The sequence below is a fragment of the Centrocercus urophasianus genome, unplaced genomic scaffold (assembly GCF_019232065.1).
Source record: "Centrocercus urophasianus isolate 14NV4802_14NV808 unplaced genomic scaffold, USGS_Curo_1.0 seq_25, whole genome shotgun sequence".
NCBI classification, from domain to species: domain Eukaryota; kingdom Metazoa; phylum Chordata; class Aves; order Galliformes; family Phasianidae; genus Centrocercus; species Centrocercus urophasianus.
Window position 1 is genome coordinate 14,639,328 of NW_024884811.1, and position 66,539 is coordinate 14,705,866.

Genomic DNA, 66,539 nt, shown 5'->3' on the forward strand with positions numbered 1-66,539 from the left:
CTGATCCTGGATTGTCGTCTTCCTACGTCACAGTTTACACAAACAGGGATCCTAGTCTATTGTCTGCTTTCTTATAAAACATGTTCAACTCTGCAAAAAAAGAATCTGAACTGTATGTCATGGATTGAATCTTTGCCATGTGACAGGCCTACCCCCCTTTTTCCCACCCTCCCCCCTGTGGGAAACCAGAAGAGAAGTAAGGAGTTGTTGCTCCATTGAGATAGAAAGAAAACTGCTGTACTAAAAATGATGAAGGAATGTGGAACAGTGCAATATAAAAGGAATAAAGAGGAATAAATCAAACAAATGGGAATGAGAACAACTCCTAACAGTGCTGCTTGGTGATACAGAGAAGAAAAGGAATGTCCTTACATCTGGAAGGACTGCAGCATTTTGGGAACTGTAGTTCTTCTTTAGCAACTGTCCCAGTTCCATCATGATATCATAATACCTACAGAAAACCATGATGCTGTATCCTGTTTCTGGTCATATTTCACTGTGCTTCAACCTTGATCCTGCACTCTCAGCCATCACTCAATCTGACTGCACTAACTGAGCTCAGACAGCAGGCTGAGAAACAGATATCTGAAAGTCCAACTGCAGAGTCCAGAAAGTTACAGCTAGTCAGCTGATGAGTAATAGCTACGTATTTGAAGGCACTGTTCAGCCATGTAATAAGCTCGCTAATAATTACTTGTATGGAGGCACATTATTCTGCAGTTTAGATGTGGAAGATGTAGCTTCTGAACAGAAACAACTACAGGCAAAGCTGAGTCACTTCTGTATCTCATTTCAAAGTAGTTAATGTAGTGCTAACAGTATATGTCTGTTTTTACCAATTGCCTTCTATGTGTTCACATAGTTTATAAACTCGAGAGCACAGAATCTGTAACATCATTAAGTGCTACTGAAGGGCAAAATCGATAGAGTCACAGAATCATAGAATCATCAAACTTGGAAAAGACCTCCTAGATCATCTAGTCTAACCATCCACCTATCACCAATATTTTCCTTCTAAAAGTACTTAGCACTTGTCCATTTCCAACATTCATGAGTCAGCTGGAAATACTAATATCAGCATTATTTTTCAAGAAGCTTCGCAACGCAAAGGACAAGAAATTGAAAGGATTTCCCAAGAGACAGACAAAAATATCTGATGCTCAATCTGTGGTACTTCAAGTAGTAAAATTAGTTCCACCTAAAATTAGTTCCTGCTGAGTGCATTTCTCAACCACTGAGAAGTTTGTTATTAAAAGAGTAAGAGCGTCATTGAAATTTTTGAAATACTCCCCACATCAAAGTACTGTATTAGTGAAAAAAGAAGAATGTTATAGGTATCAGAGATGGGTGTTACATGGTATCTCCCTCAGGTGAACATAGTGTTCAGTGAGCTCTACAGCATAGTTCTTGTTGGAGTTCTTGTTTCTTTGGGTTACTCCTGCCATGTAAGCAGAAGTAAGGGAGCTTAAAACAGGAAGTAATAGGTTTTACCTTCTGTATCCAGGTCAACAGTGAATCAACAGGATTTCAATCTATTTCTTGAAACCTGCTAATGATACACCAACCAGAAGAAAAAAAAAAGAACAAAAAAAAACCCAACACATTTTAGCCATGTGACTGCCATGAAAAGGTGATTTGACAAAATAGGCCAAGGTTTCATTGCAACATAAATAACACTCCTATTATATAATTCAGATTAAAATGCAAAGCACCGAGTTTTTTAACTTGTCCTTTCTCACATCATGTTTTAGAATACAACAGTTGTAAAATAGCATATATTAAACGGTTAGCATCCGAGACTGTGAGAAGAGACTCTGAAATTGTTAATGGTTGCAGTTAGCACAGCGTCTTGCACCTGGGAAAGAATGACCGCAAGTATCAGTACAGACTGGGACACGACCTGCTGGAGAGGAGCTCTGCAGAGAAGGACCTGGGTGTCCTGGTAGACAGCAGGTTGGCAATGAGCCAGTAGTGTGCCCTGGCATCCAAGAAGGCCAATGGGATCCTAGGGTGCATTATCAAGGAGTGTGGCCAGCAGATCAAGGGAGGGGATCCACCCCCCTCTACTCTGCCCTGCTCAGTCCTAATCTGAAGTACTGTAACCAGTTCTGGGCTCCCAGTACAAAAAAGACAGAAATCTCCTGAAAAGAGTCCAGAGGAGGGACACAAAGATGATAGAGGGCCTGGAGCATCTCCTCTGTGAGGAAAGGCTGTGAGGAAAGGCTGACTTGGGTCTGTTCAGCCTTGAGAAAAGAAGATTGAGAGGGGATCTTATTTATAAGTATTGTGAGGGGAATCAAAGGGACATGGCCACCTCTTTTCAGCAGTCTGTGGGGACAGAATAAGCAAAAAAGACCATAAAATTGAGCATAGGATGTTCCACAGAAATATACGAAGGAACTTCTTCACAGTGAAGGTAATGGAGCACTGAAACAGGCTGTCCAGAGGGGTTGTGGAATCTCCTTCTCTGGAGATATTCAGGACTCAGGCGGATGAGCTGCTCAGCCTGCTGGTGGAGCTTAGGGAGGAGGTAGAGAGATTAAGAACCATTAGAGAGTGTGAGAGGGAGATAGACTTCTCTGCAAGAACAGAGCAGAGATTGCAACTCCCAAACTGTGGGAGACCCACTCCCTTGCTGCGCTCAGCCCGAGAGAGACAACTTGAGAAGAGAGGAGGAATGGCAGCAGGTCCCACCCACCTCAGTGACGCATCCTGACCTGCCTCAGTTCCTCAGGTGCCTCTAAGTAATAGGTTTGAAGCCCTGAAACTGGAGGGTGAGGTCTGAGAATGAGGTGGAGGAACAGCCTCCAAGCTTTCCTAAGGGTTGGCTCCATGCTTGAAGACTGCCTCTTCCAGTAAAGAAAGAAAAGAAAGGAAAGTGATAGTCATAGATGACTCCCTTCTAAAAGGAACTGAGGGCCTGATATGTCAGCTTGATCCCACCCATAGAGAAGAGTGCTGCCTACCTAAGCCATGAGTCAGGGATATCTCTAGAAAGCTTCCTAGGCTTACTCGCCCATCTGACTACTATTCCTTATTGGTAGTTCAGGTTGGCAGTGGTAATGCTGATGAGAGAAGCCTGAGGGCTATCAGAAATGACTTCAGGAGACTGTGAAGCTATTTGATGGAGCAGGCGTGCAGGTGGTCTTCTATCCCTTCAGTGGCAGGGAAGGACACTGAGAGGATCAAAAAAAACCCTCCTCATAAATAAATGGCTTAGAGGTTGGTGCAGGCACAAGAATTTTGTTTTTTTTTGACCATGGGGCAATTTACTCGGCTCCTGGCGTGACGGCTGCAGATGGAGCTCACCTATCTGCAAGGGGTAAAAGGATCCTAGCCCAGGAACAGGAGGGACTCATTGAAAGGTCTTTAAACTAGGTAAGAAGGGAGAAGGGGACAAAATGTGGGCCACTGCTGTTGAGCAGGTAGTTTGAAGCTGAAAACTGAGCTTGATGGGTGATGAGGGTGGAGTTCTAAGGGATGGAGAGTGGCAGGGGGATGCTGCTTCCGTAAAGCATCTGTATACTAATGCGCACAGTATGAGAAATAAACAGGAAGAGCTGGAGATTTGTGTATGGTCACACGGCTATGATCTCATTGCAATCACGGAGATGTGGTAGGACAGCTTGCATGACTGGAATGTCGTCATGGAGGGCTATGTGCTTTTTAGGAAAGATCAGCTGGGGAGGCGAGGTGGTGGAATTGCTCATTATGTGAGAGAGCAGCTAGAATGTATTGAACTGCACCTGGGGGAGAGCGGTGTAGCAGTGGAGAGCTTGTGGGTGAGAATCAAGGGGTGGGATGGTGTGGATGACACTGTTGTGGATGTGTACTGCTGGCCCCTGATCAGGAGGAGGATGTTGATGAGGACTTCCACAAGCAACTGGAAAATAGTGTCAAGATTCCAGGCGCTGGTGCTTATGGGAGACTTCAATTATCCAGATATTTGCTGGAAAAGCAATGTGGCCAGGCACGCACAGTCCAGACGGTTCCTGCAATGTGTTGAAGACAACTTCCTGACGCAGGTGGTGGAGGAACTGACGAGGGGAGGGGTACTGCTGGACCTTATTCTCATTAATAAGGAAAGGCTTGTCAAGGAAGTAAGGGCTGGGGGCAACTTGGGTTGTAGTGACCACAAGATGGTGAAGTTCAAGATCTTGAGTGGAAGAAGTAAAGCGAAAAGTAGGATTGCTATCCTGGACTTTAGGAGAGCCAACTTTGATCTCTTCCAGGACCTAGTTGGAGCTATCCCATAGGCTAGGGTATTAGAAGGTAAGGGGGCCTGTGAGAGCTGGTCGGCATTGAAGCAGCTCTTCTTCCAAGCTCAGGATCGGTGTGTCCCTGTGAGGAAGAAATTGGGAAAGGGTGGCAGGAGACCTGTGTGGATGAGCAAGGAGCTCATGTGCAAACTCAAAGGAAAGAAGAAGGCCCATGAAATGTGGAAAAAGGCTCTGACCACTTGGGAAGAATACAGGAATGTTGTCAGGGCTTGCAGAGGTGCAACGAGGAAGGCTAAAGTTCGCCTGGAATTGAATCTGGCAAAGGTGATAAAGGATAACAAAAAAAGGCTTTTTTAAGTACGTTAACAGTAAAAGGAAGACTAGGGAGAATGTGGCACCCCTACTAAGTGACGGGGGTGTTCTGGTAACAGGGGATGCTGAGAAGGCAGAGATACTGAATGCCTTCTTTGCCTCTGTCTTCAGTGAAAAAGCTCCACCTTGGGAATTCGAGACCCTGGAGGCTAGTGAGAGGGTATGGGGAATGGGAGACCTTCCTTCAGTCAGGGAAGAGGCGGTCCAAGAGCACTTAGGCAACACCAATGTTCATAAATCCATGGGACCCAATGGGATGCATCCATGGGAGCTGAGGCAGCTGGCAGAGGTGATTGCTGAACTGCTCTCTGTCATCTTTGAGAGGTCTTGGAGGACAGGGGAGGTGCCTGAAGACTGGAGGATAGCCAATGTCACTCCGGTCTTCAAAAAGGGCAAGAAGGAAGATCCAGGCAATTACAGGCCAGTCAGCCTCACCTCTGTCCCTGGAAAGGCGATGGAACAGCTTGTGCTGGATGTCATCTCCAGACAACTGGAAGAAAAGGAGGTTATCAGAAGTAGTCAGCATGGGTTCACCAGGGGGAGGTCGTGTTTGACCAACCTTGGTAGCCTTCTGTGATGTTGTCTCTGGGTGGATGGGGGGAGAGCAGTGGATGTAGTCTACCTTGATTTCAGCAAGGCTTTTGATACTGTCTCCCATGACATCCTTATAACAAAGATGAGGAAGTCTGGGATAGATGAGTGGACAGTGAGGTGAGTTGAGAACTGGCTGACTGGCAGAGCACAGAGGGTCGTCGTTGGCAGTGCAGAGTCAGGCTGGAGACTTGTAACTAGTGGTGTTCCTCAGGGGTCAGTGCTGGGTCTGTTCTTGTTCAACATCTTCATCAATGACCTTGACGAGGGGATAGTGGCCACCCTCAGCAAGTTTGCTGATGATGCAAAGTTGGGAAGATTGGCTGACATGCCTGAAGGCCGTGCTGCCATTCAGCAAGACCTGGACAGGCTGGAGAGCTGGGCAGAAAAAAACCGGATGAGGTTCAACAAAAGCAAGTGTAGAGTCTTGCATCTGGGGAGGAATAATTGCATGCACAAATACAGGTTGGGGGACGAGCTGCTGGAGGGGAGCTCTGCACAGAGGAACCTGGGTGTCCTGGTGGACAACAGGTCGGCCATGAGCCAGCAGTGTGCCCTTGTGGCCAAGAGGGCCAACGGCATCCTGGGGTGCATTAAAAAGAGCATGGCCAGCAGGTCGAAGGAGGTGATCCTCCCCCTCTACTCTGCCCTGCTAAGGCCTCATCTGGAGTACTGCGTCCAGTGCTGGGCTCCCCAGTACAAAAAAGACAGGGATCTCTTGGAAAGAGTCCAGCAGAGGGCCACAAAGATGGTGAAGGGCCTGGAGCATCTCTGCTATGAGGAAAGGCTGAGTGAACTGGGTCTGTTCAGCCTTGAGAAAAGAAGACTGATATAGACCTTATAGACATGATCCAGGTCTATAAATATCTGAGGTGTGGGGGGCAGAGGGGCAAGGCCAGACTCTTTTCAGCTGTATGTGGAGACAGGAAAAGGGGAAACAGCCAGAAAATGCAGCATAGGAAGTTTTGCACCAATGTGCGCAAGAACTTCTTTACAGTGAGGGTGACGGAGCACTGGAACAGGCTGCCCAGGGAAGTGGTGGAGTCTCCTTCTCTGGAGATGTTCCAGACCTGCCTGGATGCCTACCTGTGTGACCTGCTGTAGGGAACCTGCTTTGGCAGTGGGATTGGACTCGATGAACTCTGGAGCTCCCTTCCAACCCCTATGATTCTGTGACTCACCAGGACACCTACCTATGCAGCCTGCTGTAGGGAGCCTGCTTTGCTTGTTGGACTTGATGATCTCTGGAAGCCTCTTCCAACCCCTACAATTCTGTGTTTCTCTGGTTATACTAAATAATATTAATTATCACAGAAACTCATGAAAGAGTGCAGAGGGAGAATGGTGAAAGAATCATGGCAACCAATAATTCAACTTGAGCCTTCATTTTCTCTGCTATATATGTTTTCAAATTCAGTTATACATGTTATAGGTATTTACTTGAGATCACCTACAGTGTGAATTGATGTCAGTTGCATATTATTAAAATATTTTTTTGTCTTAAGTTTGTCAGAGATTGCTTGACTTTACAAAATTAATTGTGAGCACCGTTTCTTTTTTTTTTTTTTGTTAAGTAAATATCTTTTTAAAGCAAAAGTAGGCTGCTTACCAGTAATACGGCATGGGCGCTTGCTACCAAATGTGCCTGATATTGAAGTTTTTAAATTCAGTGACAAGGAAGAGGGAAAATAAATAAATAAATAAAATAAAATAAAATAAAATAAAAATCAACAATAAAAAAATCACATAACATTGATAAGGCCTAAATTGTTCAGATCCCAGTTATTTTCTTCGAAGGTTTAAGGAAGAGATCTTGTAGAGTAAAGGCCCTTTGCTATCCTCTACCCTGGGAAAGCTCATGGTGAATGAGCTAAGTGAATACCCAAAGAGTCACAGATACCTGCTGCAAGTCTTTAGCTGAGAAGGGTTAACAGTGAGGGCAGGACCTTGCTTTGGAGCTGGAATGTTTTTAGGAAAGGGTTCTGTTTTGCTTCTCCAAACTAAAAACAAATGAGCTGGCAGGTGTTTAACACGTGAAAAGGGCGAGAAGTTTGCATGTGAAGGCATGGGGAGCACAGGGCCATCTCTCTCTCCCTCCAAAAGAGTTTGCACAACTGCTGGTGAGTGATTTGCATGTTCTTGAACTTTTTTTTTCTTCCCAGGCAGAGTTGGGGAAGGACACGTTGAGGAAAAAGGGAAGTTAGAGGTGCTTTGCTAAGGACGTCTGTTCCTCTTGCTTTTCCACTTCTTCTTCCTGCTGGTAACAGCTGCTGTGGGCATGCTGAGGGGAAAGCCAGGCCAAATAGTTCCCTACCAAAGTATTTATACCGGGGTATATGTGGGAGGTAACTGAAATAACTTCTTCTGTATGAAAGCTGCTTCCTCCCTCATACCCCACCATATCGGCTGAGGAGGAAGCCAATCCAGCAGATAATTCCCCACTTGACCATGTATACTCCTCACTTACCACCAAATACTCTCTTCTCCCACTTCAGGATTCTTCTCTTCTCCTTTTCCTGCTTCCAGGACACAGTAACTACTAAGTGTGGCCATGCCAAGGTCCCAGCCTTGCTGGTCCCAGCCAGTCACAAGGCTTTCCCTGGCATTCTAGGTCTGGGCAGGGATAATGCAGAGAGGCAGAACTGAGGTGGGGCAGGGCAGGGCCAGGCTCTGCTGAGGTGCATGGGGGGAACAGAGGGAGCACAACTTTGTGAGGGGAGACAAAGGGCTGCCCACTCTTCCCAGCTGTCAAGCTCCTCTCCCCCACAAAATGCCCCTGCCCAACTCATTGTAGCCCTGCCACACTCCTCCACCGTCCTTATACCATTTTCTATAGCCTTCCACTCACCTACTGATTTTAGCAGCTTCCTGCCTTGCATGCCTTACCAAGATGGCCCCCAGGCCTGTGGACAAGATGTCTGAATATCCTTACCACAAGCCCAGAGCACACTACTGAAAACTCAGCAGTCAGCTTCACGCACATCACCTGCTATTTAGCTCATCTTAATCATTAAACCATCTAATCAAGCTGCTATCTGTGCCAGCTGTGCTCCTCAGCAAGGCATGAACTGTGGTGTGTGGGAAGTTAGGGGCAATGTGGTGTGTCTGAGCATGTCAGGGCTGCTCTCCAGCACAGTCGGCCCTGCACTATCAAGAGAGATTTTCTGGTGCCTGTGGACCATTTAGTGAAGGCTCAGCATTCCCAATTCCCGTCTAATCAGAGACAGGTTTTGCATCCAAAAACAGGTTTTGCCTTTGAGGAAATGTTTCGTAGGGTCTGAGCCAACAGAGCTCAGGTCAAGCTATTAAAAAAAATAAAAAACATAAAAAAAAACAAAAAAAAAGTCTTTTAAAATATAATTTTTTTTGTACTAATAGAGGTTTTACATCAGCTTTTGATGTTCACTGGAAGACCTATGCTCTGAAATGAGTGGTTTAGTGCAGTGCTTACAGCCAAGCTGATCCACAAGGACAGGCACATGACTGTGACACTCAGGAGTACACTGAACTTTCCTCTATGGCAGAAACATTTGCTTTACAAAGTTTAACGGGCATGGGGAAGTTCTGTCATCATCTTTTGCCTTCTTTCTTCAGTTTTCAAAAGCTGACTCCCATTAGTATAAAGAAATCTTGAGATGGTAATTATATACAACACTTTCATCAGAATTTAATTATGGCAGTCTAAAAGAACCACAGCATCAACTTGATGCGCTTTCAGGGTATCCTGCCTGTCAGCTGTCCACAAATAGTATCTGGGAAGCCCAGCTGTTGCCGTATATATGACAGTGCATTTAGACATGAGACAATGCCGTTAATTTGTTCATGACCACATCAAACTTGTGTCAGAAATACTAAAACTGCTTTCAAATATCAACCTTGTGGAATTGGAACAGCACACATTTCAGGAAGTCTGGCCCTGTCTTGCAGACACAAAGATAACACAGTCTGCTCTGACAAGAATTATAGCAATAAAAACAGAAGCTCCTGCCAGTGTTCATGAATATCAAATTTCTACTGAAAATCAGGTGCTTTCCAGAATGATACTGTAACTGGATCACAGCCATGGCTACCTGTCGTGGGCAGCGTCTGTATGGCACACACTCTCAGCACTGCTCCCAGGATTGGCATAGCAGTGCTAAGCAGGCATATTAACTCATTGCCTCGTCTTCTGACTGTGGTAGAATTGTTGAAGTGTTATCTTCTAGGAGTGGCATGAAACTAGACAGACTAACCCTCTGAGAACAGGCACATGCAACTGATTTTCCGCAGGAAAAATACATAATCTCTTCTGCTGAACTTGGTCTGCCACTAGGTGGCAAAAGACCTACGGGAGTTATGAGGAGATTGAAAGACAGGCTTCTCCGAAAAACTGACTTGTTTTTATTAAGCACTCCACGTATCTGCATGCATTTTACATTACAGATGGAACAACTACTTCTGACCTAGGAAGGGGACTGCCAGGCTTGCTTTACTGATGTTAGTGCACCTGTCCGAAAGGGCTCTCCCATGAACATTTTGTAGATGTGGTTTAAGGATTACCTGGCCAAAACGTAATTTCTGTGTTGCTCATCTCCCAATCTTCCTCCAGTCTCCACAGCCAATTCTGTTATGCTATCAGACCTGCTTTGGAATCACATTGATTACTAAGATCAGCGAAAGGAAGCATGCTAAAACAACATGGAAAGCAAAAAAGTTATGTTTGTTTTTTTTTTTCTTAATAGAATTTCACGTCTCCAGTTCACAGCATACCAAGTAAAGATACCAACACAGCCGTGGCTGTAACAAGATCATGACTGTGACATTCTTTGTGAGCACTGACCTGGAAGCCCAAAGCCGTTCAGACAGTTGCGACTGACTGCCACTGTAGGGTGAACAACAACGTATGAAAGTTGCCTTAAAAAATAAACTTAAAGCATCTTAAAGCAGAGCAAGTCAGAGGCAACTTTTTTCCCCTTTTATCTTTTGTCTGATTATGACAAAATAAATTATTAAGCAGATATTTTTCCAAAAGATATGTGGAAACCAAAATTTGAGTAAATGCTCTATTAACAAAAAGCACATAAGACTGCAGTGATAAATTTTGCACTTGAGAATTTTGGAAAGTCATTGTTATACTGGGCTGTAGATGCCAGTTTTGGTTTACACCAATTCTGAAATGGCATGCTTCTATACAAGAAGATAGCGTCTTTATTTGATATGTTTGTCATGCTTAAATCTGTGAAGTTCTTATTGCTGCTTCTGCTTCTGTTTTTGCGGAAAGTAGTAGTAGTACAAAACAGCTCCAGTGTGCTTTCAGGCTTGCAGGTCATGTTCCTTAAAATACTAATTCCTTCACATTCTTTCTTCAGATAAAGAAAAACTGATTTCCCCAAAGTACTCAGAAACATACTCCACTCTATGCGGAAGAAATAGAGGGGATCCAGGAAGCCGTTGCACCTGCAAGTATAAAATGAATCATACATATTGTAGATGAGCAACGTTCACAGCACTTTTGCAGCCTAAACTGTGATTTTTGGTGTTCTTGTTGCAATTCATTTTCTCAGCAGCCTTCTATCAATTAGGAACGTCTTTACAACTGTGCAGTGGATGAAAGAGAAGGCAGGAACTCTCTAGCACTCAGAGCTTCCAAGAGGAGTTCATTCTTTGATTGCTGTATGATTTGCCTGATAATGTGAGCCATAACTTGCAGTAGTTTACCAGTGCGAAATGATTATATTGTTACATATAGCACTGTAAAACAGTTGTGCAGTCTGCCAAATAGAATAGCAAGTTACAAAGTGCAATCTGCTGTGAGACTAATGATAAAAGCTTCAGCTTGTGATCAATGTGTATTTTCACAAATAAATATGAGTTTATAAATCAAATACAGGGCATAGCAGAATGAATAGCATGAAGAATATTGCTCAGAACTGCGTTTCTCCCACTAAGAAAAAAAAATTGATGTAATTTTTAAAAATTGTTTTCATTGGCAAGTGACACATACAGAGAAAGTAGTAGTATTTTTGTCTCAAGTAAGCTTTCTCCAACACGCTAATAGTCTTCTGAACTAGCTAAAATAGAAATGTTTGCACAACTAATCCAGAAATGCCGAGCACCTCCAGTGCTTTAATTGGGCATTCAAAAATTTTTTAAAAAATGCACAGAAGAAGAAGTGATGAATAATGAGGAAGAAGCAAGCAACATCTAGTGAAGCTTGAAGACAAATTTTTTCATCTGCGATCTCATTACCATGCAGAGCTCCAGAAAGTTCACTGAGCTGTATTTAGCAGAGGGTTGTGCCTTATGTTTTGCATTTATCTTCAGCAGGTTTGGAGTTTCTCATAAAACTCGTTTTCTCAGTATCTTTCTTATCCTATATCATACCAAAGTCTTTGATTTTTGCAGTAAACTGAGAGGCAAAAGGGTGAAGGAAAAAAAAAAAAAAAAAGGATTATGATCATAATTTAAAAACAACAACAACAAAAACTCTGTTAAAGCGAAAGCTTTAGAAAAAATGGCCAGCAGAATATCTTGAGAAACTACTGGCAAGAGTGGGAGCAAAACAACACCTTAGCTGACATCTTCGGTTGATGACTAGGAATGGATGCAGTGATTCTTTTTGGCAGCAGGTGGTTAGACTTCATGACCCAAGAGGTCCATATGCTTTCTTTACAATTTTAATTCCCACAAATATTTCCTTAAATATTGTTCTCTAAAACTCAAGCGTGTACGTACCAATACGGCAATATGGTGCAAATGCAATGCTGGAGCTCACTCTGCTCTTAAGATATCGTGTAATGAATATAGCCGGTGGCAACAGCCAGCCTGAACACATTTTAGTTCCCTTTTCCTCTGCCACTTCTTACCTAATATCCTGAGGACAGCAGCTTTTTTTCTACTGGTCATGATAATGAAAACCACAAGCAAAGCCTCTCTTAGGCAAGCTCTCTGAGAACTCCTCTTAGCAAACACAATAGGCTGCTAATGTGACAGACTCCGTGGATTGTCTCATTGAGGGAGCTCGTTTTTCTGCTTGTATCAAAATACTGGAGAGCTTTGGGAAGTCCAGGTAAATTGTTGTACTTGTTTATCTAACAAATAAAAGCACAAAGTTCAAGGAAAAAAAAATATATAAACAGTGAAAGATATTATGTATGACCTTGTACATGTGGAAATTCTATTGTAAAATTTTCTTGCAACTGATTGTCCAGCTGAAAAGTTGCCAAGTTGACGAAACTGTCTTTTCTCTCTCTAAGGTTTGTGTTTGGTTGCCTAAGTTTTTACTAAAGGCAGCCCTACTTTAAGTGACATTTGCATTTTGAAGACTAAGAGAAATGAGAGGCAATTAGAGGCAATTATTTTCTAGATAGAATTATAAATCATCTAGCTACAACTCAGCTTAATCTTTTTGTATTATTTGTGGCTGTTGGTTTGGAGGTATTTTTTCATTACATATATCATACTCTGAATTGAGATATCATTGAATGTCAGTGCATATGAGAGATACAAAAAAGACTGCAAGTATTTTTTGTAGTGGGTCATGGAAGATATTTTTCTTTCCAGTAGAGCTTCAGAACAGTAATTGATGTCTTAACACTGCACAAAATGTTCTTTAAAGTCATACAGGATCTTGAAATTCTAGAAGTAGTGGTAGGATCTTTACAGTGCCAAGAGCTTGAGGTTTCTTAGCTTTATTAGAATGATCAGAGTCGAATTAAAGATTCTTGAAAGGTAGTTGCTGTACACAGAATGGAATGGAAGTATTACACTGTTCTCATTTTTCTGCAACATTGTGTATTTGATTTTAGGATTGCGGGACAGATGAGAAAACATTACAAGAGAGGGACAAAAGAGGTTTAGTGGAATACACTGTGGAAAAGATACAGAATACTGTGTAGTCAGGTTGTCCCAGTTTGACAACCACATGTCTGTGTGGATGTGCTACTTTCATTTGCTGGCATCAGATATTTTAAAAGATTTCATCAAGGAGACAAAAAGGCTGCTGACCTTTCTCCAAGGAATCCCATAGATTTCCATCTATCCTGTCCTGCAGACTGTTGAAAGATCAGCCTTTCAAGAAAAGCAAAGAGAATAACTGCTGGCCCTTTCAATATTTCCAATCTGAAATATTGGGCTCGTTACTCTACAAGCACTGTATCTGCCATTCTTTCTATTTGAGCAGATGCTGTCTTTCTGCTTGTTTTTCACACTTCTGCTGTGTACATCTGTAGGTACAGAACACTGCAATATCTTGACTCCACTTTCCAAATGTTGAACTCTTAATTAAAAGAAGTTTTATTTAACTAATTATTACAACCAGAGTCAAGACAAGTAAACTGAATATTATTTGTCCCTTCTGAAAATAAAAAATTGTTATTTTTTTGCCGATTGCTGTACAACTGGTAATTTTGAAATCTCTCTGTCTGGAAAAAGAAATAGTCAAGCAAAATTTATCATTAATATAAAATACTAGAATTTTATGCAAATAGCTAAAATCCCTCAATCCATACACTTCTGTAGAACCTAAATTAGGCTTTTATGTTGCCAACTGACTTTCAGAACTGTATTTATCTTTAATTTGCATTACTCATTTTCTTTACCTTTTTTTCCACATACCTTATGCATTGTATCTTGTCCATGGATTAGAGCTCAATTCCTTCAGTGGTTAGCAGCTTTTGTAATTTTTTTTTCACAATAACAGAGTTCACATATATGCATGCTTTTTTTCTTAAAATGATAGCTTTGTAAACTTGTACATGCTACAGTAACACACGTTTTATTTGTTGAACTAAAAACCATACGTGCACATCTGTTGTTGCCTTCATTGATCCAGTGGTGCTATTGACTCAAAGAAAAAGCAACCACTGGGGGAAACAGAAGTGAAAAACTCTTTTGGCTTCATCAAGATGGAAATGAAATAATATATATTTATTTTTGTTTTGTTTTTAATCAGACTGTCAGTTCAGACTGACATTTTCAGAGAAAATAATTTGGAATTTTTACTTTTGCTGTGTTCTCATTATACTGTTATTTTGAAAAAATATATATATATTGTAAATAATGGACAATTGCACTTGTACACTGAAATGTAAATGTAATCTACTCTTTGAAGAATTCTGTGCAAATGTATCTTCATATCTGCATGGGTCCTATCTGAAGGAACTGGAAAATGGGAAAGCACACTCATGCAAATCTCCTTGATTAACACCTGGGAATCAAAACCAAAGTATTTTTCTAGATATGAGTCAAGCACATTTAAATGCATCCATCTCCTTGCAAAGGAATTGTTACTGTGTACCTTGTGCTGCTTCCAGCAGTTCACAGAATCACAGAATTGTAGGGGTTGGAAGGGACCTCCAGAGACCATCGAGTCCAACCCCACTGCCAAAGCAGGTTCCCTACAGCAGGTCGCACAGGTAGGCATCCAGGCAGGTCTGGAACATCTCCAGAGAAGGAGACTCCACCACCTCCCTGGGCAGCCTGTTCCAGTGCTCCGTCACCTCACTGCAAAGAAGTTCTTACGCACATTTGTGCAAAACTTCCTATGCTGCATTTTCTGGCTGTTTCCCCTTTTCCTGTCTCCACATACAGCTGAAAAGAGTCCGGCCTTGCCCCTCTGCCCCCCACACCTCAGATATTTATAGACCTGGATCAGGTCCCCTCTCAGTCTTCTTTTCTCAAGGCTGAACAGACCCAGTTCACTCAGCCTTTCTTCATAGGGGCAATACTCCAGGCCCTTCACCATCTTTGTGGCTCAGTTCAAAAGGTGAATGCTGTACTGAGTCTAAGAGAATGCAAACAGAAATTTAGAATATTACCTAAATACTTCTTGCATGAGACTCCTCTGTCTAACATGCACACTGCACTTCGGGTAGGAAAGATGGGGTAAACTTAATCCAATTTCACAATCTTTTCAAGTTCCTGTTTCATTAAGTACAACATATTGTATATGCTAATGGAAGAGGTAACTGTTGTCCCTTCTGGGAAGGGAAATGCAGGAACAGTAATAATCACTAATAAAAGATTGTCCATCTGTCTAACTGACAGTTAGATCTTACCTTAGAATCCTCAATATGGCTCCTGTTATACGTTTGTTAAATCAGGGAATGATTATATACATTATAGAGACGCAGAAAGATTTCTCAGTTTCTTACTCTCCTTTGATTCTTAGAGTGCTACCCTCACTACTGAGCTCACGGTGAGTGAGGTGATGTTGCTGATTGTAAGCCCCTCTACATCTCCAGGAGCTTGTTTTTTAGGAGCTTGTACATCTGTTTCATAAGGACAATGTTTGAAATCTTCACAGTGCCAGGAAGGCATTTTTTAAAACAAATCTATTGATGTAGGTAGTCTTTACAGAAAATAAACAGGGCAGTAGTGGATTGTTTAATGCCTTTGAAAACCTGTATGAATGTAATTGATCTTGTTATTGCCAGGATATAGAAAAGTTCTCAGAAACTGCACATTACAACAGAAAAACTTTCTTAAAATCCCTATTTCCAACCTCTGAAAGGTTTACATGCTGAATGTCTGTTATCCCAAACATTCACTTTACTGTAGCTTCGTACAGAATGCTTTCATTAATTACAAATGGAAGAAAGAAGAACCAAATTATTCCTATAACTTTCAAAAGAAATAAGCTTCTGAGATGGCCAAGCTATTGATTAGATTGTCATTTACAAGTTCTGAATATTTAAAACACTGTATTTTTGATGGTTTAGATTTTGCTACTGAAGTCAAAAAACAAACAAACGAACAAACAAAAAGCATCTGATTCAAGAGATCAAAACCAGAAGTTTTTGTTACTCTTTCTGGCACTGAAATCAGCCTGATTTTCTCATTATGTGGGTAAAATCAGTGCTTTGTGAGGTTTTATGTGAGAAATCTTGAATGATTAGTGATATATATTTATGTATCTATGTAGTGTGACTGTGTGTGTGTTTGAGCGCACGTATAGCAACCAGCAGTAGATAGCTTAAGCCTGATAATCTCCATAGTACATATGCATTTCCTCCCTTTCCTACAAGAGAAAAAGAGATAATCGAGTACTCTGGGGATAGGTTTCAAACTGTTTTGGCTGCTTTTCTTTTAAGTAGCTCTGTAGTGCAGTGTAGTTTGGAAAGACTGAATTTCTTGGTGGTATTGAAAGACTGAGAAAGTTAAATTTATGTTGCAGAAGTCACAAGTGAAACTACTCCAGCTTATCAGGAAATTCATAGCATGACAGAACCAAACAGAAGGCAAAAGGAGAAGACAACCACAGTTCAGAAAATCTTGTTAATGAAGTTAAAAAATTACTAAATGCTCACTGAAACCGTACTGGCTGAAGACATAATTCATTTGCTGATCTTACTTTAAAATATTCTTTTAGACCATTATGTACTGTACTGGATAGTGATAATCTTTGTTTCTAAACAGAGAATTTAGGGCAGTTACTAGCTCTAACATCCCTGCTTCATAACATTAGTTTTACATTTTGACCTTCCTGCATAAAATGGATCTCACTTAGTACAAGCTATGAATCAGTTCTGACACTACTGTGTGCTTGCAAAGGAGTAGCCCCTGCTGCTGATGACAACTATAACACAAGAGTGGACCCAGGCCATTGTGGTGTGACTACCTCACTTCCCTTTGCTCAAATCTTTCACTGAACTGTGTAACAACTGCACTGAGTCAAACTGTATTCAGCTTTTGTTCCCAGTTCATATCGAAGGCTGATCCTCAAAGGTCTTAAATAGAGCTCTCCAATTAAAACATTTTCTAATGAATTTTACTCACTTTGAACTCTTCATCTTCTTCCTTTTACAGTATTTTTGCTTACTGGTTGTCATTTCTTCCCATTTTACTCCATATATTTTCACTTTCAGTCTACCCATGTACAGTGTTTATCAGATATAAAATGGAGAACAGAAACAAGGACAAAGCAGGGGAAGGTGGAGAGCAGTAGGAAAGCAAATTGCTGAGAAGGGAAAGAAAATCTGTCGCACAATCTCTCCAAAACAGAAGACTTTCTGTTTATGCAACTCTCAGTTCTCTAAAGATCTGGTATAAATAACACCATTTTGACGTACTGTCCAGGTTCCAGTATATTCTATTCCAGTATATCCAGTATATTTTTCTAAGTACAGGATACTCATATCTTTTGGAATACTTTAATTTTGAAGTTGTGGATATCTTCATGTAAATATATACCAGCTGTTTACTTCCTGGTTCCAGAAATAATCAGAAATCATGCTATGAACAAAAGGAGCTGAATGATCACTGTCTGAATGCAGAACCTGTCGTGAAAAATTTAGAAGATTATATAACCACAGCAGGAATGCAACGAAGTGCTTAGCTTTTCTAACCCTACAGGAAGATGTGCTACAATATCTCCACAGCCAATCAGCAGTACTACAAGCCTCAGACCAGGAAATTCTTTAAAGTACAGTATGTGTGAACATTTCAACTGACACTTTCTCATTGTTTCTTTTTCTTTGTTATTTCTCTATGCCCATAGGATGGAAAGGCAGATGTGAAGTCACTCATGGCGAAGTTTAACGTGGGTAACAGCCCTTCAGAGGATGTTTCTGGTAACATTCGACTCTCTAAAGTCACAGGACAACCAACCCATTCAGGATTACAAACAAGGAAAGCAGTATTTGAGAAATTTGCAAGTCAAGGAAATGCAGCTTCTTCAGGACCCAGTGTTTCTCAAAAACCTGCTCATCCTAAGCCTCCTCTGGCAGTCAAGCCTTCAACTGAAGATAAGACAGAGAAGGATCCAAAGCCCCCATATTTGAAACCAGTTGGGCAAAGGTTTGGGGCTCACCTTCAGGCAACTAATAGGGAAAGTGATGGAAAAGCTGGATACACTAAAACCCCTACTAAAAGCAGTGACTTGGCAAAAGAAGAGCTGAAGTCTCTGTATCCAAAACCTGCAGGGAACAAGCTTCTTAATTCAGCTCCTCAAGAGAAGGAAAAAAGGCCTCTGGGAACAAAGCCAAATTTTAATTCTGAAGCACAAGAGAGTGAAGAAAAAGCATCATTTTCAAAAGTAGCTGGAGTTAAGGAAAAGTTCATGTCTGCAACACAAGAAAATGATCCTAAGCCTTCTTTCTCCAAACCAGCTCTTGCACAGAAGCCTACTGTAAACCTTACAGTTTCCCACAATGAAGACACCTCAAGTAAAAATGCTTTCCCACATAAAGGTCTAGGAGGCCCTAGACCAAATATGCACTCATTTAAAGCAACAAAGGAAATGGATGAAAATAGTAAGTGCGCTGCAGAAACTGTAGGCAGTCATTTTTCTACCATGGCTCTGAAACCTACTGGCCACTGGTCCAGCGAATCTCAAGGCACTCCCAAAAATGCAGAGGAAAAGACTGAAGAAAAGGGAGTGAGTGCCTCCAGGAATATCTTTCTGAACAAAATCATCCAGGAAGAATCTGGTTTATCTCCTCCCAAGTTCCATAAAACAAACACAGCGTTTGCTGCAGGAAAGTCGTTGGGTGGGTCAGAAGAGAAGGATGACTGGGACAGGAGCTCAGGAGCCCCGAAACGGAAGTCTTTGCCCCCGCTGTTCAAGCTGGGCCAGCCCCCACAGAAGCCCAGCCGACCACCCAGCGTGGACCTGGAAAGGTTCCAGAAGAGCATCCCAAGAGACAGTGAGTCCTCTCTGTTCTTGCTTTTATTTCTTTTCTACCCATTCAGCACCCAATTCATTTCAGGTGGAATCCTCCCTTCTGTTTGAAAATGACGCAAGACCTGTGCATCAGACAGCCCCTTAAAGCCTTAGTATATGCCTTTGCCTCTTCTGGGCAGGACAGAAATTAAAATTATATTCTTTCTATCTCAGCAACATATAGCATAGAAGGAATATTTTCTGTATTGGGTTTATTTGTTTTTCAAAACTGCTTAGATGTAGCTATAACTCGTAGCAGCGAGTCTAAGTGCTTTTCACAACGGACACTGTACTAGTTACTTCCTATAACTGAGGTGTTGATGTGCTCTGTTTTGTTCTCAAATGAACTTCCTGAGCACATCTTGATATCTAAGTGATAGTAAACCTGTTGTAACCAAACATTTTTTTCTTCTTTAACATTCACAGTGACTAACCAAATGACCCTATAAGCCACTGGGTTTTATAGTGTTCAGAATATTAGAATACCGTGCACGTTAGAACACTTTGCAAGATTACAGATCAATCATTCCCAAGTGGAACTGCATAGATCTCATACCCAAATCTAAATCTAGATTCTATAAGCATCTCCTTCACTTTGTAGTTTCTATTAGATTTGTGTGATTTCAATAGCATAGAAGTTTGCAGCATCTGAAGCTCTGCATCACTATTTTTATGAAGAGCCAAAACTTCAAAATTTCTTATAGTTGTAATCCAGGCACAAATATTAATATATTTCTGTAAAACTTGAGATTGCTTTGCGTGTGATAATAGACTGTGAATGCATTTAAAAATTATAGGAGTATGTGCATTTCAGTGGTGAGTGGAGACAGGACAAGGGGAAACGGCTGGAAACTGCAGCATAGGAAGTTCTGCACAAATGTGCGCAAGAACTTCTTTACAGTGAGGTGACGGAGCACTGGAACAGGCTGCCCAGGGAGGTGGTGGAGTCTCCTTCTCTGGAGATGTTCCAGACCTGCCTGGATGCCTACCTGTGCGACCTGCTGTAGGGAACCTGCTTTGGCAGGGGGTTGGACTCGATGATCTCTGGAGCTCCCTTCCAACCCCTACAATTCTGTGATTCTGTGAAGAAAAGTAATTGCCATGACTCTACTCCTGCTTCTACTTCAACAAGTTCCTTTCATCATGTGTGACAAGTTGAAGAGAAAAAAAAAAAAAAAAACGCTGTGTCTGAAAATCTAATTTATCTAAGATGGTTCTTCTTAAAGTTAGACCCAGAAATCTGCTGTCACCTCCTTGAAGGAGAGGTCAGTTTTTCAGATGTTCTGCATGTCCTTAATTTTCTTTTAAAACACCTGTTCTTAAAAGTTTTAGGTCAAGGTTTTTTCCCCCAGTGCATTTCAGGTAGTCCTTGGCACGACCTAATCAGATGTCTTCACCTCCAACAGGAGGGGGGGATGCCAATTGCCATGCTTTTATTCCAAGTTGTAGGGCAGCTGAGGGGGCTCTCTCTCTTTTTTGTTATATGACCAGGTACTGGGAATTATGATCACATAAAAAATTCTGATCATATTTTTAAAATCAAAGTTTTAAGCTTTATGTGTCCAGGAGAATGCAGTGCATGTAGGGGAATAAAGGATAGAAACAACAAAAAAATTACTCTTCTGTTAAATTTTGAGGGCTTTTTTTTTTCACTTCTTTGTTTTGTTTTTTTGTTTTGTTTACTTGTTTTTCTTAATGCACTATTACCTACATTGAGTTCGGGAAGCAAAGAATATATTCAGGCCTCACAAATATTTTTTAGCTCAAGTCATTTTATGCAGTTATGTCCCACTACAAATTGTGTCATGTAAAACACACAGCTAAGTTGTTTCTGACACTGGGGGTCATTTCACATTAACTACATTAGTCTATTAAGCATCTTTCTTAGGTTAATTAAACAGATCAAACTTAGATTCTTAAATTTCAAATATACTAAGTAGGAAAGAGATATGCTCAATTACATGATTCAGCATCTGATGAAGCTGAAAACAGATGCTCTAAAGGAATCCACAACCATCAGGTAAATTGATGTCAATTACTTGATATAAAATTTTACTTGTGCTTTTTGTGTTTAGAATACAGCATTACTTGTGTTTTGGCAGTTCTGAATGCACTCCAGACTGGGTTTTGTGAGACAGATCAAATTAAAAGTGCCACGATCAGATGAAAATTATCAGAGTTTATATGAAGACAAAAGGCCACAATAGAGCATGCATGTAGCTATATATAATTATTACTATTTTCTGCTATTCAAAAAGAAGGAGTTTATCAGTATCATAAAATGTACTGTCTTGTCAGCTGTGGCTCCGGACAGCCTCGTCTAGTGGCTGGCAGCCCTGCACATGGAGGTGGGGTTGAAACTGGATGATCATTATGGTCCTTTTCAACCCAGACCATTCTATGAGTCTATGATGCGAAGATTCTGCTATATTCTGGTTTCCCTCTGTCATCCTGTGTTTAAGGAAATGCTCTCTCAAACTCATTACCAGGGCCAGGTCTTGAGATTATATAAATTTGTGTCTCTTTAAAAGAAATACATCAATTCATAACAGTTTGAACAGCCATCTCTTCAGCATAGAGCATTGTTAAGAACGACTGTCCATTCATTGCCCAGAAAAATTTCACAATGGAAAAGCAGCATTGTCAGCAATGAGTACTTGCAAATGTTTTGATTAAACAAAAGTAATATGAGCTTTAATAGCTAAAACTTTGAGTAATCCTGACCAAGGCTGAAACACAAAATTGTAAATAATTAAAAAAAAATAATTTTCAATTTTACTTCTAACCAATTAATGGAGAAAATATCCGGATTGTTGCTTTATTTTGTTTTCTTGTTTACTTCTTTCACTTCTTGTAGTGACAATGTGTTGGTTTTTTTCATTCTCTTTCTTAAATTGAAAGCTAGAAATATTACTCTGTATTTCAAATGAATTGATCACATGAATGCGGCTATGAAGATAATATCAGAGCTTCTGCTAGAAGGAGAATCTCCAGTTGTCACTGATCAGTGGGAGTACAGCCATTTGCTTGGATAAACTGCACTGGTTACAGGGCCAAAAGATGGACCTGCCCAGTGTGGTGGTACAGGTTGCACTCCAGATACGTTATAAATCACAAACACAACTAAGTAGAACGGAGAGATCAGCCACAGCCTTTTCTATTATATGCTCTGGACCAGATCAGGAGTGGAAGATTGAGATATGATATAAATACAAATCTGTTCATGCTGACATTGACCTTCAGTTCAGCTAACGTGAACTTTGATGTTATGTTTGGCTTTTTTAAATGCAGGTCATTTCTTTGTGACCAGAATAGTAGAGTGTATAGACTATGCAGAATACTTTTGGTGGAGAGACCCGGTGTTCTAGAGCAAATCCTGAAAAAACTAATTTTCAGTTTGGCGGTTATTCATTACTGCTGGGTTTCTTGGAAACTTGAATGACAAAACCTACCTGCTTTGGAAAGGCAGTTTAACTGAACTGCTTTTTCTTATTTTCTTTTTTTCTTTTATCTGTCATTTCAGGACTGAAAAGCACTAATTCTTTCTGCTCATTACTTTTTCCTGACAAATAGCAGCTTTGCCATATTTGCTTTATAATCTGCTGTGATTTATAGACTGAGTAAAAAACGGAGATAGTGAAGGAAATGGAGAAGGCTTTCTCATTCATTAGGATGGATTTTTGAGATCTAACCTTTTGGGGTGTTGTTGTTTTTTTGTTTGTTTTTTTGTTTGTTGTTGTTTTTTTGCTTGTTTGTTTGTTTTTTGTTTGTTTGTTTTTTAAATCTGTACTAGAGCAAAACTTGAGCTTTATAGTGTCTTTTTGTGAAGAGAGAAGCTTTATTCATGGCAACTGTTTAAGATGTGCTAAGGACATCTGCCTGCGGTGCAGAAAACTTGTATTTACTGACTGAAACCAGGATTTTGAACTTGGCTTTCTCAAAAGCATCAGTTCACAGCTTTCTTTTTTTTTTCTTCAATTTTTTGACTGCTGTATTTTCCCATGAAAGCTACTGTACAGTTTTTTTTTCATTAAAAAGTATTAATTGGGCACAAAATAACTTTATATACGAGGCTGAAATACTCACCTCAGATGCAGCAGTTCTTCACATGTACGGGAAGGATTTAGACAGCCCATCATTCCTGCATGAATGTTATGGATTGCCTGGCTATTGATTAGAGATTTTCATTTTATCCTGGCAACACCCCTGCAGATACAAGTGCACTGCTGAGGCAAATTTATTACTCCTTTCCACTGAAGATGGGTTTCAAAAAATTCCAGTCTGGGCCTATGAATACATGGCACTGTGGTACAAATGTCAACTTCTCTCTGGTGACAGCAAAAGGGTTCTAGGGAGGGCATGGAGCTCCATCAGGGGGGCGTCAGAGGAATGTTAGGAAAAGGCTCTGCACCAGAGGGTGGTGGGCATGGAACAGGCTGCACAAGGCAGCAGGCACAGCCCCAAGCTGCTGGAGTTCAAGAGGCATTTGAACAACACTCTGAATCATAGAGTTTGGTATTTGGGTATTCACATGAGAGGCCAGGAGTTCATTTCAAGATCTTGCAAGTCCCTTCCAACTCAGAATCATAGAATTATGATTCTAAATTTATGTCATGCCCCACTAAATCTGTTTTCTTGAGATCATACTTACCTCAGCTTGGAGTCAGTGGGATGTATGTGCTTTCTACACTCAGAAAATAACACTCACATTAATGTTTAATAACAAGCATCCAAAGTTCAAACAGGGCTTTTTTTAAAAAATAAAAGAGAGAAACAAAACCGTTTTACTGACATCACTCCATGTGAGGCCACAACACACAGTTGCTTTCAGAGAACTGCACCTGGGCTGACTTCAGTGGGTTCCTGTCAGCACAGATGGCCACCCGCATGAAGTCTGTAGAAGTCGCCAGTGCTCTGAATTTTGCTTGGGAGAAGATTTTGAGTGGTGGTGGGAGAAATGAAAGGAAACTGTACTGAATCAAGGAGAAGATAATGCATGCAAGAAAAGTTATAATTTGCATACAGGCAGTGTTGCTGGCCGCATTAGCGTTCTGTTCTACAACATGTCGCATAACTAGTCAGTGGCACAGCTGTTTGTATTGGATAATGTGATATTGGCAGAATTAAAAGTGGAGGTGCAAAGCATGCTGTCTAAGATAGCACAACACTTTTCTAAGTGACAAGCACTACATCCGCCAAAATAACATTTTGACCATCTTTAGAGAGCCCCTTAAAGCCAGCAAATTGTTGTCCTTATAAGATGGCAAAATGAAACAACATCTTCCAAAGTTACAAAAAAAAAGGGGATTTTTTTAATCACAGGAAGTCACTACAGTTTACAGCAGAATCAAGACTTAAAATGTCACTGGTGGTTTTTTCTTCAGTGTTCAACTGGATAGTTACAAAACAGCTCAGTCATAAGGTGTAAGATGAGAAAGAGAATTGTAACTTGAGGCAAGCGATCTGTCTAGATGGAAGTAAAACAAGGTGATGGTGTAAATAACATAACTTTTCTTGATCTGCTTGAAAGTGCTATGAAATCTGGACTAGCAAGTAATTAATAAACTAAGGTAAAAACTTTTCAGATTTCCTTTAAAGACATTCCTCCTTTGCTGTCTTTGTACATAGGGGAACCTAAAGGATTCATCTTTCAGCAAAATTAAACTGAAATATTAAACATGGCTGAGAAACAGAAGAATCAATTTTTGAAGTTCCTAGAACTGAAGAAAGATACTTGGCTGAAACACATTCAAAGCTCTGAGTTTTGATGCAAACCAGACCACAGTGTACGAAAACCCATACAATATATGCAATTCTGTACAAGTGCATTGTCATCACTTGAGTGCATCTGGCCCCAAGGGAGTTTTGTCACTGACAGCATTACTGTAAGATTTCTTTCAAAAAAGGATTTTTCTTCCTTTGTAATTACAAACTATCTTTCGTTAGCTCAAACAAGACAGTTCCAACCAACTAGTTGAATTAATTTTCCCTCAGTCCTTCTGCTTTTCTCTTCATTCTCCAGCTATAATTAAATGCATCATAATTACAGAATATTAGGTTGAAAATTTTCAGTAAACAAACAAAGAGCAACCACGTGCTTTCTGTCTGCTTCAGTCAGAGACTCTTTCAGGACTCTCCACAGCAAAGAAGAATATTAATACTATGGAAAAAATCCTGTCACTGAAGTTTTGTAAGTGTTGCTTTTAATTGTTTAAGGGTTCCCCCCAAAACTCTGATTGGCTTATATCAGTGAAAAAAAAAAAAAAAGTAAACTGCAATTTAAAAATGAACATAACCACTCTGATTGAAATATGACTACAAATTACTGATCTGCCTAAGAAAACAGCTGCTATAATTGGCGCACTCATAGATCTTCTCTGATATATTCTCTTTTTTTTTTTTTTTTTTGTAAGACCTTATTTGGTATACTTATTCCCTTTTATATGACCAGACTGCTGTAAAATTAACAGCAAAATGTGGACTGTGTATGAGTAACCTTGTATGAACGACAAGCACACAAATGTTTTTCTCCCGTATTTTCAGTCTACATACGAATTCTAGAGTCATTCCTGCAGTTGACTAAGCTAAATGCCATTTAGCCCAATCCTGAGTTGTGTATTCAGTATCTAAGATGCATAATTTAAGATTCTGAAGATGCACCTATTTATTCTGTTGAAGAAACCTAAACGATTGCTTGCTAGCAATTGCAAAATGATATCAACAGAGTAATTGAAATTGATCTGAGGTATTTCTGGTTTGAATTCAAGTATATTCCCAATATGTTCTTTGAGTTAGTCCAGAAATTGCAAAGAACTGAATGAAAGACATGATGTGTTATGTAATTTTACAATCCAGTGTTCTACTAAACTGGGGTCAGTGCTGGATGAAAACAACAAAATGCCTATGGGATTATTCTGCATACAAAAGAAACCTTTGTGGTGGATGTATTGAGAACACTAGGAAAACTTCTGAGGTAAAAAGAAAAAGACAGCTTTGAATTATTATGAAAATTGACAAAGGGAACAAAAAGTGCTAGACAGAAAAGCATTGAAGCTGATTCTATTGAATAATTTTCTCTAAGTTTTCTTTTTTCGGTTTTTGATGTCTTCTTCTTTCCTAGGCCTGTTTGGCTCATATAGTGAAACGCTTTTGATGAATCTTCATCATTTGGTTGTATTCAATAGGTAACAAAACACAAATAATTTTGCTGTAACAAGGACACGTGTATTCCAAAATCTGGTCTCATCCTAGATAAAAATAAGAATACAATCTACACTAACAATTTTAAGTGAGAGCTCAAGAAAAATGATAAGAACTAGCTGAAAATTTCCACATTATTATTTTCATTTGTGTTTTGCTTTACAGTTAATTGTAGCGATGGGTATCCAGAGTATCACATTAATTTACAGGTAATTTCATAGTAAAGTTGGAAACCATGTTCCTCAGTACAACATCTAAACATTTACTGAACTCCTCCAGGGATGGTGACTCCACCACCCCCCTGAACAGCTTATTCCAGTGCCTGACCACTCTTTCAGAGAAGAAATTTCTCCTGTGTCCCACCTGAATCTCTTCTGGCATAACTTGATGCCATTCCCTCTTAAACCATTGCTTGTGACATGGGAGAAAAGGCCAAACCCCACCTCGGTACAACCTCCCTTCAGGTAGTTACAGAGAGCAGTAAGGTCTCCCCTGAGCCTCCTCTTCTCCAGACTGAACAATCCCAGTTCCCTCAGCCATTCCTCCTAAGAGTTGTGCTCCCACTCCCTCACCACACACGCTGCCCTTCTCTGGACACACGCAAGGGCCTCAATGTCTTTCTTCTGTTGAGGGGCCAAAAACTGAACATAGTACTCAGGGTGCGGCCTCACTAAAACAGAGTACAGACAGATGATAATTTCTTTAATCCTGCTTGCTACACTATCTCTAATACAAGCCAGGATGCCATTGGTCTTCTTGGCCACTTAGGCACACTGTTGGCTCATGTTCAGCTGAGTGTTGATCAACATGTTGCTCGTAAGATGCATCCTGAAGCCTGAAGTTCTCACTTTTAGCTAGATCCAAGCCAGTCCTCTGTGTTTGGCTTACAAAAATGCCTGCAATTCTCATACCTTTCAAGTCTGACATAGTTTCTCTTTGAGCTGGGATGTCTTTAATTTCTCCTAATTGTTTTAGTAATATATCCCTGGTGGTTCTCATACGTAAAACTGTACAGTGTTGTATATTCTGTTCTATCTTGTCATTTCCTGGATCTATTTTGGTTCACATGAAGAAGGACTTTAGATGAACCTTCATTCTTTGATTGTATTATGCAAGTCACAGTGCACAAGTTAATAACGATATTATAAAATAAATCCAATTTTCTGCACTGCTGAACACTCCTGAGTTCTAAATGGTTTTCCAAAACAACTTTCCCAGCTTTCATAGTTCCACTGTAGAAGTGAAATACTCTCCTGTAGATGACGCAGGTCTGATTACCATCATTTGTCTACTTTTGGATTCCTTGGAGGGAGAGCTGAGGTTTCATGTGCTTTTCCACAATCCTGTTTCTGAAAATAAATAAATTAATAAATTTTTAAAAAAGGAAACAAACATAAAGTGGGTCAGACTAGCAGCAGCTGTACTCGGCACTAGTGAGGCCACACTGTGGGAACTGTGTTCAGTTTTGATTTGGAGCACAAGTTTTATGGGGAGCAGCTGAACTGGCATTGTTCACTCTAGAGAAGCAGAATCTCAGAGGAAACCTTATCACCCTGCAACTACCTAAAAGAGGATTGCAGTGAGGTAACAGTTGGCCTCTTCTCCCATGTAATTTACATCAAGACTAAAGGTAATAGCTGTAAGTTGCACTAGGAAAGGTTCAGGTTGAATATTCAGAAAAATTTCTTCTCTAAAAGAGTGATGAAGTATTGGAACAGGCTGCCCAGGGAAATGGTGGAGTCACTGGAGTCCCTGGAGATTTTCAAGAAAAGTGTAGATCTGGCCCTCAGTGACAAAGTTTAGGACGACCACAGGCATGGTTGACGGTTGGACTACATGGTCTTAATGGTTTTCCCAACCTCTGTGATTCTATGACTCTACAATTCTAGAATTCTACGATTCAAGTCTTTGAGGAAGACTGATTTAATTTACTGTTAATATAGAGTATGATGGTGAGAAAAAAGTAAACAGAAACAATAAACAAAAGAACCTTTCCCAACCCCTGCCTTCCCAGATTCAGTTTCACTCCTGACTTCATTATAACTTCCCTATGCCAAGCAGTGTAGGGACGGGGAATGGGGGCTAAGATCAGTCTGCAATGCTTTGTCACTGCCACTCCCTCATGGTCACCCCTGCTCAGTGCCTGGAACACCTCCTGAACTCCTGCATTAACTTTGGTGCCTGCAGGGCCCTTCTCATGTTTTTCTCAGTCCTCTCTTCCACTGCTGCTACGCGATGTTGTTTTTTTTCCTTTTCTTAAATATGTTATCACAGAAGTGACACAAGTTTTGCTGATGGGCTCAGCTTTGGCCATGGTGAGTCCCTTTTTGAAATGGCTGGAATCTTCTCACAGAAGCCACCACTGCACTCTCTTCACCCACCACCACTTAAACCACGCTACATAAACACAGCACAAAGCTTTATGCATATTATTTCATATTTGTCCTTCTGAAGACATGCACAAATCTTTTTAACCTGGAATGTCAATTTTTACTAGAAAGCAATAACCATTTTCTTTTTATTAAATATACTCTCAAGCATGCACATACACACAAGTTGTGAAGTGTTCATAGAAAAATCAAGACTAAACTGAATGCTTAGATTTTACATTTTTTATGGTATACTTTGGCAAATGTACTTTGACTTGAAAAGTCAAGACAGTTTTTTCTCAATTTCCAGAGAAAACATCTTGTAGGATTGAATCAGGTGTAGAAGAATACAGCTATCTTCATTAAACACAATTATATACATACTTCCACTAAAATTGCCATGAAAATTTTTATTTATATAGCTTCTATTCTGAAAGACAGAAACTTCTCATGCTTCAATCTTCCATTTATCATTTGATACATTTCTTAAAGATCATTTCTATCAAGTTCTTTATATCTAGTTTCTGAAAATAATTAAGATCTTTTAGTTAGCCGAATACTTCTTATAGTAAATAGCTAGTTATTATGGAATGCTTTGCTATTAATTATTAAATACTAAAGTAACTATTCAGTACTGATAGAAAGAAATATAAAATTTAAACATCAAGATCTTAGGAAGCTTTTTAAGCAGTATGCTGACAATTTTATCCTAAAGAATTTGTTTTATCAATGAACATATCTGATATTATCAGTTTCCTCCTGAAACTGAGCCTTCCTGAAATTTTAAATTTGGAACAATAATGTTCCTTGTTTGCAGATGTGGAAGATAAATGATCAAAAAGCCCCTGATTTGAATGCAAGATTTTGTAGCATGGGAATTTTTTATGCAACTGACATTTCATATAGACTATCAGTGTCCGCACTTCTAAGGTTACTTTTTAAATAGAACTGTATGCTCTGCATGATGTCCTTGTTTTTTACATTGAACAAGTCAAAGAAATTGTCAAGCTCTTCATTCATTTGTTTAATTAATTTTAAACTACTACTATCTTGCATTTACTCCATCTCTATTCCATTCTTCTCCTGCATATATTTTTCCCGTACAATACAAAAATAATTGGCTCAGTTTTATAAATAATTCTCGCTGAGAAAAGTAATAATAATGATCATTAAGGTTGTTCATCCAACAACTAAAGTTCAAAGGGGAATTAATATTGGTTCCCCTTTAGATAAGGATATGCTTCTGCATGTTACACATCAGTTGTTTGAAATCATTTCCCTCATGCCAGTCAGCTCTGCTCAAAGTATTCTGAATATTCAATCTCATATTTAGCCACCATACAGCTCAAAACTGATCGTACATCCAATGTTTTCAGATAGCAACATCATTTGTAGATTTTTCTGGTGTTCTTTTACCCCTCATCTGTTTGTTTCTACAGTCTTGTCGTAGAGTAGAATGGGATATGCTGTCATCAAGGTATGCAATCTGTGCTCTGTGCCATCTTGAGAATGTAAGGCACTGAAATACCACTTAACCGATGAAAATATTCCCCAGTTTAGATCAATGAGATGTTCTACATGGAAAAGAGAGGCAAATTTTCTATCTATCTGCTCAGATCCTGATTTCCATGGTGTATGAGCAAACATCAGCAATGTTTTCTTAAAACGGAAGGAGCTAAGCAGAGCTAAGTCTTCATTTTCCTCATTTCCCTCCTCCAAAATTTCCCTTTTGTGGGAGGTAACTTCCTCTGAATAATACTGAGAAACCACTTTTATTGTCTTAGATAAAGAACAGTCAGGAGAGCTGAGAAGAAAAGAAAAAAAATAAAGATTGTATTGAAATATGTCTTAAGGTAGGACCTGGACTCAAGGAAGGCAAAATCAAAACCATTTTGTGGTCTTTGTTTTACAGGCATGAGCAATGCCTCCTGTAATCTCAATGTCTGTACGGTTACAGCACGTCTGATAACAGCATATGAAAAGCACTGAGCTTCAGAAATCTTGCAAGCATAGCCTGTTTACTTTCAGCAGCTCCGAAGGAGCATAATAATGAAACACGAAATAATGGCTTGTATCTAAATCAATATGCAGGTTAGGGAAGCAGAGCAGAGATCAGCTCTCTGCAAATTATGAATAAAGTAGGAAGTGGGTGATCAGCTGCTGCAAATGTTGCTGCAGGTTCTCAGCAAATTCTCTGTAAAACCCAGAAGCCTTCCCCAATCTTGTATGTAGAAATGGTGACACGTTTTGCAGTAAAACTGAAAAACAATACCGCATCTGCAAATTGGCTCAAAAGAATTTTATTTTGTAAAATAAATGTTTACTTCAAAATGCAAAACTTTCGACCAGCAGTGTAACTGTCTAGAAAATCTTAGAAGTCCTTTTTTCTCATGGGAAAAAAAAAAAAAAAAATCATTTAGATGTATGAAATTCCAGGCATTTACCCTGTAAACCTCCTTCCTTACAGTAGCAGATTATTGTTAGTTTTTCTCTACATTAACAAAACCAGAAAGGGGTGACTCCTCATTGGTAGCACATTGTATCAGGAATCATAAAGAAGGAGGTCTTTCCATAGACTAAAGAAAGAGAGATGGTCTGGTTTTTAGGATACGAAATGAAGAAACAGCTTTTCCCCTCTATATACAAGAAAACTATTTCTTATGGAACAGGTTTTTCTATAACGTGTTTATTGATACATTTTTGGTGAAGTAGGTGAGATGAGAGTGAACTTGAAATTACAGTGATCTGTAAGTCCAGTTTCTATTTTTTAGTATGCATTCTTCAGTTAGAAATTTCTGGATGGAGGCCTAGATGCTGTGGCCCAATACCTTACATGTAATTCACAGTTCTTGCAGTTAAGGTTACAAAAGCAGTCTGGACGTGATCCTGGGCATCCTGCTCCGACCGTTCTTGCTTGAGCAGAGGTTGGACCAAATAGCCTCCAGAGGTCCTTTTCAGTCTCAGCAGGCATTCATAGTTGCTGCAATCCAGCCAAGGTTCAAGAAAAATATGAAGAGCTGAAGCTGTGCAGAATGGGATTGCTTCCTACCTCATGGGCAACTATCAAAACTATTATTTTTCATCATTGCTACTTAATAGCTTAGTGCCAAGGAATCACAGGTTGAACTGATCAGCAGTTTGTACCTTCAACTCATGGGAACTGAACTGCAGCTGTGAGTGCTTTACTGTGCTTTTTTCTTTGACTGCTTCTGATCTGCTCAGGCTGAGAATTTGATACTGTTCCTCATTTGTTTGCTAACCTCTCATCCAAGCAATGAAACACCCTGATATTTAGGGAAGAGGATATATAGAAATGTGCCAGTTCAGCTTTGTCAGCATTGAAGCCCATATCATAAAACTTGTGAGTCTGAAAAAGACTGGGGAGAGGACGTCCTTGCTGAAGCACTGGCTCTCATCAGATTCCTGTTTCATCTCAGCACTGCTCGTTGTGATTGTGTGTCTTCCTTCAGTAAGGAATACAGGTGCTGCTGGGGTTTTCCTCCAGGTCTGCTAGGTGTTTCTGGTGTCAGTATCTCAGGACTGAGAAATGCAGCATTTTGAGGCAGTCATGGATGACTTTTAGTAAGGAGAGAAAGGGTATCATCCCTTTTTACTAACCTTAAACTTGTGTGTGACTGCATAGAGTACAGAGGTGCCAAGGAATTGGGTTTATCTGTTTATATTTTGTTTCCATGCTTTTGTTGTTGCTGTTGTTTGTTTGTTTTCTATAGTTTCTCTTTGAATTCACACAGTAAAGCATGGTTCTCAGTTACTGAGAACTATTATACTTAGGCTGATTTTTACTAAAATTATAATGCAGTATACCTGGATGAAAAGCGAAGATGAGTTCTGTCTCTAGATGTTGTATTAGCTACTGAAGATATTTCATTATCTCCTTCACAAGTCAGCAATGGCAAGGGTCAAGGTATATACATTACATCAAGACAATTTCAGTGTCCTGAATTTCCTGATATACAAATGTTCTGCAGGAATGCAGGTGACCTCTGCTAACTGCACATACAGAAATGGTTAGAAAAGGCTCCCCAAGCCCATAGGAGAACAGTTTACAGTGTTCTGTGCTCAGTTCTGCTGTGAGTGCTACAGCTCTAAGGATGATTTTTAAAGTTTAGTATCAATCACAATTAGCAGCAATTTTTAATTATTTTTATGGAAAGTTTCTATGGCAAACTTCTCTTAGCTTCCCTACAGCTGCACATGACTTGAGGAGCTAATTCCATTTCATCCAGTCTTTCATTTCTTTGTCAAGAATTTCAGTTTCTTTATCTGCTTTCTCAGCACCTCCTGGTATGTGAAAAAGCAAAGAACAGAGAAGAGGCCATTTGGAAGTAGTGTTAGTAATCAAAGCTGTCATGCAGTGATGGTCCATCACATTGTTTTCTGTGGCTTCCCTTAGGCGCCTCCTTAACCAGGAGACAGTTTTGATTTAATCTCTCATACTGACTGTCCAGAGCTGATTTCAGTTCCTGTACCAGCACAGACCCTTTCTGAATCCTCAGAGTACCAGGGAGAGAAGGGAATAAAATTAAGTTGCTCCAATACAAATAAATAGATAGATAGATAGATAGATAAATAAATTTCTACTGAAACATCATGTAGCTCTGTCTCTGTAAGCCTCCTAACAGCCTTATCATACTGAGTGTTGCCTTCCTATTTCACTCATCCCATTATTTTCAGTATTAGAATTGAAGCATTTTATACTCAGAGCAGTCTCAGTTTGTGTAGGTGTAGGTAATTGCACTTCTAAATCACTTCAACAGTTAGAGAACAGAAAAAGCTATGTTTCCGTTACCATTATAACCATTCAGTTTATCTAAGCTTCAAGCAATGAAAATAGATAAAAACAGATAGGTTGTTCAATCCTCATACTTAAAAAGAATTAAAAGGTGTTTAATCTAAAATGCATATGGAGTTCTTTCCTGACATTTTTTCTTTTTGCTTTGATTTGGCTCTTGAGAGGGTGGAAGGAGTACTATGCACAGGAACTTGAGCAGAATCATTACTTAGTCTTACAAACTAATCACAGTGAAGCAATACTGTAGCATGATATATCACCGTGGAAAAGTTGATATGGGATTGACAGTTCAAACACAAAAAATTTCAGAGTATAATCAATACCAAATAACATCACTTTTATGAAAACAGTCTTTCTGCCTTCATTCTTTGATTAGAATCCACTTGAAAGGATCCAGCTGCAGAGAAATGCTTAAACAGTCAGTTGTATTAATCTTCATCAGGGACTGTGGAGAAATAAGGGATTATTGCTGGTAGTCTCAATGAATAGAGACTCTGAACAGATAAATGAGAATTAAAAGTGAAGTGAAAATCAAGTAGTTCAGTGCCTTGTAAAAAAAAAGATCTAGATAAGACAGAGGATAAACAACTTGACAGCTGAAAAAGGACAGTGATGTGACAAGAAGGTCTAATATATAACAATTTTGAGACAAAAACACTAATTTTTTTGAGTTCTACCCTTAAGAAATCTTTGTACAATTAGAAAGTTTTGAGAAAAAAAGCTTTTTGCTAATGCTCCTTAGATTGATATTTGGTTGCCTGCAGTTCCAAACCAGGAAAACTAGAAAATGCTTCCTAATAGCTAGTGCTGGTCCTTAAGCTCATTACTTCTTGTCTTCTCTGCCATATAAATGGAGAAGCAGGGGGTGATTTTTGTTGTTGTTTTTATCTTTTATTTTTTAAAAAAGAACTGTTTTACTTTGCCAGAGACTTTTATGTATTCTTTTTTGCTTTTTTGCTTTCCTTCAGTCTTGTCATCTTCACCAAAATAAGCACAATTCATTCAGGTCTCAGGAATTCACTTTTTCAAGATCTCTAATCATTCCCACTTTGGCTCTTTCCAGCTGGTGCACGTTATCACTGCTGCAGTCTCTTCAGTACTCAGTGTTATTTCACATTGTTCTGGGGCTAGGCTTTTGAAGAAAACTGCACTTTCGGCATTAAAATTTTATGATCTCACACATTTTAATCTCATCAAATTTACTTTTGTTGATATGTATGTTCAGGTATTGCTTCAAGAAGCCATGAGCTACTTACTGACTGCTTGGAGGGGAGCCTGGGTCAGGTAGTCCTAACAGCCCCTTCCCAACATGGGTTGATGTAGACTTTGTGATTCTTGCCAGCACATTGTCATTACAGTGCACTTGCACGGGGAGAAGGAGAGACTGCACAAGTCCATGGAAGATAATTTTTTTGAGAACTGTTAATATGCAGAAGCCGTGTTTAGCTTATCTAAACTCACAGCAGTTACAGCCTAGGAAGAAGTACTGTTCATGCACACATGTCTAGCTCTGAGCAGCAAATGGCTGGCCAGCACTGTAGATGGGTACATGACAAATTCAGTTTGTTCTGGTATTTGTTACTAAAAATAGGTAAAATAAACATAGTATAGCAACTACCCTGTCACATTCATGTCTACTAATGCAAGGAGATAAGAATAACTCCTGTTTTCTGCCACCAACAATGATCTGAAGTGGAGAAATGAAGCACAGAACATTTATATTGCCCACCGTTTTATTCTGTAATGCAATAGGCTTCAGGCTCCTCATTCTGTCTCACGATATTGTTAAAATGACATCAACCCAAAAGAGACAGGTAATGGGATTCTTAACATTTTTTTTGTGCATGCGTTATGGATAAATTAAACATTCTATTTTATAAATTTACAAAAAGAGAATCTGCACAAGAGCTTTTTCCATTGAATTTCAAATTCCCAAATTCCCAAACAGCTAAGGAAAGCTCTTTCAGTAGTCTTACATAGTTTCAGTCTGGATATTAACCACTACTAAATACTTCTTGCTTTGTGTTTAAGCCACTTCTTTTTCCCAACATTTTGGAAGATTACTCTGTTCACGACAAGATATTCATCTCACTACACAGGTGTAAACTTGAAGAGGACCTCCAGAAGACAAAAGGGTTCTTTTTGATTGTTGTTGGTTTAACTGACATGTGAATACCCTTTCTTCTCCTGCTCCTCTCTTTCTCAGATTTTGCTGGACTTTGCTCCATACAGCTGGGAAGAATTCCTTCTGGGTAGCTTTTAATCCACTAATGCTAGTTAAAATATAATCCTGTGCTTAACATCATGGCATCCAGGCAGTGATTTTATTTGAATATGTGTGAGTAACTTCTCTGAATGTGAACTCCCAAAGCAATAGTTAGAACAGTTTTGGTTGCAGCCTCTGTGTGGAGCACACATTCAGTGCAGTACACAGTGCAGTCTACTCACATAATTATGGCTTCTGTGTTTCTCCTGCACTGCATCATCTTGTTTTTAAGACTACACCTGTTTGTTGAGGGTGTAACTTCCCACATTGCATCTTTTCTAGTATAGGCTTGCCAGTTAAAAAACTAGATCCTATCTTCTATAGCTGACATTACAAATCTACTTCAAGCTGTACAGAGATCTGTACAGCTTTTAATTGATACCAAAAAGTCTTTTCATTTCTCATCCTTTCTCTTTAAACTTTGTTTCTGAGCAAGGAAAACTCCAGCAAGACTGCATCACTGCTTCTGTGGCACTGACCATTGCAGGCGCACTGTAGAATAAATGATAATTCAAGAGCACAACAGCTTACACATGGGACAAACTGATGTTTTAGTATCTTATTCATATGTTTGCAAAAACATTTTCAAGGACTGTTGTAGGCATTAAATTCTTCTAGGCAGGAGGTTCCCATTTTCTATGCTTCTTGAGCTGTTTGCTTGGTTAATTTAGTCTGTTCTGTTTTGATTATTATTATTATTATTATTATTATTATTATTATTATTAGTTTGTTTGCTTTTCAGGACCTAAGAATGAAGGGTTTAAACAAATGGCCCCTTCCCCACCAGCAGCCTCCCCATCTGCACCACCTCCTCCACCAGCCTCTCACCCATCCCTGCACACCCCTGCAGCTCCCAGCCTGCCGCCCAGAAATGTCAAGCCCAGCTCTGAAACAATGTAAGTGAGCTTAACATCCGAGGTCCTTTGTCTTCTCTCCTATTTCTGCCTATTTGTTCATGTAGCAGCAGCTGAAGATGGTTTTCCAGTTTTCTGGGCATTTTGCTCATGTTACCCTTTCCCTCCCTGTACGGAAAAGTTTCCATTCTCTGTGCATTTTTTAGTTGTTTCCCCATATAGCGTTATCTGTAAGAACGCTTTCTCTGCCCCTTGCTAAGGCGGTAGGGGAGGGAGCAGACAGACACCCTGCTGGCTTTTGTACTCCAAAGAGGGGTACATTTCGTATGCTTGCAGAAAGTCGGCCGAGTCAATAACGCAAGCCGTCCAGCGCATCTTTCCGGAGGGAAAGAGTCAGGAGGGTCAGTCTGTCTTAGCTGACACCCCCCCGTGAGAGCGCGGGGAACCGAGCTCAGCGGTGGGTGTGAAACCGCACGACGGAGCGCAGCCTGGCCGCCCGCGATAATATTAGAAGCCTCTGTTACGCCTCGGTCTTACTTCGCCCTTCTTCGAAAAGCCGCCAGCTAATCGGGAAACCTACAGCAGCGAAGAGGAGAGAGCACTTCTTTACGGCGTGCAAAGTGACCGGAAACAAGCCGAGGATAATATCGAGCTCTCCTCCTGCCAGCAGCTGGCTTCAAAGAGCAGACGGGGAGATAGATGGGGAGCCGGGAGCGCCCGGCAGCGCCCTGGGCTCTGCTGCACCCGGGAGCCGCACTGCGTCCCCCCCTGGCGGCGGCGGCCCCGCTCGGTGTTTGTTAGGGGGTTCTCGTTCTCCCCTCCTCGCTCCCGTGACGCCTCTCTGATGAATGAATGCTCGGGTCGACAGTCTTCATTCGACTATTTTAAAGTGTTCAAAAGTTAGAGATCTCCAATGTAATTGCCGGCTAAATTTTCAGTTTCTTACTTCTCTCGGTTTGACAGCACTTTTAGATCCAACACCAGAGCCCTTGTACCCGGCCCACCCTTACGATGTGGTTTCTCCCGTCCGTTGTTTGCACTTGCCATACAAGTCAGGGAGCAATTTGTGGAGCTATATTTAACGTTGTGCAAAACATCTGGCATTCTGCTTGTACTTTGTGTGAGAAGCCCTCACCTGTGAGCATGATTAAGATGACCAACACACTCGGTTGGGTCAGCCCATCTGCCTACTGCATTTCTCATACCGCACCCATCTCCATGGTATCTGAGTGCCTTCAGCTCATTTTCTCCATTCATACTCTGGATCAAGGTGTCCCTTGTGTGAGAAACCCAATCGCAGGAAGAGCAGCTTAGTGAATTGCACGAGTACTTACGGAACGTATGAGGCTTAAAAGAGTGCCCTGCCATTCTGTAAAATAATTGAAGAAAGCACCAGAAAAAAATAGTTATATGAAAATACAGTCATAAAATCATCTTTATAGCTTTCACATGTTCCCTTTTTCTTATTTACAGAAATCCAGCCACTGAAGAAAATTATGATGACGTTGAATTTCTTTTACAGGGTAGGATGGGTAAGTTCTAATTAATAATAGCTATATGAAGCTGTAAGTAAATTGCATTTATAAGAGAAGCAAAGGCATATTTATCTTAATGTGTTCGTGAATGATTCGTGTAAGTGATTATGCTGGTACTGCAGTTTTATGAGTGAAGAAGTTTTTCTCACATAGCTGTTTTACAATTAATATGACATACTCTCAAGAACTGCTTTAAATATCTCTATTCCACTCTCTTCCCCTACTCCGTATTTATTTTGTTGTTCTGTTAAATGTACTGGGACAGCAAATTAGCAGATTTGAAAATCTGAGCCCAAATGAATGCTGTTCGTTCAGAGCCGAAGCTGTATGCCCTGGTGAAACAGGCATTGTTTTATACTTGATTAAGAAAATAATAATATATTCATTGTGCTTTTAGTTTTTTCTTTCTGATCTGCCTTCTGTAAGAGGCAGTGAGTTGCTGTGTTGTACCAGGAGCAGCCAGAGAAGCAAGCAGATTGCAACACAAAGAATTTCAGACTGCCTTCTGATCTCTGCTCTGGAGGCATCAGTCTGTGCCAGGCACAATATGTGTCCTTCAGCGTGATGGCCATCTGTGCTGTACAGCAGTGTGGGTGCTGGAGCAGCATCTGAGCCCAAGCTCTTTGCTTACCTAGCTTACCTGTGCAGGGAGGAGGAAACGGTGGATTCAGATTTCCTTCTCCTGCAGCCCAGGGCAGACACCGGCTTAACATGAAAACCTTTGCACCCCCTATTCAGCTGCAGGGCTGGTGCAAGAAAGTTTTATGTGGTCTGCTCACACTGATTTGTCTTTTTTTAACGTTGATTTTCTCGTGTAAGTAGACATTTTTGCATAAAAATTGCATAGGTATATTAGTGTCACTGAAGAATGTTGAAAACAAATTTTTCACCTCTAAAAATGTGGTGAAATATGCTAGTTTTCAGAAAACAGCAGGTGAAATAAAATGTTTATGGCAGGTATGTCTACTTTACAAAGTACAAGAAAAAATACCTTGAAAACCTCTGTTTTTTTCACTCTCAGATCCTAATTGAAAGCAAGAGTCTACATTTATTTCCAGTTAATGCCACTTATGTTTCAGCAGTCTGTAAAGAGTTAACTCTAGAGTGGATTGCTTTCAAACAACAAAAAAATAATATCCTGTGTTGGTTTTTTTTCTTTGTTGTTGTTAAACAGGTCCTGGAAATAAAGATGGGGTAAGCATTATCCTCCCTGATAAATTTATTCATTTTACTGCAAGTTACTTCCAATTAATTAGAAAATTAGTTGTGGAGCTAATCCAGCCATATTGATAATAAACTGTAGAAGTACTTATTATGAAGGGCATAAATAAAACTGTGTAAGCAGAGCAACCTGGAGCTAATTATCAAAACTGGCTTGACACCAGTACTTGGTTTTTATTTTTTAACAAAAGAGTGTTTAACAAAAAAAGAGTGTAAAAAAAACCTTTTATTTCTTCTGACATTTAATCTTACTGAGCTTTCCCAGAAACAAGGGCCCTGTTCTATTTTGGTAGTGAATGACTTGCATCAGTTAAGCACAGGTTTGTCTGGATGTATTCAAGTGCCTAATCTGTCTTCCATTTTGATCCCAAGCATTCCAGACTGGGATATTAGTTGCTGCTATTAACCATGGCACTTTCATCATGGCAGTGCAGTAATCACTGCAGATAAAGGCTTTCCAGGACTAGCATTGCAATTAAAACAGCCACTTTTGATGAAGCATTGTGCTACTGCTACTGTAATAGTAACAATTCAGGGCTTTATAACTGGGATATCACAAATATAAAGTCAGGAGAAAAAAAAAAAAAGAAAAAAGAATGAGTCTGAAAATGTAGTAACTAGACTTGAGAACATCTGAATTTACATCTTGCTGTAAATGTTTTTATATAGTCCATATGAAGTTCATATAACAGGTGCATTTTCTTCTTTCCAGATGTATCTAAGCCACTGAAAATGATTTTTGTCTTACAGGACCAAGGAAGTGATGGCGAGATGTACGAGGACATAAATGACATCAGGTATTAATTTAAAACCCTGTAGCCTATTGTATCTTTATTAGCAAAAGCTTCCTACAAAGGGTGCTTCATCTGGCACAATAGTGTGATTCCAGTGCAATAGCTGCCAAGCATTATTGGATTCATTCATTTCACTTAGAGAAAGTCAGATTGTTCACAGTTTTTTTCCAACTTATATCTTATATGCCCTGGGGTGAAAAAAAATTCTGTAATAAAAAAATGTGGTTACTGTGAGCTAGGTAACAGGAAAGTCTGATTTCTGATCTAATGAACATGTACGAATCACTATTTCGAATTACAGCTTAGGAGCAAAAGTAAGGTCAGGCCTCTCAATATTATTGTACCAGGGAGATCCTTTTGTTTTAGCTGCTCTTGCTTTGTATATAAATGTACATAAATGAATTTCTTTCATTTGGCTGGATTTACAGCTCTCATGGCCCAAGACTCCTGGCATTTCTGTAGAGCTGAAATCAGAACTCTGCTCACCCTTTAGCCCTTCATTTTGAGGAGTGTCTCATTGCACTAATGGCTAAATATATGGGATTCATTATACGCCAGAATGTAAAGAAACATTCTAATTCCTTCAGAATAAACAAGATTCTAAAGTTCCTACACCAAAATATCGTTTCAGAAGTATAATGACTTTCAGCAGTAATTTCTTGTTGGGTTCCCTTTGAAGATGGTTAGTTTTGAAGCAATATAGCCAAAAGAAGTACTCCTCATTCACTTAGTATTTTTATTTATAGATTTTCTTTTTTTTTTAATTTTATTTTTTAATTTGAACACATCAATTCAGCAAAAGTATTGATAAAGCAAGAGGGAGCCTCACTCAATTGGTTCCGTAGGATCTGCAGAGCATAGCTCTTCCAGCCAATCTTCTGGCAGCAACCTGCAAAGCTTTAACTATAGTCCTACTTACATCCCCACCTCTTAGTACCATCCAGCATGCAAGGCATCACAGGCAATGAACCCTGGTGTATTAGGCACACTTACAGTGCACTGCATTTTAGTTCAGGCTTCAGTTTGGGTTTTGTGAACCACTGGTAGCCTGGATATGTATTTGGCATCTATGTTGCTGCCAGTTTCCAAGCCTCCTTACCAAAATCAGTTCAGAGATGTTTGGACATGCACCTGCAGAGCTGGCCTTCCTTTCTGCTACATTGTCCTCTTGAAAAACAGCTACTTTAAATTATGTATGTGGTATAAGAGAGAGGGCTGCTTCTTCAATTTTTTGCAACCGCATTTGGGTTTAGAATTTGCATCTTTGGTTTCACTGGGAGAAGTAGTCTTCTGTCACATGTAGCTGTTTTTTGACATTGGGTAAGAAACCTCTATTGAGATTTGCATTGCTCTTAATTCTAGAACATCAAAGGAAAAAGAGAAGAGGTCGGAAAAGGAAGAAAAGAAAAGACTGGATCAAGAAAAGAAAGAACAAAAGGAAAAAGAAAAGAAAGAGCAGGAAATAAGGAAGAAGTTCAAAGTAAGCACTTTGTTTTGTAAACTGGGCAAAGACATCTAAGATTCATTAATTAGCATTGCTGAGTTCAAAATAGTTTGCAGACAGCTGAGATGTGTATTTGTTGTGCTAGGTAGGTCAAGCACCTGGATAAATCCTGAGTACAGTTTTCATCTACCCTTTCATGTTTGGCATACGCCTGATTTCAGACTCTGTACTGAAGACAAAGATGTTTTTTCAGTGTTTATGCTGTTTTCATTAAATTCCGTTATGTTCTACTTATGAAAAGAAAAAAAGCCTTAAAAGCATTTCTCTTTACTTCCTAGTTTAAAATAATTTTCCTTCACTGAATAGCACCAAAAGTCCTTTATAAAAGTGAAACTGGGGACCATATACTTCATACTGTTTGCTTAACTCAAGCTAGACACAACCATATTGAGCCTCTAAGAGATTTCAGCACTAAATAGCATCACAATGCCCTTGTCTTGGTCCCCATCTCAAAGGGACTTCCAGCCTAAGGAAGGGAGTATGGTACATTTGTATGGGAGCTATGGTTACTGTCAGAGCCTAGGATCTGAGTTATGAGGTAGTTCTTTCTGCTTTCTGCCATTTTTATGGAGCCGGTGGTCAGCACGCTCCCACAGTTTACAAAATTGCCAATCATTTTCTTTTAATTGATGCTTATTTGTGATGTTCTTACTCTGTTGCTTTTGGTTTCATTGTACATAGTAGGTGGATTTATTTTTCTCCCTTTCTATTATGCACTGTACACAGTGAAGCCATAGTGATTCTCCCACATCATGGCCTTGCACTGGTGACGAAAGACTGATATGAGCCAAAGAGCAAACATTAAAGGAAAATATTAAAGGAAAATATTAATAGCTAATAGTGGTTTAGCTGATGTTTGTCGGGGGTTAGCCACATATCTACTTCATATAGGAATAGATTTTCCTAAGATAGCCTACAGTTGTTACCAGCCAAACCCTACTGCAACACTACTGACATGGTAAAGCCACAGAAGTTAAAATCCAAACAAGCTTCCTCTCAGCATACATAAAGAGACTCCTGAATTCTACCAAACTGAGTGATCACTTTAAGGTGCTTGTAGGATCACTTATAAAGCATAATTTTCTGCACATAACTTACGTGGAAGACTTTCTTAATCTTACTGGAGGTTTCTTCGTATCAGTAATTCTGCTATAACTACATAGAGCTGCCCAGTAGAATCAAATACAAATCTGTTCTGTGAGAAACAGTTCCACAGGTTGATTTTAGTCCTCTGTTACTGTGCTTCTGCCACTCACTCAGCTGTTTTTTACTATCTGGTTGCCTTCTCTTTTAACACCCAGTTTTAACTGTAGTTCATAAGTTGGAAGTAGGGGTGATGTCTTTGTATTTGCCTACAGTATTTTAAATGCCAATGAAACAAATAATCATCATGATAGATATTTTATCTTTTGTGTGAATGTTCGGGAAAGAACTGCATTTTTCTACAACTGTGACTTCTTTTGTTGCTTTTTTTCTCCACAGTTAACAGGACCCATCCAAGTCCTTCATCAGGCACGGGCTTGTGTTGACAGCAAGGGAGGAAAGAATGAACTGACTGTCAAGCAGGGGGATCAAATTGAGATCATTCGTCTAACAGACAACCCAGAAGGAAAGTGGCTGGGCAGGATAAAAGGATGTTGTAAGTTCTGCTTCTTCACTGTGCTCCTGAATGTTTTCACTACAGGACAGGGAACATGTGTGTGCATGCAGCACTTCACCAAAAGAGTCACCTTAACAAGACTGAGCCACTGATCATCAAAGCAGTAATTACTACCATGAGCCCTGCTGTCCTTACCTGGCATGCAGGTCTCAGTACATAGCAGCAAGTTACTGTACAACATAATGTAGCATCAGCAGGCACTACAAGAAGTTAGGAACTATTCTAGGCATACACTTGGATCTTCAAGGACCTGTTGAGAGGCAATTCAATATCATCTTTCAAAATAACATCAGAATTTGGCTCCATGCAAGTAATGATGTTGGCTTTTTCAAATTGTTCTAAGAGAAATAAAATGGATGTACCTAAATTAGAAGCAGAGAATAGAAGATCTTATTTTAAGTGTTTTTTTTTCCACTGATTTCTCTCTTTTTTTTTTTTTTTGGTCTGAAATATAAAACATTTTTCTGCTTGTATTAATAAATTCAGTGGACCCATGACTATGATGAAGGACTGATTATATGGCTCCTGAGGTGTAGCAAAGATATTAAAAGATGATCCACAAGTGGAAGTCATTAAAATCAGTGAAAGTTATTAAAAGCACTGCTTTAAATTTTGAGGAGACTGAAATGACAATTTCATTATGAGTTTGAGTATATACAACTGGACAAAGTGTCTCTCCTTCCTTATATCATGTTGGAACCTTTGTCATGGACTGTCCTTAAACATGCTAAAAGATTGCAGTGGACCCAGGGTCAACTGATAGGGAGCATGTACCAGCTCTCTTTTTGGAGCCTGCTAAAGAAATTCTTAGGCTGTAGCCAAGAAGCAAAGATGAAGTTAACTTGACACAAGCTGATGAGATTTGTACATATGTAGGCAGATAGAATGACACATTTCTCTGAATGTTTTCAAAGATGATCCAATATAACATAATCAGTGATTCTGTATCTTCTGTTAAAACACTTTTTTTACTGCAGGCTTTAAAACTCTGTAATTAACATGGTTTCATTTATTTAGATGGATACATTAAAACAACTGTAGTGGAAATTGATTATGATTCTTTAAAAACAAAGCAACAAGCTGTTGTGAAACAACCAGAGATTGACCAAGAAGTATATGATGATGTTGGAGAGCAGGACAGTATTAGCAGGTATGTATAAGGAACACATTAAAAGGAATCATCTCAGCCAGACTAAACAGGAGAAGTTTTACTACTACCAAATAGACTGTTTTCATAAAACAAAAACAATTATTTCTATCAAAAACATGTGACCAAATACTATTCATTTAGTAGTCAAAAGAATAAGAATGGACTCAGTGGTTCACTATCTGTAAGCACTCATCCTCAGGAGTAATCCTTGCTGTCCATAGTGTACCATCACAACTCGAAAGAAACAAAACAGGAAACCTGCAGGATTTGCTATTTTCTCCCCTCCTTCTCATTCCTTGCTCTGTTTCCTGAAGTCATATACTACCTTTTCTAATATGTAAGAATGAAAGACTCCAGAAGCAGTCACTATGTTGGAGAACTTTTTATCACTGTCATTGCTCTCAAATGATAAGCCTTACTAACTCTCTTCCTTATTTTTTTTTATTTTTTTTTCCCTGATATGGGTATGAGCTACATTTTTTTTAACTTTTTGTTAAAAAAATAGAATTGCAAAACAGAACCTTGAATGATAATCTAGTTCCAACTCCTCTGTTATGAGCAAGGTCATCTTCCCCTAGATCAAGTTCTACAGTTAAACAGTCCCCATGCATTTGCAAATGCAGCGCCCCATCACAGCCTCTCTACTTCAGTGTGCCGTGCTTTTAATGTCAAAGATATCTGCATCTAGGAAATGGCCATCTCCAGATGATGCCAAATTTGCTGGCAAGGTAGTATATTTATGATCTTGTGACAGGAGCTGGAGCTATCACATAGCCCAGAATGAATGTAGTAACTCTGTTACCTGGCTTTAATATGAGAGTCTGTGTCTGTCACATGAAGTAACAAACCAGTGCTCATTCTCCATCCTGTGCAGAATCACATACACTGGAATTCAGATAAGAGGTCTGTGTACAAGCATGGAGGATTTCAGTATGCAGGACTACTGTCATGTAACACTCAGTTGTTATGTCTGATTTTAGTGCTTCCAGCACCTTAGGTTAGAGACTTGGCTGGATTAAAATGACCACAGCTGTCTGGCTGGGTCACAGATGATCCTCAGCTGCTAGAACTGCCTCATGAGCTCCAAAAGCAGCACTTTGAAGATCTGCCTTTGGGTTGGCATTCTTTAGGTAACTAATATGGCTTTGCATCTGATATTTTTGCAGGTTGCTCAGTATCAATTTCCCTCAATGTGCATTGGTCTCATATCATAGTAATGGTAGTCAGAAGAGTTATTTGAGTTATTCTGGGGCTTAGATACTCAAAGTTTTAGGTACTTCCATCACAGAAGTTTCTCCGGCCAACCCATTCCACTATGTCAAGTCTCAAAATCAGCTACCTCAGTCCTTCTTCAAATTCCTCAAATTTCTCAATTTCAAAAGCAGACAAGAATACTTACATTGTTGCATATTGAAATAATAGATAAATGAACCTGCATGGCTGAATGAATGGCTCATCTTCATTAAATCCTTTAAGTTTATTTTGACATTTTTATCTTCTCTAGTGATTAATAGCATTCTGTTCAGTTCATGAGCGTGAATTGTTGGAATGTCTCAAGTGCATCAACATGTTTTTAAACCACTGTAAGAATGCCACACTAAAAAAAGCCTCTTTACCAAATAGAATTATCTCATTATCAGGAGCATTATTAATATTCCAAAATTAGTAAATGACTAGGGCTACTGTATCTCGGTAGATCCTGGCACAAGAGTTTAAGAAAAATCTCACTTTGATGTATAAGTTTAAATAAGACTTTGACTTGGAAGTAATCTGAGCAACTTTGAGCCCATCAGGTTCTTTTCAGTTACAGTTAGAACATCACGCTAATACAGAATCCCTGAAATTCTAGAAACATGCAGTCAGAGGTTTAAAGCATCACCTATTAAAAGAAGTTGAGCAATAAGTTTGTTGGCTTACTATTTAATCCCATGAAAATTGCCTCATAAGGTGTGAATCTAAAGGGTGTGGATGCACTCTGATATGTTCAGTCAGGTTATAATTTCCGTCCAATTGAGCTACACGACATCCTAAGATCTATTCCAACTCGAATTATCCTGTAATAATAAACCATATTTTGTTCTTCAGTTTAATGACATCAACAGCAATAAAAAATCCTTTCTGAATACATAATTAGTTAACAGCTCTAGACAATGGTTTGCACCTCCTTGTAATTAAGTGAAAATGCCATAGATTTCCAATAGTTTTAATTAGATTTAAGTATGCTGCAGATATGAAAATGTGCACCTATCTGTAACTTTAAATTTGCTTTGATCTCTGCAAATGCTGTGTCCCTTTCCTTTTTTGTATTAACTGAAGAGGCCGTTGATAACTCTGACGTATTCCACTGTGAATTATTGTGAATGACATTTGAAAACACTTTTCCATCTATTTTGTAATGAACTATTTCCAAAGACAAAAACAGAGCACATTTTCCTAAATTCTTTTACCTAACTCTGCAAAAAGTTACTCTCCCCTCATGTAAGAGCTAATTCACTTATTAATTAGATGACATACTTTCTTTAGCATTACTGAGAGTGCACCTTCTTTTTGACTGTAAGAAGTCAGTGCACTTTCTGCAGACAGAAAAACAGAAGTGGCATGTTCAGTTGCAGCCCCCACAGTACATACAAGCCTGTACCTGAGCTTTCAGCACAGAATTTGTAGTGCACAGCCAGTAGTACAAATGAGTACCAAAGCCAAGAGGTTTAGAACTAAGAACAATTGAAGCAGGAGGTAATCATGATGTGTTATATTGTTTGTTCGTTTGCTTGTTTGTTCAAATAACTAGTATTTTCTCTAAAACATCTGTTGTTTTTGTTTTTCCAGTCAGAATGGTGGTCGAAATGGAGCTGGAAGTAAGTTTCTTTGTGTGCTTTTAGGGGAAGTTGCTTCTGTATACTGCTTACCTTCAGATCCAGGCCCCTGCAGCTTCCAAATAATGCAGTAGTTACCCACCATCATGCCATGCATTAGCTAACAAACAACAAACAAGGAACTGTAGTGGCCAAATTCACTTTCTTACACCTGTGTTAACTTGGATGAAAATGAATTTGTCTTCACATGCTCGAATTGGAAGCATGCTAGATTACCAACAATTAAGGTATTTTTATGAAAAGGTAAATGACCTTGCAAAACAGGAAAGATATAACTAGAAAACATTATTATATAGAACAAATTAATGTGAGCTTAAGATTTTGTGCCAGATAAATCCATTTCTGAAACAGCCAGTGATATTACCAATTAAAGTGAATTTTGATGATGAATTCAAGGAGTATGTCAGTTCTGGCAATACTCTTGAGTCCTAACTCTTAAATCTGCAGTAGTTCCACACTGTCAAAAACACACATTCAAATCATTTTCCTCTTTGGTAACACATATATTTATGTAGCATTCTCTGTTGATCACAAGAGCACAGCTCATCTTCTCAGCTTAGAGTTTAGATACTAGTCATGGGAGAAGCATCCCCTGGCAATCCTGAATGAAGCTGCTGCCAGATAAGTACAGATTTCACTAAGAGGTCTGACCGCAGCTGGAAATGGGTATGGAAACTGAGCTAGCCCTGCACTGAGGAAGGTGGGGCTGAGAGGTCAGAGCTGTGGCCAAAATGGGGAGCTTGCATTGCACTTGCCTGTAAGTCCCGTGGATGAACACAAGGTGTCACCTGCTTGAAGTGCTGGTCTGACATCCTCAATCATCACAAACAGAAACACATGAAAAAGTCATCACACAAATGGGACAAAACCAACTGCTGAGAATTTCATCAAATACAGTGTAAATCCATTTGTTTTCTCTATTCATGCTCTTGTTAATGGCAACGTCATCATGTTTAAGTGCTGTGGATGATGTGCCTGACTGGGATACGTCTCAACTGCTGTTTTAATAATTAGGCTCTGCAGGTTTACAGAAAAACTCAGTTTATAAGGATATTGCACACTTTGCACAGAAATCTGACGCACTGAGGCCAGTCATTAGTACCATGCTCAGAAGCCTTAAATATAAATACATTAACTTTCTGATCTCTTAAAGAGATGTTCCCACCTCCTCCTTCCGATCAAGAAATTTATGATGGCGTTGATGACACAGATGCTGTTTCTAGGTATGTTTTCATATCATTTAAATAGTTGCGTTTAAATTTTGGTTTTTATTTTCTTAAAATTTGACACAGTAATTAGCAACAGTTGGGCTTTCCAGTAAGTGACTATACATCAGGTGATACAGGAATCTGAAAAATAAAAAGTTCTTTGGTCTTTAGGAGAAGTTTCATTTTGTAACTAATTTTAGTATATCAGCAAAAGAAGCTGCAATCTTGAAAATCACCAGGTAGACCAAATAACTCTGAAATGAAAACAGCATAAAAAAGATTTAGCTTGCTGCATAATAGCACCAAGTCAAAAATCAGGTGAATGAATATCTACAACTATAAATGTGTCTCTATGGAAGACCTAAAATACATACTTCAGCATTTTAGATAGTTAAGCATCCTCATTTTTGGGTATATACAGTGTTGACACTAATGAGAACGGTGTACATCAATGAAAAAAATACAACTGAAAATTTTGAAAGGAATGTTACATTTTACATTGTGATAATCGCATGCATACTCCAAAGCTCCGTATCACAGGATGAAGATAAGAATGATATCTGGTCCTGGGGAATCTTGAAGAAACTAAAGGTCAAAGATGTCAAAAAGAAAAGTGTACGAGAAAAAACAGCCACAGTCAATGGGGCAGAAGATAATGGAGATTTGTTGTAAGAGTCTGCTAGGAAATCACAGTGCATATTAACTAATGCTAATAAAGCATTGATCACATGCTACTAACATGTTCTCATTGCGGCCTAATGAATCATGCACCAAATTGCAAATCAGAACAATATTTTTCTGCAAAAAAACATTGATCTCTTTTCTTCTTGTCTTCACAATGTCATTAGTATGCTTACACGCGATATTTGCTGCATGAGCCTAATAACTAAAATGTAACAAAAAATACATACTTTAAAAAAAATGCTCAAATAATGCATCATCTCTTCCACTCTGGTGATACCAGATTCATCTGCTCTCTATTTAAATATATGTTGCTCACCAGTGCAATACAGCTGAAATGAACAGGTAAATCTAGTTCTGCCAATCCAGATTTTAGGAATAATGTATCATGGAGAAAAATGCAAAAATTATCTTCTTCCCAGCTTGCTTAGTGGTTAGGTCAGCAATTAATGTTTTTACTATAATCTTTTCTCATTCACTTCTAAGCTAGTTTTCAGTAGTAAAAAACATTTGGTCCTTGACAATTGATAGTGTCAGCAGGTCTTAAAAATGCCTGCACATTACTTGGAGCCCTTCTGTTGTAAGCGTTGTAAATAATGTGAAATGTGATATAAATATATAATGGCCATATTTTTTCTTATTTTTTTTTCTTTTTTTTCCCAGCAGGTCTCCTTCAACAAAGCAGTTTGGAAAAGGTAATTAATAGTGTATTGTTTTGTCCCCATATTGATTACTGATTTTTTTTCGTACATATATATTACTCTGTATTGTCCTAATCACAAAAACATATCCAAGGAAGGAAATAGGATTTCCCATTACTTACCCAGTTCTAGCAAATGAATTTCAAATGTGTCTGATCCACTGATGAGGAAGTACTGATACAGTACAAGCGTCCTAGAGAACAATTTAATGTATTTTTAAAGGATGCTTCTCTTGGAGAATTCCAATTTTTCTTTTCATTTAACATTAAGTGTGAACAGATACACTTGAAAAGTAACTCTTAATGAGAGAGTTCAAAAGCTAGATGCTTGCTGTTATTTTTATCACTTTCAGTGTTGTTGTAAGAAAACATAAATACCAGCTCAGCCGTGAAATAAAGAGCAAACTCTCACAAGTTTGCAGACTGCTGCCTGAACTGAATTCTAAACCTTTTATCTCCCACCATGACTTTTTTAAGCCATGGGTTTGATAAGTTGAATAATTGCCTCCTTTCCACAAATGCTCTGGATGTGATTCAAAGTACATTTTTGTGGTAAAAATCTTTTCTACTAATTTGACACTATAAGGTGACCAAAAAATTAGTGCATGTGTGAATCGTGCCCACTTCTAGGCAATGCTACACTGACCAAAGTACAATAGAAGCACTTGAGTGTATATTAAAATAAAATCCTAAAAATAGACTTTGATGCAACACAGTGGGAAAGAGACTAATTAAAAGGAAGATTAAAGGCTATTGCATTAGCCAACATGTGCCAAAACTTGTTCCAGCTTAAGAAGATTAAAATATCAGTGAATACCTATTATTATTAATAAAGAGTCTTATTCTGAAAAGGGTTGCTTACGTATGTTTTACTCAGCAGATTGTGCAAAACAGAGGGCCCACAGACAAGGAGCAACTACAAGACTTGCTGCAGCTTCTTGTCAACTTACCTATACTGTTATGAACTGTAATACAACTACTCACGGATCGTGTAATAGTTTTGAATCTGTCTATTACTGTTTCAGATTGTGGAGACAGTGATGTTTATGATGATGTAGATTCCTCAGACTTCCCTCCTCCACCGCCTGAATTCAAGCAAGTGAAAATTACTATTCTGATTAAAAATCTTTAGGACGCTCTGAAATATTTTCAAAGTATTCAGTATAGGTGGACTATATGCTGTATGTGGTGGTATCAGGTCCAGTGGTTGTTATAACCCTGCTGTTGGCAACAACCTACATTACATGTTGAAACAATAATTGCATTAGAGTACAAAATAAATAGTAATTTATTACATATATTATTATTGTAAATAGTAATGCTTTGAACTTCAACAAATGCAGCTTCTGACGAACAAGAAGTAGAAGTAAATGTCTGACCTAAAGATCCTTAATTGTAGATTATCTGCGTGCAGACCTCTTCCTATTAAAATCTGGAGACTTTTAAGATAACTACCGTACTTGATCTCGGCTGCTACAGTATTTTTTGAGAAAAGGAGATAGTGCTCAATGTTATCAGTATGAAACACATCTGGAAGTGTGAAGTTCAACTTGGAAAACTTTTATCCCTGTACTGGGAATTCACAGCCATCTCTGGAGACTCTGGAGCACAGATGTGTTATAAGCATTTGTAGAGCTGACTGCAACTTGTCACATTCTGCTATCACTGATTTCTCTAAGGTGGAATTACACACAGATTGCATTACGGTAATATAATCTGGAGTATAAAAACAGGACATGGTCCACCTTAGATCTCAATTACTTTAAACATATACATTCACTATCAGTGAAACAGATTCAGAGCGATTCAGAGCTCTGACTTTAAATTCCCAGGTATAGCACCAGGAAAGGTAATTAGGAAATGAGACTTTTCAGTGCTTAGTGGTGCAAATCAACATATCAGGACTGCGGGGAAAAAAAAAAAAAAGAACTTGAAATGTAATGCAGATTCCATTGAGCAGCAAATTCTCATGATGGATGCAATGGATTAATTTATTTATGAAGGACTAAGATGCCCTAGCGACCTCTGCAATGGGCCATGTGATAGTTATTCTACTGCCCTAATATACCTAGACTTCACAAAAATTGTCCCTTGCTTAAACATTCTAGAGTGATGAGTATTGCTTACGTAAACTATTTTGGTAATGAAAAGTTCTCACAGATGCGGTAGCTAGGAGCTTTGAAATATTCTCCATGTTCACTGCTGTAATAGATATATTAACATCAGAACTCATACACACAAAAAAAAAAAAAAAAAAAAAGCTGGCAAGATAATCTCAACTCTTTATTTCTTCAGTAATAAAATCTGCATTGTACTGTCCACATTATTTTTCTAGATAAGAGAAACATACTAAGGACATGCAGAAGGAAGTGCATTTTAATTGGAATTGCCACAAAGGTTGTCAGTACCTCAGAAGTGTTACTAATTTTATTTCATTTATAACCTCTTGTTTTAGTTTACCAAAATCTATGAGCCTTGGAAAAGGCAAATCAGATGAAAAGTATCCACAAAAGCTTAAAATGATGGAAAGAGAAGAGAAAGAGTTCAGAAAAAAGTTCAAGGTAATTTTCCTTCACCTAAAATATAATTAATATAGTATTCTCTAATATATATCCTCTACTTTGTAAACAATCAGTTAGTTTGCTCTTAACAAGTAAAGTACTACTATTTGTAAAAACAGTATTTAAACATTTTCAAGTGCATAGGCATTTATTTGCCTGACTTTCAAAAAATCTAGTAATAAATGAGAATTAGTTGCTATAAAAATGCATGATCATAAATTCTACATTAATGCTCTTTATCTGGCATCTTTTTATTTCATTTTTACAGTTTGAAGGTGAAATTAAAGTTCTTTACTCAACGACCACTGTCCAGGATTTGCCCCAGAAAAAGTGGGGATCTAAAGACTTGCAGATTAAACCAGGAGAGCTTCTTGAAGTTATACAGAGTACAGATGACACCAAGGTGCTGTGCAGGAATGAAGAAGGAAAATGTAAGTTTTGATTACCAGCTGTAGTACAGAATGCATGTGCTATAAATTAAACGGTCTGAGAATATGTAACTTCAGACAGGACATGAAAAAAATACATATTTCCTGTCATACTAGAACAGAGCATGCTTGTTTTTGTCTGGTGGTTGACAAGAAGTATACTGTGGTTATCTCATTATTTTTACTACTTACAGTCGGTCCTCGAGAGTGTTAAGTGTATCTGACCCTAGAAAACAGAACTTCAATAGTCAAGAGATAAAATTGTGAGAGAGAACACTTTGCATCAGCTAAGACAAGCAGACGTTTTTACTACTTCCATCTCCCTCCATTTTCTAAAAAGATTACTGCACTGATACCCCCTAAACCAGGTAAAATAGTAAAATCCTTGGAACTGTTGTCCATTGATTTCAGCCAAGGGAAGATTAATGATGGTATTCTTGCTCTGGATTCTCGGAGCTGGAATTTAATCTCTTCAGCAGGCAGGGAGGAAAAACTGCTGAGGAGTCTTCCCCTGCCGGGCCCCAACTGATCCAAGGCATATGTCCTTGTTGGCATCCCTGCCTGTTTTGGGAACTGCACAAGGCCTTTCAGTGTTTCTCTGAAACCCTTGGAGAGAGTATGCATTGGCAGAAGCTTTTGCATTTTTTTGGAGAAATCTGGACCATCTACTCTTGGTTTCAATTTCTTCATGCACTTATGTTACAATGCTTTTCAATTCTCCTCATAATAATTTCACAGAATACACTATGTTCAAAGTGGCAGTATCCTTCCTCTTACCTTTACCTTTTGCCATTAACCTATGTAGATGACAGTCCAATGCCTTATGTTTCTGAAGAAGATTCGGTCACTTTCTATTTCTTTCCCCTCAGTACTCCTCTGTTACAACCTGGAGTATAGCCTTCTTCCTGGCAGGCCAATAGGAAGAATTTCTTGCATAACAACACATATGTTTTTCAAAATATGGATTGCTTTAGTGCAGCTACTTCCCAAACTGGGGCTGTCAATGCCACATTTTTTGAAGCAAGATAATAGCAAAGTGGAAATTAGTTCATGCTGTCTGTTTTCCTCGTGTAAACTTCAAAGCTTTTCAGAAAGTGATAGTAGATACTGCTTTGCTATGCATAAAGGAGCAAAACAAACAAAAATATCCTCTGTGAAAGCTTCTGTAAAGATTTCTGTCAATTTTCACGTTAATTAGTAAAATGTGAGTCCCACTTTATGGAGTTGTGGTTATTTGCTCTAGTTGGAGTATCCTCATATATTAAGAGTAGAGTTTTACCTTTTGAAGCCCACACTGACTGAAAATTAACATTTGGTTTTGTTACTTCTTCTGCTTGATCTTTAACATACAGAGCCCCTCCACAGCTCCGTGCCTGTACAGTTGAAAAATACACAGGGGACTGAAGCTACACAGCACTAGGTTCTTTGAAATGCATGAGATTACATGCAGTTTAACATTTTTAATGGGCAAAAGTTTTAGCAGAACTTATGTAAATATCACATCTTCATTACAGTGAAGATATAAATACAGGAAGGTTAAGCAACTATTTCTTCTTACACAGTTGTAGTCTAATTTCATATAACTGTTTTTTGGTGTTCTTAGCAAGAAAAATTTGTATCATTTGCTCAAAGGATATCTGAAATGATTGTAAGTTTCAGAGCCATTCAAAATAAGGAAACTCAGAACTTTCTTGATAGTAGAGAGCATGCACTGTGGATCACTGATTAATTTTAAAGTGTTTTTGAACTTATAGAGGCTTTAGTTAACACAGAGGCTTATGTAGAGGTCTATTAAGGTTATTTTTCACTCTATATGTATCCCCACAACTGCTAAGTAGTAAATGGAAGCTAAAGCAGATTAGTGTCAAATGAAATATTACTATGTGAAAATAATGCTTTTCAGGAAAACTTCAGCTTTAGCACAAGACAGAAGTTTATCCTGAACAATTCAGTGTTTGTACAGTATTAAGGCTATCACAGAAGAAACTGCTTACTTGTACTATTTTGTATAAGATTGGCAATTAAATAGCATATTCTGAGGGAAAAACATTACATATTTGAAATTTATAGCAATATATAACTATTTTCATGTTGAAACACATAAAGTTGAGTTACATAAGTGTTTCTCTATGGAGAAAAGTTGTGTATAAGAATTAATTATTACTTGCAGTTCTATTTGGGATAGTAGTCTTGCCAGAAAAGTAGCCGATCTTGTAACAGGGATTTGGTAGAGGGAAATTTCGCTTAGAAAAAAAGTAGGTAATGATTCTTTATCTGGACATTCCTGTATGTTCTTGGAATAAAAAAGAAAGATACTTTTTTGTATCAAAGAATTTCATGTGAAGGAGGAAATCATCTCTTTAAGTAAGACAGTAAGATCTGAAGATTCATATAGACTGACTTGCAGGATCACTACCAGATGTAGCAGCAGAAAACTGATACTTTCGTACCATGCGATGATGCAGCAGCAAGAATGTAAAGGAACTTACAACTAAAGCTAATACAGTTATTTTAAAACCAGTTAATATGGTACTGTATGGATTACTAAAAAAGCACAATTTTAGTGTGACTACTTAAGCATCCTAAGGAATAAAATGGGCGAACTTTTACCATGATTTCAAATGAAACAAAACATTTTTTTCCTTTGAAACTATTCTAATTTTTTACAAGCATACTAATACTTACCTATAAATACATAATTAAAGTTACAGCTTTCTCTTTGCTTTTACATGTTATAGCAATTGACAAGTATTTCAGTTGATGTCTTTTACCAAAGATGGTGAATAACATTTTTCCAAGAGGTTAAATTCATGAAAGAAGAATTTGTGCATTTTTGTCAGATTTCAGTGTAACGCAATAATAAATTAAATCACTACAGAATAGCTTTTGTAAGGTATTTTCAGATTTTTACACAAAAACTTTTTATCAATTTGATGCAGTTAAAACATTTTTAACAGCAACAGTTAATAATTATTATCTGGTGCATATATCTTAAAAGACATTTTTGTCCCTATAGGAGATCCACGTTACAGAAAACAAGTAGATAAGAGTAATTAAGCAATTAAAACTCAGATGAGTACTGTACACTGTTAAACACCGTAAGTCTTCCTGTCTGAAATAATTAGGAGAAAATGGCATTTCACAAGTGGTAGAAAGAGATCAAATATCATGACTAAATTTAAGTTAAATACGTGTGTATTTCAATTTTATAGATGGCTACGTTCTGAGAAGCAATTTAGTTGAGAAGTAAGTACAGAATCATCTTTTTGAAACACTTATTTTAATGCTGTTCTTTGTTCGGAACTGTTTGTTAAATAAATATGAAATCTGATTATTTCAATATGCCATCCCAGTGCTATAAATCGAGATACTTCTATGGAGTTTTGACTTCTCGAGAACTAATCACATACATCTAAGCTGGAAATTATCCAAGACCTCATTCTTCGTTGCTTACCCACAGATTCTGGCTTGAACCACGAAAACCAGCATAAATAAAGTATTATCAGGACTATAATCTATTATTAAAACCAACATTTATGTGATTAAATATACTGATGCCAATTCCAAATGTTTAATTAAAGAGGACCAATTATTCATAAGGCTTATTTTTATTTCAGTCTTATTGGGATTGAGCAGATTTGGCTCCATGTTCCTGAGAATAATTTTGTGGTTCTAATCCAAAATCTTTGTCAGACAGAGCCTCTCCATTTCCTTCAATGTGCTTTGTGTTAGATCTCTAAATATTAAATCAGATGTCATTTTTAGAAGTCAGGCCTGCAAACACTTATACATGGGCTTAGCTTACATATATAAATAGCCTTATTGGCTTCCAGGCAACTGTTCAAGTGTCTGAGTGACATATTTTGAAAATTCCTTCTCAGAGAACAATTATCATATATAGAACTTATGCAAATTCCTTATCCAAAAATCTGATCTTCCAAGATCATTACAACATATCCAAATGTGAACAGAAACAAATAAGCATTTCAGGTCTATACTGTTTTTTTTTTAATTATCTTTCCCAATTTTGATTTAAAAAAACACCTCATTTAGTCTTTCATTCTTAATGGAAATGTTAGTATGCACTTGCTGGAATAGCTATTTTAAAACCTAGTTTAAAAAATCTTTTAATGATGCATGCATTTTACTTTAGAAAGAAATACAGCTTTGCCCTCTGCTGAAGCTCTTCTGTCTTTACCTTCTTGCTCAGTGCTGTTTTTTTACAATAAAGGCAGCACTTTCCTAAGCAGCAAATGAACTGTGTGTACGTATGTACAGTGCATCTGAACCACAGTGCTACAGCTTTTCATACCTGTACTCAGAGAGTAATATCTATATTTCCATCTGAAATACATTATTCTTCTCTTTTTCTAACTTTCAGTGATGGAGAAATTTATGATGACATTGGCGAAGGTATGTTGAACATTTCAATCATTACAATAATATATTAAATTACAATTAATTTTATCCTTCAGTCAAAGTGCTAAATGCCAATCTTCGTGCATTCTATTTCCATTTCAGATTGCATCTATGATAATGACTAACGCAGAATTCTGTGAGAGTAAGAGCTTCACTGAAGACCAAAATCTATGCTGGACTTCTACTTGCCAAGCAAGAGAAGTCATTAAAGATGATTACAACTTAATTGCTTAAGCTCTTCAAATGTACAATATTTGGTTTGCATTTTTTTTCAGGCTTTTATTCTCAGTTACTTTGTGAGATATTTGTACTGCCATTTATGAGAGCAATTCAAATATGGGGCATATGAACTGAAACTAAAGTTGACATCTTCCACTTCCATTCTGTGGTGTTAACAATCCATGTAAAAACAATTCTTCAATTAGCCCGAAGAGGCCAGTTCAGGTCTACGAAGGATACAAAGGACAACAAACCCTGTGAACAAGTTTTACTCTAGCTCCACTGTAATGAACTCCAGCGACTGCCACTCTGGGTATGACAGCATCCTGTAAAGATGCTTCCTTTGGGGATAACATCCTGTTGTGAAAACAGGAAATCAAAAGTGGGCATCAGACTAAGTACTGCTCACCTGTTTTTCCAACTGTAAATGTGTTAGCTACACTGACATGTACAGCCATGTACCTTCGTTGCTAAAATTTCTTTTTCTGTGTTGTGCTAGTGATATATTACCAATTTCTAAAATTATCTTTATTTTGTAAGTACTTTTTGGCTGCCATAACATTAATAGTAAAACATTAATTATGTTATGTTACATACCACACTGAGATATAAACCATAAAACAGTCTCCTTTATAGTAGCGTTTCTTTGAATATCTTCAGAATGCTTAGGTCAAGATTTAATTTCTTTGTAGTTTAAATCTATATTGCTGTCACTATAATATTTTAGGCATTAAAATGGACCCACACACTTATAAATTGGTTGGAAATAATTTCTACATTTAAAAACTATGTTTATTGATGCTACCTTTATCTTTTAGGTATTATTTTTTTACATAGGTATATAAATCAGATATTTCCACGCTGATCCATTGTAGAAATGGTATTTATTCCTAAAGTGGCCATGGTAACTAGTAGAGCTTTCATATGAATGAGCAGATAGCAAAACAATTCAAAATGGATGCGTGTACCATAATAATAATAATCACTGTGGACTTGCTTATGTATCAGAACTCACTGGAAATCGAAAGAAGTTTACAGTGAACTCCAGTAAAGAGGGTGAGCAAGTACAGAAAATGGAATCTATTTGTACTGTGTGATGCTTTTGCTGTTGTTTTGCAAGATAATAAAAAATTTGTCAGAACTGTTGTGGCTAGATCAGAAAGTCCTTCTTGATAATCAAGTCTCCACTAATTCTCAAGAGCAGAAATGATAATTACATTCTTCAACACAGTCAATGCAGCAAGCTGGTAAGTTTAGCTTCTAAACATAAAGAAATTTTGGCTCTGTTGAAGTCAGAATTTTGGACTCACTTTCAGTGGAGCTGAGATTTCATCATACACAAGTGCCTTTTACTGATAATTCTAAGTATATTATATCTCCAAATAAGCAGAATGCTATGGTAGCAAACATGACATTAATTGTAGGAATAATATCCACATTTAAAATCACTGGTAGTAAGCAGAAAAGCTAGCAGCAATCTCGTATTTCCAGATCTAAATTTATTGTTAAAACCAGAATCCAGCCATGCAAGCACCAATTCTATGTGTGAACATCAGCACCTGCATTCAAATTTAAAATATGATCTTTTAAATTAAATAAAATGAATGTGTCTTAGCTGTTGGTGCTTGATTTATTTTTTATGGGGATTTCTAAAAGGCACGTGCGCTGGGTAGGTAATGTGACAGCAAACTGGGGCAAATTCCAGTTTCAAACTTTAGACATTCAGAAATAACTCGACCACTAGTCAGTTAAAAATAGGATGAAAACTTTCATGCTTTACTTAATTAATTGAAATAAAGAGTTTGTGTTAAATTTCAAAGTATATATGCTCAATCTTATTTTGATTTCAACTCATCGTAGATCTCAATGCATTGCAGTAGGATCAACAAAGGAACTTTCCTTCTGTGCATACTTTATCTTGCATTAAAGAACCTCAGTAATACACAAACCTCTTTTGTTCCCCTGCACAGATGTGAATTTTACTAAGATTTGTTGGTTATGCATTTGAATAACTTTACTATTTTCATAACTTTGATGTGATGTAGGTACTGTTTCCTTGTTGACTCTGTACTGATCTCATGGGGCACTGGATCATCGTACGAAGTAAGATACTTTAAACTAAAAATTTATGCATTCTTTGATATATAGTGTGATTGGCATGGGGTGCTGAAGTGTAGTTATAAGGTATCATACACCGAAATCACAATAAATATTTTCATTTTGTTACTTTACCAGTGCCTTTAGCTGGATTCAGTGTATTTCTTTCTTGTTTTGTTTTGTTTTGTTTTTTTTTCTTCTTAATAAACGCATGCTTTCTCCCAAGACATGTGGGCACACCACCTTCTGCCAAGCCAGAACATCAGTAGCTGAAAAGTAACTTCTGGTAATTACCACCGAATAGCAGACAGAGTAAAAATCTTTACTACTGCTGCAATGGAAGCACAGCTACAATGTGGCATTTGTTTGTCAGCAACTACTATTCAGAATGTGATATGTAAGCAGAAAGACTTCCAGACAGGAAAATCTACTACTTAGTTAGTTTAATAAAGGCTATATTTTAAGGCTTTCTCACCCAGTAATTTGTTATATTTTCTAAAATTCATAAAGAAACAAAAGGAAAGCTATTCTCTCTCTAGACATTTTTCCCTCTCCAAACTCTGTTTATAATCCTGGAGTTTTTGGCTATGCCTGCTAAAACATTCAGCACAGAAAACACCAAAATATTGACAAAAACATAGGCTTCAGCATGAATAACCCAGCTGAGTTAAATAGCACTGCTTTCCATCCAGTTGGACCTCCATGGTGTTCTGGTAAACAAGCTAAGCAAAACAAAAAGCAGGAGAGTTTTTTCCTCTGATTCAGCAGCTTTAGAGCATTTTCCCTGCTTTTACTGCAGGCTTTTCCCTGGGCTGCAGGAATGCCACTGATCTCCTGTGCATTCCTGCCTAAGAGGTTTATATTTTCGATCCTCATAATTGCAGATCCCCTGTCTACTCCTCCCTCGGTGGTAACAAAGCCCTCCTCTATGTGTGATCCTCTTACATAATCCATCTTAGCAGCAAAGATTGGTGCTTTGGCGAGGGAAAGGAAATGCAGTGTAGGAGGCTAAATGCAGCAGGTTAAGGATGAAACACCACATTGCTCTACAGCTGAAATAGGTGCGTGTGTGCATGTGTATGCATCACTGTGTATGTATTTTGCAGCAAATAAGTCGACTTCTGAGAAGAATGATGAATCCATAAAAGGAGACATCTGACCACCAACCACAGATATTTCTACAAGGAAAAAGCTTCCACACACAGCCTCACTGCAGAGTGAAGCACCCGAACTCAAGGAAACATGAGTTTGCATTTGCACGTCCTCAGTCCTGCCCACTTGTGTGCAGTCAATAGTTGCTGAATGGCTTGGGAGATTTTTCCACAGGATCCCTGCCTCATTTAGTGCAGTTCTGGATGAGACCTAACAGAAAAGGCAGTTATTCAGCTCTGCAAATCTTCCCTAGCTTCTGTTGCACCAGAAGTATTGTGTCCCATGCCATCCATCACAAGGAGATCTCAGATTTCCATGAATAGGAATGGAGTTATCTTGTGAAACAGAAAAATATTTTGTTCTCATTTCAGTGTATGAAAGGAAGGCACAAAGGACAATTTGTGGCACATATCCATTAGTTCCAGGCATAAAAGCAAATTACTAAAACTAAATTAATGATATTCTTAGTGTTTTATTTTTTCCTTATATTAGCACTCTCAATACGTTCTGCTTTTTGCTTCTTCCAGTGGTTAAAAGTAAAGAGGAGAGAGAAATCACTTCATGTTTGAAAAGTGTGAACATCCATAATATATATTTTAAATACAAGTACGGAGTAGTAAAAAGAGCAGATTGGGGATACCATTGAAATTTGATTTAAATCATAGCTTAGATGATATATAGTGAAATGTCTATTCATTTTCCACCAAAATTGGTGTGGACACAGAGTTTGCTGTCATGGTCTGTGTCATCCCTACAGCTATGGCCAGAACTACAGCCTTCGGTGTTCGTGGTCTGGGGAGACATTGGGCTGAGATACTCAGACTTGTTCTGGGAGAATTAACTTATTTCTCCAAAGTCGCTCAACAAGCATGGCAGCCTAGCCCTCTATCCCTACTGAACCAGATGGTAGTCCAGCCAAAGGGTCTATCCCTAGCACCTCCCAGCATCACAATGGGCAGGAATCCTCTCCCCACTGCTCAACATGGCCGCAGCATCACTGACTTCCACCTGTGCAGCATGATGGTCCCAGGTCCCCTCCTTTGCCGGGTAGAGCAAAACAGCAAGGAGCTCACGTGGCTTTTATTCTCTGTGCTTAGACTACCAGCTCCTGAATATGTGTAGAATTTGTTGAATTATCATCATTTGCCTCCCTTTAAACCATTTGGAAAGAATGGATTAAGCTGTTATTAAATGTATGAAGTTTCATGCTCAAGGGTTTTTATATCACGGACGTTGTTGAAAAGAACACAGGAAACTATTTTCATTCCTAATGCATTTAGAAACATCACTTAATCTTAGTATTTTCACTGTTAGGCACCAGGAAAGTATGCAAAATGTCAACACGTACATGAATGAAATGTGAATTAAGTGGATACCAGTGGCCTCAGGAAACACTACCATTCGTTTTACTTCAGCAGTATTGCCAAATCCTACAGCTCAAGCATTGTGAGACAGACGAAGAAAACAAAAAAGAAAAAAGTACCAGTTTTTTTCCCTCCCTTGTAATTCTCTTTTTGGCCTGATTCCTGATTTCCAAGTCCTTAGCAGGAAAAGCCACCTGCTCCCTTGTTGGCACGTGTGGGCTTCGGGTGGGAAATGCACACGGAGTGCCAGCACAGGGCACGGGGCCCCGACCTCTCCTTGCTCTGCCTGAGGCATGCCATGCCCCCAGCCCAGCTCTCTGTCCTGCTATCCAGCTCCCTCAGGTAAGCCAAGGACCCAAAGACACGCTGGGTCTGGGTGTCACTGCCCTCTTCTCTGTGTGAGACATGATCAACATGCTTCCACTTACTTTCACAATCACTTTCTATTCTCTACAGTTATTCCTCTTTTCCTCGATCCTCTGACCATGGCATTGTGTCCCTCGTTTCCCTGTTTCCCTATTCTTTTCCCTTTTCATTTAATTGAGCTCTTCCCCTATTTCTGCTTTCCTGCCCCTGGCATTTGAATTTTTGTCTCATTTTTAGAGGTTGTTCAGTGTAAATGCCCATTTTTGGAACGAGATGCCCAAATCCATGCTTGACACCAGCAGAGGTTCTCTGCTGTGCCAACAGCTGAGAAGAATTCAATGATTCTTGTGTTTGTGACCTACGCTGTTTTTGCCATAGCGTTTCAAATTAGATCAAACAGTATTTGAGGAGGCTTTTTTTCAGTAATTGAGATGCTGCATGTAAGTAAATCAAATTACTTAGAGCTTGAATAAAAATTAATAAATTGACCTATTGAAAATAAACTCAAATGTTTCCAGCAGGGGGTTGGACATTGATGATTTTCATGGCCCCTTCCAACCAAAGTCATTCTATGATTCTATGCTACGATTTCCTAATGGAAAGCAAGCCGTACAATAGTACAGAACTTTTAGCCCAAGGATCAATTTAAAATAAAACGATAATGAAAACTTAAAGAAAAAAATTACTTTGCTGCTATAGAGATTTTGAATCAAGTGGTGATAAATTATGCATATGTATAGCTTCAGCCCTGTAACTGGGATTTATTTGGACTGAAACCTTCGACAACTGTGTTTTTTTTCCTCAGGTTTAATTAATATGCTAGCCATACACAGACTGAGCACCTGTTGCTTTTCACAGCTTCAACAGCATTATGCAGCACAGAATGCTGTGAAAAATCTGACATGAATGAGTGCTTAAATGAGAGTTTGCACTAATTAACCACCCAGTTAGCAGCTTGCCCAGGAAGACCTGTTGCATCAATTGACATGCTGTTATTCTGCAGCTGGTTATTGTTGCTTTACTATGCCACTTACTGGTGCTCTTGCATAATCTTCTGCTATGTGCTCCATGTTAGGTTAATTCCTTCCATTACTGGATAATGAAGAAATGCTAACATTTTACCCAGCTGCAATCAATTCAGATTTTATCTTTCCTTTTTTCTTTTTTCTTTCTTTCTTTTTTTTTTTTTTTAATTTCTATTTGGATTTAAGGTTACTGTGTTCATGAAATAACTTAGATCAAAATCAGAGCGACTCCAGAAGAACACGTTAATTATTCTTCTTTAGCCAAATCATATTGCTGCTGCAAACTGTTTTATTGTTAGTTATAATTATAATTAGTTGGCTGAAGTGGAAACCTTTGGCTTAGGACAGCTGCAGAGTCCTGAAGACCCCTGCCTCTTCCTGTACCCAAATTCAGCCAGGGTTTCAACAGAACTTTCCCACATTCACATTTTCTTAAATCCTCTAAGAATCCAGGATTCTTAGGCAGGATCCAGGACACAGAGACACTCCAAGATGACAGCTGATTTAGACCTTTTTCTATCCCATTTGACAACAAAACTGCTTTCAAAATACTTCATTCGATGGATGGTGGTTTCCCTATGCTTTCCATTTCACCGACAGTTTTTCATGACAGTAGGAAATAGAGCTGAGGTCTCATCCTTTCTGAAGTATTTGGGTAGACTTCATGAGAAGAAAAAGTCAGAGCAAAGAGAATAATTGCAAAGTCCTTACTAACAGTATAGAGATAGAAAAAGAAGCAATGATTTTTCTTAAACTTTTTGTCTCATTCACTATGTTTTCTTCTCTTCCTCCTCAGCCCATTATCATTCAGGATTTTACATCTATCTAAAATTAATTTCACGATACTGAAAATTAAGGAGGTTATTAGTAACATACCTAGGAGAGATAAAGTGCAACAAATCCAAATCGTTGTAGCTCACTTGAGTTCAGAAAGCTAACATCTTATCTGTGTGGCTTGACGTATGTTTTTCAGTTTTTTTTCTTCCTTATACATGACTATGAAAAGTAGGCTGCAGCTGGGATAAACTGCACATTTCCACTCACTTCCACAGTGTTTCAGCAATTTCAGCCACCTAAGGCTCTGCCCTCAGCTTGTCCCTTGTACCAGCATTTCTTTGACTCCAAACAAATGGAAAAACTTCTCCTGTATCTTCACACTAGGTTTTAAATCCTGAAGATGTATAGTTCAGGTAGCAACATTCTCTATAGCATATTGCAGAACCTTAGTGGATGTACAAATACTGTCACTACCATAATCTTATATTTGAGGAGACAAAAATTACAATCTTGTCATTAGAAAATGATGGAACAAAGGCATTTCTTCATAAGCCTCTGGCATGTAGAGGAGGAAATCAAAGTAAAATCAAAGGAGCTTTATTCCCCACGTGGCAATTAAAACATTTTTTTCTCTGCTTAATTATGGGCAGCTAAAGACAAAATTAATAAATTAAATAAACTGCCTTACGTAGATAAATCTGTGACACAGAGAAGTCACTGGACAGCTGAAGACATTTGTCACCTTCGTATTCCACCCCCATCCCACCAAATCAACAAAATAACAGTTCTGTGTTGCTTTGTTTTGTTTGGCCCAATGTTCGCTCTCCTTAGTAGTTTATAAATATGTGTCAAAAACTTTAGCAAGGAATCTAAAACAATTTTAAATTATTTTTTTTTCTTGTGATCCTTTCCCCACATTTAATAAAAGAAAGAACAGAAAGAAAATCTCCAGATCAAGATCTCAAAATACCCTCTGGTAGGGTGAGGAGTCCTCATACAGTTGTAACCATGACATTTTAAGGGCACGCTTCCTTCCACAGCACGCTTTTTTATTTTCTTCTTGTGTAGAGCTCTTCAAATGGTAGTTAAGGCCAGCGCATCCTTGCTACTTTGCATTTTATACATACACATATATATATTTATACTTACATATATTTTTTCAATTGTGGAAAATATTAATTACACTCCAATCTATCTCTCAGGTAGCCTTGTGTATTCCCGCTCATAAGTGATTTAGGGACATTATCTTGCCTGTCAGAGACAACCTGTAATTTATCTGCATAACTCTATTTAATTGAGAAAACATGGGGAAGAAAGAAGAGAAAAAATAACAAACAAGGAGTTCAGAAATATTTTGATTATTAAACAGTGTCTCCTTTCTGCAGGAACAAAATGCTAGAAGAGTCAGCTGGACTTTAAATATCACTCCAAGTCTTGCTGTCCATGCTGGAAAGTGCTCTTTCATAAAGCAGTGTGTTTGTCTGACTGTAGCTACTAGGGAAGAATTAAGTGCTGCGTGTCACCAGCACTTCACATGCAGATTATAGATTCAAGTCCAACTCAGAAGCTTAAGACCAAGCCAACGGTCCATGGTGCTTCAAAGCTGGTGCGAAATTAATGAGACCCAGCATCACCTCTAGTAAACAGAATGCAGTTTTACTACCAGAAGCAGCGGTTAATTTAGCATTTTCAGGAAGTCAAGAGCTCCCTGGACATGAAATTTCAAAGGGAACCTCTGAGGCATATTAATGAAACCATTAAAGCAATCTGTATATTTTGGTCTTGTGTTAAGCATGAGTGAGATTTCATTATTTCTACCTTTAAATTTTGAGAACTGGAATCCATCAAGACATTAGTCTCTTGTTTAATAAGCAAAAATTGAAATAGGATGTTGTTGAAATGGCTTTTTAGACTAAATAAAGCTGACGTAATCCTATTAAAACAGGGTTCTCATATGTATATCCTGAGCTGCAACGCTAGAAACTTGAATGGAATGCCACAATCCCTCTCTGCTCTGGCTTTAGGGACAGCTACTTTTAGCCACCTAAATCACTGCTAATGTTTAGAACACCAATTTTTAGGGCGGTGACGTAGGATCTGAACTGAAAGACGACCCACGACAAGGAGGGAAAGCCAAAGCATTGAAACAGCAGCTGGAGCTGGTGAATCTATGCCTGTAGGGCCAATCCTGCACGTCAGTGTGGTCACTACTTTCACGTCTTGTGAATCCTGGTGAGGGCCGTGCCTGGACTGCAGCCTCTCAGAGCCAGGGCATGGAGCAAGTCGCGCTTGTGGATGGGCTTCTGACTGTAAAGGACAAACGGGTGTGTAGGCAAATCTGCCGGGTCTGCGTAGGGCCTTCCTTCAGCAAAAGCATTTCACACACACACACACTGATTTTATTAACAGATCTCGAGGAAATAAACAGATCCACGCTTGAGACCGCAGGGACCCACTGCGACTGAAACAGAGCAAGGA

General features: G+C 38.6%; 1 protein-coding gene across 4 annotated transcripts; it reads left to right on the plus strand.

Annotated features, from left to right (window-relative positions):
- Positions 1-12,069: 12,069 nt before the first annotated feature.
- FYB1 (FYN binding protein 1) lies at positions 12,070-59,511 on the plus strand. Of its 4 annotated transcripts, none has more exons than XM_042825743.1 (19): positions 12,070-12,231; positions 17,662-18,808; positions 36,216-36,369; positions 37,801-37,859; positions 39,037-39,056; positions 39,834-39,880; positions 41,240-41,357; positions 42,864-43,020; positions 44,059-44,191; positions 47,018-47,046; positions 48,218-48,287; positions 48,800-48,940; positions 49,617-49,648; positions 50,679-50,748; positions 52,109-52,214; positions 52,483-52,645; positions 55,855-55,888; positions 57,024-57,055; positions 57,164-59,511. In XM_042825743.1, the coding sequence occupies exons 2-19, from the start codon at positions 17,689-17,691 to the stop codon at positions 57,184-57,186; spliced, it is 2,508 nt and encodes an 835-aa protein (XP_042681677.1). In that variant the 5' UTR covers positions 12,070-12,231; positions 17,662-17,688; the 3' UTR covers positions 57,187-59,511. The 4 variants fall into 4 exon arrangements, with proteins under 4 accessions (XP_042681677.1, XP_042681678.1, XP_042681679.1 ...); XM_042825744.1 differs by having other exon boundaries at positions 49,620-49,648; XM_042825745.1 differs by lacking the exon at positions 48,800-48,940.
- Positions 59,512-66,539: the final 7,028 nt, after the last annotated feature.

Bases quoted from the DNA above. Each gene is read 5' to 3' on its own strand.
- FYB1 (XM_042825743.1), top strand. From the start codon at position 17,689: ATGGCGAAGTTTAACGTGGGTAACAGCCCTTCAGAGGATGTTTCTGGT. The intron at 48,941-49,616 runs GTAAGAGTCTGC...TTTTTTTCCCAG, and splicing joins GAAGATAATGGAGATTTGTT to CAGGTCTCCTTCAACAAAGC. The intron at 55,889-57,023 runs GTAAGTACAGAA...TCTAACTTTCAG, and splicing joins AGAAGCAATTTAGTTGAGAA to TGATGGAGAAATTTATGATG.